The sequence below is a fragment of the Ovis aries genome, chromosome 1 (assembly GCF_016772045.2).
Source record: "Ovis aries strain OAR_USU_Benz2616 breed Rambouillet chromosome 1, ARS-UI_Ramb_v3.0, whole genome shotgun sequence".
In the NCBI taxonomy this organism is placed as follows: Eukaryota; Metazoa; Chordata; class Mammalia; order Artiodactyla; family Bovidae; genus Ovis; species Ovis aries.
Window position 1 is genome coordinate 210,874,039 of NC_056054.1, and position 72,089 is coordinate 210,946,127.

A 72,089-nucleotide genomic window follows, 5' to 3' on the forward strand; every position below is an offset into this window, starting at 1 on the left:
TGTTTTGATTCCTGACTCCAGCCTCACCCGGGGAACACTGGACCTTTGGCTCCATGCCAGTTAGCCTGAAGGCCAGACCAGTTATGCTCGTGGTGACCAGCAGCCTGGCAGGATGTAGTGTCCAGAGTCCCAAGTTGGTCAGGAGGGAGCTCAGAAGCAAGAGTTGGTTGAGTAAAGGCTGTCTTACAGAGCTATGGGGCCTACAGGAGAACTCTACTTGGGTTTACTGCAGCCTATTTATACCCAGAGTGAAAAAGTTGGCTTAAAGCTCAACATTCAGAAAACGAAGATCATGGCATCCGGTCCCATCACTTCATGGGAAGTAGATGGGGAAACAGTGTCAGACTTTATTTTTTGGGGCTCCAAAATCACTGCAGATGGTGACTGCAGCCATGAAATTAAAAGATGCTTACTCCTTGGAAGAAAAGTTATGACCAACCTAGATAGCATATTCAAAAGCAAAGACATTACCTTGCCAACTATGGTCTGTCTAGTCAAGGCTATGGTTTTTCCAGTAGTCATGTATGGATGTGAGAGTTGGACTGTGAAGAAGGCTGAGTGCCAAAGAATTGATGCTTTTGAACTGTGGTGTTTGAGAAGACTCTTGAGAGTCCCTTGGACTGCAAGGAGATCCAACCGATCCATTCTGAAGGAGATCAGCCCTGGGATTTCTTTGGAAAGAATGATGCTAAAGCTGAAACTCCAGTACTTTGGCCACCTCATGCAGAGTTGACTCATTGGAAAAGACTCTGATGCTGAGAGGGATTGGGGGCAGGAGGAGAAGGGGATGACAGAGGATGAGATGGCTGGATGGCATCACTGACTTGATGGACATGAATCTGAGTGGACTCCGGGAGTTGGTGATGGACAGGAAGGCCTGGCATGCTGCGATTCTTGGGGTCGGAAAGAGTCAGACACGCCTGAGCGACTGAACTGAACTGATTTATACCCAGAACATACACTCGCGCTTACAGATTTAGTGATTGTTGGGAGGCAAATCTGATTACTTTTTCAACCCCCTTTGAAAAGGTTTCTCTGAAGATAAATTCAAACTCTCTTTTTATGGCTCACAAAGCTCTGCATGTTTTATTTGCTGTCAAACTCCATCATCTCATCTCTTAGCATGAGTAGTCCCTGCACTTATTCCTTCTTCCTGTTGGCCTGAACTTTCTTCATATTCTTGAATGCACCTTGCTAACTAGCCCTGATGTTTAAGCCACCTACTTTGTGCTTTGTTATGATCTCCTGAGGAAACTAATACAGTCTACTATTTGCCACATAGTGTTCAGATGCTTGGAATATGTCAGTTAGCAAAACAAAGATCTCTGCCCATGAAGAACTTACATTCTAGTGGAGTGATGGACCATGAGCCACAGATATATGTTGGAATGCAGTATATGCTGTGAAAAATAGAGAAAGCATAGGGTAAGGGGGATTGGAAGTGTGGAGGAGTGGGTTAGTGGAGGTCTCAGAAAGTGACATTTGAGCAAAGACTTGGTGAAGAAGTTATCCAGGGGTTTTGTAGAGGAACAGTGTTCCAGGCGAGGGAAGAGCAAAGCCAGGTCCTGGAGGCAGCATGTGCCTGGCATGATGGAGGAGAGCTAAGGAAGTCAGCGAGAGGAGTCACAGGTAAGTCCTAGCAGTGTGGTGGGATGGGATGATGTGGACAGGTTCACATTATATGGGCTCCTTAAGCCCCCATTGAGATCAGCCCTGGGATTTCTTTGGAAGGAATGATGCTAAAGCTGAAACTCCAGTACTTTGACCACCTCATGCAAAGAGATGACTCATTGGAAAAGACTCTGATGCTGGGAGGGATTGGAGGCAGGAGGAGAAGGGGACGACAGAGGATGAGATGGCTGGATGGCATCACTGGCTCGATGGACGTGAGTCTGAGTGAACTCTGGGAGTTGGTGATGGACAGGGAAGCCTGGCGTGCTGCGATTCATGGGGTTGCAAAGAGTCGGACACGACTGAGTTGATTGAACTGAAGCTCCCATTGACTTTTTTTTTTCCTGACTTTTTATTTTTTTCCCCATTGACTTTTACTTTGAAAGCAGAAGCTAGTGTGGGTTTTGGATGAGAAGAAATATGATCTAATTTATGTTTAAAGAAGATGGCTCTGGCTGCTGCACATTAGGACAAGAGTAGAAGCAAGGAGAACCTATAGCAATAATCCAGGCAAGAAAGGAGCCTCACTTGCCAGTGGTAGCGAGCGAGAGAGAAGACTCGGGTCAAATTCTGTGTGGGTTTGGAAGGTAGAGAAAGACTGGATACAGGAGTGAGTGTGTGGGAAAGGGAGGAGTCAAGGGTGACTCCAAAGATTTTGGCTTGAGCAACCGAAGAGATGGTGTTCTCTGTTATTTCTTCTCTTATTTTGCTGAGGATTTTAAAACCTTTTTAGCAAAGTTGATTCCTTCTCTCTTTGCAACCTCTGTTTTTTCTAGTTTGATTTGTTTGCTTTAGAATAGATATCTGCTTTCCACTTTAGGTGATCTCCTGCAGTGTCCAGTAACTCTTGGCTGTTCACATTTAAGAGTAGAGCACAGAAGATATTTTCAGAAGCTCTGTGTGTGTGGGTGTGATGAAGAATGCCTGTTGACTGTGGTCTTCACCATAGGGTGACTTCTCCTGCTGCTTGAATGGGGAACCCCTGTGATAGACATTGTCTTTCCTCCAGTTGTTGAGATTCTTTAGAAAAGAATCTCCCAGTTGTAGAGATTTACTTGTAAATATGTGCTTAGGATGCTAAATGGTTCAAGAAGGGTGGGTCTCCCAATAATGAGTAGGAGTCCTGTTTCCAGTAATATGTCTTTGCTGTGGGCTGTAACAAATGTTTTTAATCTAGAGATCTGTTTTACTCTTTCCAAAGGAAAAATCTTGGGTATCTTGTTAGGGCAAGTGATGGGCAGGTGCCAGGCTAGGCAGAAGAGGAGGAGGAGACCAAAGCCACTTGTAGCAGAGTTTGAATGAGTGCCCTTGTTGTAAGGCCATGTTCAGTCCTACTTTCCCCAGATGCCAAGCACCACAGATTTAGGAGCCTTTGAGAGGCTCAGCAGCATCTGTGATGTTGCTTTTTGGTTTTACCCTCTTGTGTTTGAGAATCAGTTTACCCCATTCAGCCAAGTCACTTTCCACTTGTCAATCTGCTTTCCAAATTCCAAAATTTCTTATGGGTGTTTTATTTCCATTATCTTTGCTCTCATAGGTTTATGTGTTTATATTTTTTATTTAAAAAGTTCTTTTACTTTCATAAAGGTGATTTCATCACCTTTAACCAGAAGTCCTTGTTGTCTTCTCTTGAGTAATCACTGCGCATCCTTCAGTCCTCAGCTGAGACGTCACTTCTCTCGGGAGGTTTTCATCGCTGAGTTGTGTTTCCAGAGTTTCCTATATTCCCCCATTCAGTTCTTCCGGATCATGTTGGAATTGCCTGATCACCGTGTACCTTCCTCAACAGATGATAATCTCTATAGGGAAAGTAGAGAGGGTGTCTGTGTTGTTCGCCATGGTAACCCTGGAACCTGACATAGTGCCTTGTATGTAATGGGGACTGAAAAATATCTGTTGACTCATTGGTTAAATAATCCTAAACAACATCTGCAGCGCTCTGAACTCTGCCCAACTTCTTGAGGAGAGAGCCTGGAGCTATTTGCTATTTTCTCTGACAGCGTACATCACACCCCCAGGAGTGTCTGCCTCACAGACCTGTCACGGGACACTTTGAACCTAGCTCAAGAAGCACAATTCTAACAGACCTGCTGGGAAGAGAAAAGCACTGTGGTGGAGAGCCTCCCTCAGCTGTGTGACAAACCTCCCATGTGCTCTTGGGCACCGTCCCTTCTCCCATAGGAATCTTCAGCTCAGATACTCTTTGAAGAGCCATCAAAACCCCTAAATCTCAGTGTGCTAGATATAGCTTAATAAGTCAACTACCTACAGCACACCGGGTTTTCAAACCCTGGCATCTCAGTTTATCGATATGGATCTTCTAACAAAACGCGCAACCGTGGTTTCATCTCATGCCACAGAAAATGCCTTTGCTAGGAAAGCACTTTAGTTAAAACCAGCTTTGGGCATCTGGGAGCTCACAGCCTGGAGGCCTGTAGATCAGAGGGAAAATTATGTGCTTGAAAGACTCAGCTTTCTTAATTAATAATAAATTCCTCAAATTAAGAGAAGATTTTGATGTGATGAAACAGTATTACTATTTCAAAAGACTTATTTCTCCTTTTTACCAAGGCTGTCCTAGGCTTTCTTTGAAAGGAATATTTTCTCTCAAGTTTTCTTCTGTTTTCAACTGTGTAGTCATACAGTCATTTGACCAGAGAGAAATAAATACTTGTGCAGTGAGGACATAGTAAAATGAGGCATTCGGAACCAGGTAGATTCAAGAAGTAAAGAGCTCTGATGTTTGTACAAAGGAAAGTCTTCTCTGACCTCCCCGTCTCTTACCCCAGTTCCATCTTGCTACATCCCCCTTCAGGTTGGCTCAGCTTGTACTCTTCCCCCATTCAATTATTTTTTTTTAAAAATAATTTTATTTATTGGTTTATTTTTGGCTGTGCTAGGTCTTTGTTGCTGCCCAGGCTCTTCTCTAGTTGTGACCAGCAGGGCTATTCTTCCTTGTGGTACACGGGCTTCTCATTGTGGTGGCTTCTCTTGTTCTGGAGCACGGGCTCTAGGGCACACAGTCTTCAGGAGTTGCCGCACGTGGGCTCAGCAGTTGTCACTCCCGGGCTCTAGAGTCACAGGCTCAATAGTTGTGGCACATGGGCTTATTTGTTCCAGTCATGTGGGGTTTTCCCAGATCAGAGATCAAACCCCATGTCTCCTGCATTGGCAGGCGGATTCCTTCCCACTGAGCCACCAGGGAAGTCCGCAGCCAGTTACATTTTTCTAGCACTCATAGCACATCGTCGTTGCCCAAGGCCTGCCTTCCCTTCTGGCTGTGACCCCTACAAGGGCAAGGATTATGTCTGTCTTGTCCATTGCTCTTCTTCTGTGGCTGGAACAGTATTTAGAACTTAGGAGGTATTCAAAACCTTTTCTTAACCTGAGGATGAATGACTATAGCATGGTAGGGAGACCTGGTAAACTGTTTGCAGAGATGGCTGCAGCAGTTCTTTGCTCTCCTGCGCAATGTGACTTTGCTGCTTTTTGCATCAAGAGGTGGAGTCTGTTCTTTTAAAACCTTGAACCTTGGCTGGCCTTGTGCAGCTTCTATTGTCCCTGCCTGGGTACTAGTCCTCCATTGAGGAGGCCCAGTTAGCTTGCTAGCTCAGTGGCAAGTGGGGGTGCCAAGCCAAAAGCCTCACCACCTGCACATAGAGGAATGAGGTCTTCCAGAAAGAGCTAGCCCCTGCCTACCCCCCAACCTGATTACAGACATATAAGCGAGCCCAGTTAACACCAGGTGGAGCAGAGTTGAGCCCTCCTAACTGGGACTTGCCCAAGCTGTTGATCCAAAGAATGTGAGCAAATAAATGATTGATGTTTTAAGCCACTAACTGTTGGGGGTGACTGTGAAGCAGTGATTGATATGGGAGGATTTTTCAGATTTTCCTCAGCCTGAGAGATGTCCTCCTCATTCAAACTAGAGAATCTGTGAAATCTGCCCTCCCTGCAACTTCTGTGGCTTCACTGCAACCTCAAAAGATGAAAGCCATTGCTGAGTGAATAGATGCAGCTAGAGGTAACTTACAAAGAGCAAATCAGATTAAATCCCAGAATAACACAGGCCCTTACACAGACTGACAGAATGTAGTTGATGAAGAATCTACTTTTAAAGAAAATCATTATTTTTATGAATTCACCTTGATTATAGAAGTGGTTCATGATAATTATGAAAAATTTGGAAAAATGAGTTAATTATAGAGGAATAATAAAATTTATACTTAAAAATTTCAAAATGTGAATCCTGCTCTACTAAGAATGCATTACTACTACTGCTGCTACTAACGTGTTTGTGATGAGTGTGCTCCAGATCTTCCAAACCTCTGTAGTGACCTTCCCTTTCAAGAACATGGGACTGTCTTTATTTATTCCAGTCTTCTCATGCACATTGCGATGGGATTTATAGGTGTCTGTTAGTTAGATTGGTGCTTATTGCTTTGGGCTTATGCTTAGTAGCTTTTGGTAAAGCGTCTGTCTACAATGTGGGAGACCCGGGTTCAATCCCTGGGTTGGGAAGATCCCCTGGAGAAGGAAATGGCAATCCACTCCAGTACTATTGCCTGGAAAATCCCATGGACAGAGGAGCCTGGAAGGCTACAGTCCATGGGGTCACAAAGAGTCGGACATGACTGAGCGACTTCACCTTCACTTTCACTTTAGTAGCTTTTAAACAGATGTTTGTACTGACTTTGAATTTTTTTTCAAGTTCAACATTGTTCAGTTCAGTCCAGTTGCTCAGTCGTGTCTGACTCTGCAACCCCACGGACCACAGCATGCCAGGCGTCTCTGTCTGACACCAACTCCCTGAGTTTGCTCAAACTCATGTCCATTGAGTCGGTGATACCGTCCAACCATTTCATCCTCTGTCGTCCCCTTCTCCTCCTGCCTTCAGTCTTGCTTCCCAGCATCAGGGTCTTTTCCAACGAGTCAGTTCTTTATATCAAGTGGCCAAAGTATTGGAGCTTCAGCTCCAATTGTTTACTCATTATGATTACAATGCTGGCTAGCAGACAGCCACACAAAAAGGTGGCTTAAAATAACAAGCACTCATTTCGCTCAAGAGTTAGTAGGCCAGCTGGGGTGCCTGTCTGGTCTTGGCTGAATTTGCTCGTGGGTCTGTGGTCAGCTGTGAATTGGTTAGGTGGGCAGGTTAAGTGACTGTCTTATGTGTAGGGGTCCAGGTGGTGACAGCTGATCAGGGAGGTCTCTGCTGGTAGGACGAGACTGACTCAAGTAAGCTCCATGAATTTCATCGTTCACCAGCTTAGTGGGGCAAGTACATGATGGCAAAGACAGAGACCTGCCAACTCACTGCAGAGCAGAAGAGGCACAAGAAGTAGTAGGAAAATGCAAGCACTTTTTCAAGGCTCTGAGTATGTAAAATTTGCTACTGACACACTGGCGAAAATAAGTAACAGCTAAAACCAGTCAATGTGGGCAGACACTACTGCCAAATGGCACAGAGACATGGAGTTTTACTGGTAAGCAAGTAACTTTGTACACTTGTCTTTTAAATACTATTTTGTAGTTATTCCAAGAGACATTTTAGTAAATGCTCATTATCCTCATTTTAATACTAGTAACTGTAATTTCTGTTTCATGTGTGAATGAATTGATCAGAACTTCCAGTTTAGCTAGTTGGATCCTTTGTGTTGCTCAGATTTTAATGGGAAAGTTTCTAGTGTTTAGTACTAATGTACATCGCTGCTGGTTTAAGTTAGGTATTTTTATCAAGTTAAAAAGGAATCTTTGTGTAACAGTTTACAAGGAATTTATGCCAGCATTGTATTTTGGATATTATTGAATGTCTTCTAATAGCACTTGCTTAGGGCACGTTGGAGGTCACTGAGAGGACGTGGCCTCTGGCTGACCCACAGGCTGGATGGACATGGCCAATCAAAGACTGCTCCCTACTGCCTGTCCCTGGAAAGTGTGTTCCCATTGTCGCTGCTTCCAGGAGCTGCCTCAAGGACACTGTCTTGAGGTAATAAGGTGGTGTTGAGGCAATCTAGATGGGACACATGGCCTGGTTAAGACCTCTGTATAAAGGTTCTGGTGGGCTGGTTTAGAGATCTCCTTGTTCCGTGGTACCCAAGACAAGCATCCTAGGTGGGTTTCCTTGCTTATTAAACCTGCCACTTACCAATCTGGAGTGGTCTGCCTCTTTGGTCTCTTCTTGCCTTATGTGTCTGGGGCCAGTTTGCAAACCAACGGGTCATTATTTGAAGTTTATTATTAGATCTATTAATATATTATGCTAATAAATTTCATAATATAAAGTCATCTTTGGTGTTATGAGAGAAAAATCTTTTATTATCAAGTGGTTATTTGTTGTTAGACAGTAAACCAGCATTTTACTTAGAAATTTTGCATCTACATTTACAAATGAAGCTGTTTTATGGAGTGGGTATACTTTTTCTTTGCCAGTTGATAAAATCTGGGTTATACTTATTTTATAAAGGGCATAAATGTTGTCGTTGTTCAGTCGCTAAGTCATGTCCAACTCTTTTGAGATCCCATGGACTATAGCCCTCCAATCTCCTCTGTGCATGGGATTTCCCAGGCAAGAATACTGGAGTGGGTTGCCATGCCCTCCTCCAGGGGATCTTCCTACCCAGGGACTGAACTTGAGTCACTTGTGTCTCCTGCATTGGCACGTGAATTCTTTACCACTGAGCCACCAGGGATGCCTATAAAGGGCTGTAATAGATTAAAGACACTGGGAGTGTTTAATTATATAGAAAATACCATTTTCTTAAACATTTGAAAAACATTAATGGTAAAACTTTTAGACAATAGTTTTTTTTTTCAGATACTATGTTGATAAAAGCTTAAGTTTATTTCATGGTTATTTATGGAATCTTTTTGATTAAAAAAATTTCATTTAATTTGAGATTTCATTTCTTCCAGATCATAAAAATCAAATCTTAAAATTATTTTACATATAATTAATCTTTCACATTAATGTTTCATTTTAAATGAATATATTTTCCTACATTAATATTAGATTTTAATAGAAATGTTTATCTAAATTGTTTCCCAAAGACCTAATTTTTTGATTTATTCAATTGTGACTTTTTGAATTTTCTAATGTTGTCTGTCTTTACGTTTACTAGCCTTTAGTTTGTTTTGTTGGTTTTATTAATTCTTAAATTTACCTAATAATGAAATTGGACTATTTTAAAGCATTTCAAATATACAAAAAATTATGGAGCTAATCTAGGGGACACACATGCAGCTTCCTTGAAGGTTTAACAAAATTCAGCATTTTCCCCTGTTTGCTCTAGACACAGACACATACACACACATGCAATTTCAGACACAGGTGAAGCCCTCCTTTGCATCTAGTGGGTTATTCCATCCTACTTTCTTCTGAGATAATCACTGTACTGAAGCCAGTGTATATATCACTGACATAAGGTTTTTTTACCAATATATTTTAAACTAGCAATTATGGTTGCATTAATAGCAACATACACTATCATTTCTTGGGTTTTATTTTCATTTATTTATTTGTGTTCTGGCTACACCACCCGTCGTGCGGGATTTTAGTTCCCTGATCAGGGAACGAGCCCATGCCCTCTGGAGTGGAAGTGCAGATTCTGCTGGGAAGTTCTCATTTCTTGTGTTTTAAATCTTAAATGAAGGTTTTATACTGGAGTAGAGCTTCCCAAGTGGCTCAGTGGTAAAGAATCTGCTGGCCAATGCAGGAGACAAGGGTTCCATTCCTGGGTCGGGAAGATACCCAGGAGAAGTAAATGGCAACCCACTCCAGTATTCTTGCCCTGGAAATCCCATGGACAGGGGTACCTGGTGGGCTACAGTCCATGGGGTTGCAAAGAGTTGGATGTGTCTTAGCAACTAAACAACAAACAGCAACATTATCCTACAACTTGCCTTTTTATCCAACTTTATTTTTTATTATATTTTAAATTAATTCATTTTTAATTTTATATCTCAAATGAATTAACCTTCTGCTTTACAGCTACTGTTCCTACTGTACCTCTGTATTGAAACAGCTGATAATCTTCACTATTTTACTTTTGGTTTCCTCTAGTGTGTCATTTTCAGAGGTATGTATTTTTTTCTGATCATTCAGGACAATGTTCCATTGATTTCTAGTGCTTTTTCCCTCCCTGTGGTTTTTATGGATGTGGTTTTCTTATGTGTGAATCAAAAGAAACCATCCCAGGTCTACTATTTTACAGAGAAGCTATATCAGCCTTGGCCTAGCTGAGTCTTATTAAATATTGTTCTGGAATCATAGCTGAAAAGTAGATTACTGTGCTTATTCTTAGTCCCATGTATATTTTTTAGTGGACATTTAACTTACCGTTTGTCTGGTTGAGGTAGGCTTTCCAGCTTCATACCTGACTTCTGACAATCGGAAGTAGAGCATGATATGAAAAGCTACAAAGCCACTGCTAACATTGCTCTACTCTTCAATGGGACTTCTCTTTCTAGGACACAATAGAACATCATCTGTCTATGGATAGCTCAGTTTAGTTCAGTCACTCAGTCGTGTCCGACTCTTTGTGACCCCATGAACCGCAGCATGCCAGGCCTCCCTGTCCATCACAAACTCCCCGAGTCCACCCAAACCCATGTCCATTGAGTTGGTGATGCATTCCAACCATCTCATCCTCTCTCGTCCCCTTCTCCTCCTGCCCTCAATCTTTCCCAGCAGCAGGGTCTTTTCAAATGAGTCAACTCTTCGCATCAGGTGGCCAAAGTGTTGGAGTTTCAGCTTCAACATCAGTCCTTCCAATGAACACTCAGGACTGATTTCCTTTAGGATGGACTGGTTGGATCTCTTTGCAGTCCAAGGGACTCTCAAGAGTCTTCTCCAACACCACAGTTCAAAAGCATCAATTCTTTGGTGCTCAACTTTCTTTATAGTCCAACTCTCACATCCATACACGACTACTGGAAAAATCATAGCCTTGACCACACGGACCTTTGTTGGCAAAGTAACATTTCTGTTTTCTAATATGCTATCTAGGTTGGTTATAACTTTCTTTCCAAGGAGTAAGTGTCTTTTAATTTCATGGCTGCAGTCACCATCTGCAGTGATTTTGGAGCCCCCCCGAAACATAAAGTCAGCCACTCTTTCCACTATTTCCCCATCTATTTGCCATAAGTGATGGGACTGGATGCCATGATCTTAGTTTTCTGAATGTTGAGCTTTAAGCCAACTTCTTCACTCTCCTCTTTCACTTTCATCAAGAGGCTCTTTAGTTCTTCTTCACTTTCTGCAACAAGGATGGTGTCATCTGCATATCTGAGGTTATTGATATTTCTTCCAGCAATCTTGATTCTAGCTTGTGCTTCCTCCAGCCCAGTGTTTCTCATGATGTACTCTGCATAGAAGTTAAATAAGCAGGGTGACAATATACAGCCTTGATGTACTCCTTTTCCTATTTGGAACCAGTCTGCTGTTCCATGTCCAGTTCTAACTGTTACTTCCTGACCTGCATACAGGTTTCTCAAGAGGCAGGTCAGGTGGTCTGGTATTCCCATCTCCTTCAGAATTTTCCACAGTTTATTGTGATCCACACAGTCAAAGGCTTGGCATAGTCAATAAAGCAGAAATAGATGTTTTTTTGGAACTCTCTTGCTTTTTTGATGATCCAGCGGATGTTGGATCTCTGGGCCATCTGCCTTTTCTAAAACCAGCTTGAACACCTGGAAGTTCACTGTTCACGTATTGCTGAAGCCTGGCTTGGAGAATTTTGAGCATTACATTACTAGCGTGTGAGATGAGTGCAATTGTGGGGTAGTCTGAGCATTCTTTGGCATTGCCTTTCTTTGGGATTGGAATGAAAACTGACCTTTTCCAATCCTGTGGCCACTGCTGAGTTTTCCAAATTTGCTGGCATATTGAGTGCAGCACTTTCACAGCATCATCTTTCAGGACTTGAAATAGCTCAAGTGGAATTCCATCACCTCCACTAGCTTTCGTAGTGATGCTTTCTAAGGCTCACTTGACTTCATATTCCATGATGTCTGGCTCTAGGTGAGTGTGAGTGATCACACTATCATGATTATCTGGGTCGTGAAGATCTTTTTTGGATAGTTCTTCTGTGTATTCTTGCCACCTCTTCTTAATATCTTGTGCTTCTGTTAGGTCCATACAATTTTTGTGCGTTATTGAGCCCATCTTTGCATGAAACGTTCCCTTGCTATCTCTAATTTTCTTGAAGAGATGTCTAGTCTTTCCCATTCTATTGTTTTCCTCTATTTCTTTGCATTGATTGCTGCGGAGGGCTTTCTTATCTCCTTGCTATTCTTTGGAACTCTGCATTCAAATGGGTATATATTTACTTTTCTCCTTTGCTTTTTGCTTCTCTTCTTTTCACAGCTATTTGTAAGGCCTCCTCAGACAACCATTTTGCCTTTTTGCATTTCTTTTTCTTGGGAATGGTCTTAATTTCTGTCTCCTGTACAATTTCACGAACTTCCGTCCTTAGTTCATCAGGCACTCTGTCTATCAGATCTCGTCCCTTAAATCTATTTCTCACTTCCACTGTATAGTCATAAGGGATTTGATTTAGGTCATACCTGAATGGTCTATCATGAGAAATGCTGGGCTGGAAGAAGCACAAGCTGGGATCAAGATTGCTGGGAGAAATATCAATAACCTCAGATATGCAGATGATACCACCCTTATGGCAGAAAGTGAAGAGGAACTCAAAAGCCTCTTGATGAAAGTGAAAGAGGAGAGTGAAAAATTTGGCCTAAAGCTCAACATTCAGAAAACGAAGATCATGGCATCTGGTCCCTTCACTTCTTGGGAAATAGATGGGGAAACAGTGGAAACAGTGTCAGACTTTATTTTTTTGGGCTCCAAAATCACTGCAGATGGTGACTGCAGCCATAAAATTAAGACACTTACTCCTTAGAAGGATAGTTATCACCAACCTAAATAGCATAGTCAAAAGCAGAGACATTACTTTGCCAACAAAGGTCTATCTAGTCAAGGCTATGGTTTTTCCAGTAGTCATGTATGGATGTGAGAGTTGGACTATGAAGAAAGCTGAGTGCCAAAGAATTGATGTTTTTGAACTATGGTGTTGGAGAAGACTCTTGAGATTCCTTTGGACTGCAAGGAGATCCAACCAGTCCATTCTGAAGGAGATCAGTCCTGGTTTTTCTTTGGAAGGAATGATGCTAAAGCTGAAATTCCAATACTTTGGCCACCTCATGCGAAGAGTTGACTCATTGGAGAAGACTCTGATGCTGGGAGGGATTGGGGGCAGGAGGAGAAGGGGACGACAGAGGATGAGATGGCTGGATGATATCACTGACTCGATGGATGTGTTTAAGTGAATTCCAGGAGTTGGTGAGGGACAGGGAGACCTGGTGTGCTGTAATTCATGGGGTCACAAAGAGTCAGACATGACTGAGTAACTGAACTGAATTGAACTGAACTGAATGGTCTAATGGTTTTCCCCATTTTCTTCAATTTAAGTCTATGGATTATGCATGTAGATTTCTGAATTGAGCTCTTTGATGGATGTAGAAAGAGTATATTAGTTAAGATAATAACTAAGGGGTAGCTTGTATAGTGGCCACCTCAAAAGCAGTCCCCGTGGGATTGCCCCCAACTGGGTGCACCTCAGAACCTTAAGCCAAAGGTGGAGGAGGAGGATGTGGGAGGGAAAGAGTGCCTCTCTGCCTTTGCTGGGAGTGATATGTCCTGTGTTGGTATCAGATCGTGCATTTTCCCTTCAGTTTTGATTCTGAATTTTGTTTTGTAGGACTTATAGTTTATACAAGTTCTTTTCAGGTAGGCAATAAACTGATACTCTTAGACTTTCTGTGTTAGGTATTTTTTTTTCTGCAATGTCACATGTATTTTTAGTGGAATGTTGGAAGTTGCAATGGGGTCTCCAAGTCAGATGCCATATATAAGTTAAAGTCCACAAACTCTGTAAGATTTAATAATTGTACTGTACGGATTTTGAGCAGACTAGTTTGGGGTTTGTAACAGCCTGGGGCAAAGGAAGCATTTAGTGAACGACAGCCATTTAACAAGGAAAGCTGAAAAAGATCTGGAAAGAGCCAAGGCAGAGATGTTTTCCTAGTCATTCCTGTCCAAGTGTTTAATAAATTTCTGAGTGCGTAGAAATTAAAATTTAATGTGAGATTTACCCTGTAAATATACTGTCTCAGGTCACTTGATGGTTAATGTGAATTTTAAAGTGGAGGAAGGCATAGCAACCCACTCCAGTATTCTCGCCTGGAGAATCTCGGGGTAGCAAAGAGTTGGACACGACTAATGTTATGGAGCATGCACTCATGCGCATCTTAAAGAGGAGTGTGAGATCGTGTCTGGGCTCAGCCAGAGATTCAGAGTCCAGAACAGTTGGAATGGCTGCTATGGTGTAGGATGTGCTGTGTTTTTACAAGGCCGGTAGCACTTTGTCAGTATATTAAGTACCGCAGTATATTCTCAGAGTGTCAGTTCAGGTCCTTGGAAAAGCAGATGTCAACATGGTTGAGATGTTGATGTGATTGAGATTTTTTTTCTTTTGTGGGGGTGGAGATGCCAGTGAAGGAAGAAGGGAGGGAACAAGAGTTATCAGGCAGAGCCTTTAGGTGATAATTCAGATTTGGAACTTGTGAAAGGAAAGAGGAGATGAAAGATTCAACGATGAGTCTCAGACTGCAGTGTGTTTCTGAGAAAGTTTTGACCAGGCTGATGGGAAGTCCTTGGGCAAAGACTGCACTTTAGAGAGTGTTGCATTAGACAGCAATGGTCTAGTTCCACTAGCCCCTGTCAAGCTCAGGCATTGGCTGGGGGCCCCAGGGGGAAGTGTGGCCTCAGGGGTAGCACCATGCTGGATCTGCAGCAGGGCAGCTGAAAATGTCTGTCTCCATTAACACCTGCCACTTACAGAGAGCATATATGATCCATAAAACTTTAATATTTAATTTAAAAAACAAACTTGTAAGGTAAATAGTACTGCTTCTCTTTTATGATTTTATAAATAAACAAACTTCAATTTGGGAAGAGAATAATTTAAAGTCACATAATCTGTAAGTGGCAGTGCTAGAATCTGAATATAAATCTGCAGATACATATTAGGAGTCTCTCAGCTGAAAGCAAAAGAAAATATTTTTTAAGAGGATAATTTTTTTTTTTAGGGTATAGGCACAGTTGTTACCCAGAACCCAAAGGCAGACATGCAACCAGGATGACCTGGCAGCTGGAACTGGTATGCCATCAGACTCTCCACATGGTGCTAGTGGTTAAGAATCCATCTGCCAGTGCAAGAGATGTGGGTTTGATCCTCAGATGGGGAAAACTCCCTAGGGTAGGAAATGGCAACCCACTCCAGTATTCTTGCCTAGAGCATCCCACAGACACAGGACCCTCGTGGTTTACCTTCTATGGGGTCACAAAGAATCAGACATGGCTGAGCACACTCTCTCTCCATTTCTCACCTGTGCTCCTACCAGTACATCTGATTTTCTGATTACAAAACTGGTTTTCTTGTACATAGCAAAGAAGTGGCTGCTGACAGCTGTTGAAAAAAGCTGTTTTTTTCTTGTTGTTGTTCAAGAGAGCATCAAAGACTAAAGTTGGAGTTACTTTCTTAGGAAAGGGGTTCTGCATCTGCTATGATCACGTGTTCACCTTTAGAATGGTTGGTTGACTGGGTTCTGGGTTCTGGTGGGGAGATTTTTTTGGGGTGGGGTGAGGGTGTGATAATGTTGTTCGCATGTAAATAGCTGGGAAAAGGGAAGGAAATTACCAGAAATTGGAAGTGTTGGGTATAAACCTCAATAGGCATCCATTACAAGATACCTCCTTCAGTGGGGTAAACCCAAAATATATATTTAATATGTAAATAATATACATATGTATATGAAGACCAGTAACAACACTTTTAATATATGGTCAATTAGCAAAACATTTTCTGTCTGAATAGGTACTTATTTCGCATAAAGATAGTGAAAAGTGAAAGTCTCTCAGTTGTGTCCAACTGTTTGCGACCCCATGGACTATACAGTCCATGGAATTCTCCAGGCCAGAATACTGGAGTGGTAGTCTTTCCCTTCTCCAGGGGATCTTCCCAACCCAGGGACTGATCCCAGGTTTCCCACATTGCAGGAGGATTCTTTACCAACTGAGCCACAGGGGAAGCCCAAGAATACTGGAGTGGGTAGCTGATGCCTTCTCCAGTGGGTCTTCCTGACCCTCGAATTTAACAGGGGTCTCTTGCATTGCAGGCAGATTCTTTACCAACTGAGCTATGAGGGAAGAATATATAAAGATAACTGAACAGTTTTTTCCCGATAAAATGTTCCACAAAATTTATTATTTTTGACATGAATGAGCAATGTCTACTGAAGTCTGTGTAGGGAATTAGAAGTGTGAATTCACTGCATCCCTGGGGGAAAAGTTAAACCATCTGGCCCAGGTCTATTTCTCTCCTCTTACTGAGAGAACGCTCCTGGGGAAAGAAACAAGGCAGTGACCTGGTCTAATCTTCTTGTGAACATGCTGATAGCGGAAACTTATAGTAGATAAATTAATGATTGCTTAGAAGAGAATCTTTATCTATTTTCCTGGTTTAATATTGCTTCAGTCACTTCAGTCACTCAGTTGTGTCCAACTCTTTGAGACCCTGTGGACCACAGCACACCAGGCTTCCCTGTCCTTCACCAACTCACTTACTCAAACTCATGTCCATTGAGTCAGTGATGCCATCCAACCATCTCATCCTCTGTTGTCCGCTTCTCCTCCTGCCTTCAGTCTTTCCCAGCATCAAGGTCTTTTCAGATGAGTCAGTTCTTTGTGTCAGGTTGCCAAAGTTTTAGAGTTTCAACTTCAGTATCAGTCCTTCCAATGAATATTGAGGACTGATTTCCTTTAGAATGGACTGGTTGGATCTCCTTACAGTCCAGGGGACTCTCAAGAGTCTTCTCCAACACCACAGTTCAAAAGCATCAATTCTTCAGGGCTCAACTTTCTTTATAGTCCAGCTCTCACATCCATACATGATTAATGGAAAAACCATAGCTTTGACTAGATGGACCTTTGTTGGCAAAGTAATGTCTTTGCTTTTGAATATGCTATCTAGGTTGGTCATAACTTTTCTTCCAAGGAGCAAGCATCTTTTAATTTCATGGCTGCAGTCACCATCTGCAGTGATTTTGGAGTTCCCGAAAATAGTGTGTCACTCTTTCCATTGTTTCCCCATCTATTTCCCATGAAGTGATGGGACTGGATGCCATGATCTTCATTTTCTGAATGTTGACTTTCAAGTCAACTTTTTCACTCTCCTCTTTCACTTTCATCAAGAGGCTATTTAGTTCTTCTTCACTTTCTGCCATAAGGGTGTTGTCATCTGCATATCTAAGGTTGTTGATAATTCTCCCATCAGTCTTGATTTCAGCTTGTGGTTCATCCAGCCTGGCGTTTCACATGATGTACTCTGCTTGTAAGTTACATAAGCAGGGTGACAATATACAACCTTGATGTACTCCTTTACCAATTTGAAACCAGTCTATTGTTGGATGTCTAGTTCTAACTGTTGCTTCTTGACCTATATACAGATTTCTCAGGAGGTAGGTCTGGTGGTCTGGTATTCCCATCTCTTGAAGAACTTTCCACAGTTTGTTGTGATAGTTTGTTGTAATATTATGGTGACCAAATTTAGGATGCATGGATTTCTGGGGCATGACTCCCTAGAAAATGTTCTGTTTTTTAAAAAATTGAACATCAAAATATTGTATTAGTTTCACATGTACAGCAAAGTGATTCCATTGTACATATATATATATATATATGTACATATCTACATTCCCTTTTTTGGATTCTTTTATAGTTTTTTGTAAGATAGTGAATATAGTTCTGTGCTATGCAGTAAATGCTTACTGTTTGTTTTATATATGACAGTGTGCATTCTATACTCCCAAATTATCCCTCTCCCACATTCACCTTTGGTAACCATAAATTTGTTTTCTGTGTCTATGACTCTATTTCTGCTTTGTAAATAAGTTTATTTGTACTATTTTAAAAATTCCACGTATGTGATATCACATGATATTTATCTTTCTCTGTCTGACACAATTCACTTAATAAGTTTTTCAAGGTTCATCCATGTTGTTGAAAATGGCATAATCTCATTCCTTTTTATGGCTTAGTAGTATTCCATTGCATATATAAAAAACATCTTCTTTATCCATTTCTCTGTTGATGGACATTTAAGTTGCTTCTATGACTTCATGACTTGGCTATTGTAAATAGTGCTGCTGTGAGTATTAGGGTGCATGTATCTTTTTGAATTAGAGATTTTGTCTTTCTAGATATATTCCCAGGAATGGGATTGCTGGATCACAGGGTAACTTTTTTTTAAATTGGAGTATAATTGCTTTACAAAGTTGTATCAATTTATGCTGTACAGTGACGTGAATCAACTATATGAATAGACAGAGCTACTCCCTCTTGGACCTCCCACCTCCCCCTTTCCCCCACCCCATCCATCTAGGTTGTCATGGAGTACTGAGCTGAGCTCCCAGCTATATGTTTGACACGTGGTAGTGGATATATGTCAATCCTAGTCTCCCAGTTTGTCCTACCCTCCCCTTCTCACCCCTGTGTGTGCATGTCCATTCTCTAGGTCAGATAGGCTTGTCTGTGCCATTTTTCTAGATTCCACACATTTGCATTAATATGTGGTGTTCATATTTCTCTGGCAACTCTGTCATTAGTGCTTCGAGGACCCTCCATAGGGCTTCCCCCATGGCTCAGTCGTAAACTGAGCAGGAGATGTTAATGATGCAGGGTTCGATCCCTGGGTCAGGAAGATCCCCTGGAGGAGGGCATGGCAGCCCACTCCAGTATTCTTTTTTTTTTTTTTTTTAGTTTTTTATTTTTTTAATTTTAAAATCTTTAATTCTTACATGCGTTCCCAAACATGAACCCCCCTCCCACATCCCTCCCCATAACATCTCTGTGGGTCATCCCCATGCACCCCCACTCCAGTATTCTTGTCTGGAGAATCCCGTGGACAGAGGAGCCTGGTGGACTACAGTCCATGGGGTCTTAACAGGTCGGCTCAGGTAAATGCACAAGCAGGGTGAAAGGTTTCAGTGCTCATACCAGGTCTATTCATAAATAAAATACCCACCCACTTTGTACCTCCTGCTTATTTTATCTAGGGAATAGCATAGATTATGTTTAAAAATTTTAAAGCTGGGAGAAGACATTACTACTGACTCTAAGGACTCTCAAGCAAACAGATAGGAGAGAGACAGGAAGAGTGATTGAGAAGTATTTTGTAGATTTACCTTTTCTGTCATTACTGTTGCTGAAGGAGATGAAAATATCTGATGAGGACTAGTTTAGAGATCACGATTCACACAGAAGAGGGCAGAGGGTGAGAGGAAAGGGGCCACATTATTGGCCTCTTTGAAGGCAGTGTTCCCAGGAGCCTCTGGGCAACAAGACAGGAGTTTAAGGGATACTTCCTAAGGGAGACTGTAAAGGTGCTTATTTCCTGTAACAATCTATAAGGTGTGCTTAGGGCAGAAGTTGTGTGTCTAAGCCTGAAGGTGTTTGTCTTCCTGCCTGACACCCTGACTGATTATGCGATCTATTAATTCTCTCTGTTCTTCTCATCTCAGATGACCCCAGAAGGTGTTTACTTGTTGCTTGTGAGTTGCCAGTTTAAGGGAATATCAGTGTTAAGGGAGTCTGGATAAAGAGCTGCATGAAAATAAATTCTATTACATTTTTATTTTTTTTTAAGGAACCTCCATGCTGTTCTCCATAGTGGCTGTATCAATTTATATTTTCACCAACAATACAAGGGGCCTCTCTGGTGGCTCAGATAGTAACGGATCTGCCTGCAATATGGGAGACCCGGGTTCAGTCCCTGGGTTGGGAAGATCCCCTGGAGAAGTGAATGGCAACCCACTCCAGTATTCTTGCCTGGAGAATTCCATGGATAGGAGAGCCTGGTGGGCTATAGTCCATGGACTCACAAAGAGTCAGACATGACTGAGCGACTAACACATTCATTCCAACAGTACAAGAGGGTCCCCTTTTCCACACCCTTTCCAGCATTTATTGTTTGTAGATTTTTTGATGATGGCTATTTGGCTTGGTATGAGGTGATACCTCATTATCGTTTTGATTTATATTTCTTTAATAGTTAGTGATGTTGAGCCTCTTTTCATGTTTTTGTTGTCCATCGGTATGTCTTATTTGTAGAAAGTATATATAGATTCTTCTGCTCATTTTTTTAATGGGTTGTTTGTTTCTTTGATACTGAGCTGTATGAGCTATTTGTATATTTTGGAGATTAATCCTTGTCAGTTGCTTGATTTGCAGATATTTTCTCCCATTCTGTGGGTTGTCCTTTCATCTTATTTATGGTTTCCTTTGTTGTGCAAAAGCTTTTAAGTTTAATTAGGTGCCACTTGTTTATTTTTATTTTCATTACTGTAGAAGATGGGTCCCAAGAGGGAGACAGGGAATCGTTTTTTCAGTTCAGTTGCTCAGTTGTGTCTGACTCTTTGCAGCCCCATGAACTGCAACACGCCAGGTCTCCCTGTCCATCACCATCTCCTGGAGTTCACTCAAACTCACATCCATCGAGTCAGTGATGCCATCCAGCCATCTCATCCTCTGTCATCCCCTTCTCCTTGTGCCCCCAGTCCCTCCCAGCATCAGAATCTTTTCCAGTGAGTCATCTCTTCGCATAAGGTGGCCAAAGTACTGGAGTTTCAGCTTTAGCATCAGTCCTTCCAATGAACACCCAGGACTGATTTCCTTCAGAATGAACTGGTTAGATCTCCTTGCAGTCCAAGGGACTCTCAAGAGTCTTCTTCAACACCACAGTTCAAAAACATCAATTCTTTGGCACTCAGCTTTCTTCACAGTCCAACTCTCACATCCATACATGACTACTGGAAAACCATAGCCTTGACTGGACGGACCTTTGTTGGCAAAGTAATGTCTCTGCTTTTCAATATGTTATCTAGGTTGGTCATAACTTTCCTTCCAAGGACTAAGCGTCTTTTAATTTCATGGCTGCAGTCACCATCTGCAGTGATTTTGGAGCCCCCAAAAATACAGTCTGACACTGTTTCCACTGTTTCCCCATCTATTTCCCAAGAAGTGATGGGATCAGATGACATGATCTTCATTTTCTGAATGTTGAGCTTTAAGCCAATTTTTTCCACTCTCCTCTTACACTTTCATCAAGAGGCTTTTAGTTCCTCTTCACTTTCTGCCATAAGGGTGGTGTCATCTGCATATCTGAGGTTGTTGATATTTCTCCCGGTAATCTTGATTCCAGCTTGTGTTTCTTCCAGCCCAGCGTTTCTCATGATGTACTCTGCATATAAGTTAAATAAGCAGAGTGACAATATACAGCCTTGATGTAACTCCTTTTCCTATTTGGAACCAGTCTGTTGTTCCATGTCCAGTTCTAACTGTTGCTTCCTGACCTCCATTCAGGTTTCTCAAGAGGCAGGTCAGGTGGTCTGGTATTCCCATCTCTTTCAGAATTTTTTTCAGTTTATTGTGATTCACACAGTCAAAGGCTTGGCATAGTCAATAAAGCAGAAATAGATGTTTTTTCTGGAACTCTTTTGCTTTTTCCATGATCCAGTGGATGTTGGCAATTTGATCTCTGGTTCCTCTGCCTTTTCTAAAACCAGCTTGAACATCTGGAAGTTCACCTTTCACGTATTGCTGAAGCCTGGCTTGGAGAATTTTGAGCATTACTTTACTAGCATGTGAGATGAGTGCAATTGTGCGGTAGTCTGAGCATTCTTTGGCATTGCCTTTCTTAGGGATTGGAATGAAAACTGACCTTTTCCAATCCTGCGGCCACTGCTGAGTTTTCCAAATTTGCTGGCATATTGAGTGCAGCACTTTCACAGCATCATCTTTCGGGATTTGAAGTAGCTCAAGTGGAATTCCATTACCTCCACTAGCTGTCGTAGTGATGCTTTCTAAGGCCCACTTGACTTCACATTCCAGGATGTCTGGCTCTAGATGAGTGATCACACCATTGTGATTATTTTGGAATTGTTTTTTAGGATGTCTCAAATTAGAGGAAAGTAAATTCTGATAAAGATCGAAGACTAAGTATCTAAAACTATTGTCTCCATCAACAAAATCCATGTAAATATCTAAAATTCAATTAATAATCAGTACATTCTTTATTCTCTACCTAGAAGTTCTGAATAGATCTGAATTGTGAGTGTGTATGTGTGTGTGTGTAAATATGTATATATTTAAAACTTCAAAACCAGATCAACAAATCCCGTTAATAGCTTGAAAATCACCTCCCTGTTGTCAAGCCTCTTAAATTGTCCCTTATCTCCTTCCTCTAGGTTTGGTGTCCCATATAGTTAAGAGACTTCTCTGGTGGCTCAAAAGGTAAAGCGTTTGCCTGCAGTGCGGGAGACCAGGGTTCAATCCCTGGGTCGGGAAGATCCCCTGGAGAAGGAAATGGCAACCCACTCCAGTATTCTTGCCTGGAGAATCCCATGGACAGAGGAGCCTGGTGGGCTACAGTCCATGGGGTCACAAAGAGTCAGACACAACTGAGCGACTTCACACACACACTTATAGATAAGAGAAACCATCATTGCTACTAGCCTAGGCACATGTACTTTCTCTTCACAAATAATGTATAATTATTTTGCACTTAAAATAAATGAATGTCAAAACATATTTTTTAATCAAAAAATAAAAATGGAAAAAAGAACATGAATAGAAATTTTTTCCCTATCATTAAAAAATTTACTCTCTTGTAATGGAGAAAGCCTGGTTGTACAAACCTGTTAAAACTCTAGTCTGGTAAGAAATAATGAATGTGCCAGTCAGAGTGGAAGAAATAACCAAAGAATAAGGGGAGAAGGAAAGAAAGTTTTAATGAAGAGGTGAGAGAAAAATAATACTGGCATGTGGGAAATTCTGACACAGGGGAAAGCAAAGAACATACACTTCAGTTTGAGTTATGCTATTTATATGTCTAGGGGACCTTTCCAGAAAAGAGGAATTTGGATCTTATGAAGAAATGGTAGCATCCCATACTCCAGAGAAGGGTCAGTAAAATTGGATCCTAGTCTGTGCAGATAAACCTGTTACGACATCAGGGAGGGAGAGCTGCTTGACAGTGATTGCTGTCTTCACATTCAGGCTGTGTGTCATCCATTGTATGCAAACCTGACCTCGGATATTGGGCACTGCTCTGTTTTCCTAGAGCAGGTCAATGGGATGTGATATAGAGTTTCACTAATATATCAAATCCAACCAACCATTATCTCATTCTCTTGACTCATATGAGGCTGACTGTGTCTATTAGAGTAAGGAAGGATGGCTTAGAAGTTCTGGAAGAAATGGAAGAATTTAGGTGTACAGTGGGTGTCCTTATTTCTTCCTGTCTGAGGTAGGTATTGAAATTATAGGCAGGTATTAAAATTATAGGCAGGTATTGAAATTATCTGTTCATTTACTTGAACACACTCATTAAAGGGAGGGGACATTGTTTATCTTTTCACTAGTATAACCTCAGTTATTACCACAGCACACCCTATTAAGATGTCTGTTGAATAAGTACATGAAAAAGGAAAATGTTGATATTGAATATATGACAATGTGGAAGGTGTTGCTGCAATAGAATTTACATTTTTTTAACTATAAACTTAAGACCCAGAATATTGGGGTTTTGGCTAGGGTGAGGATAGAACTCAAAATTATATGGTTGAACTGAACTGCTATATTTAAAATGGGTAACCAACAAGGACCTACTGTATAACACATAGAACTCTGATCAGTGTTATGTGGCAGCCTGGATGTGGGGGGCAGTTTAAGGGAGAATGGATACATGTATAAGTATCACTGAGTCCCTTTGCTGTTCACCTGAAACTATCACAACATTGTTAACTGACTATACTCCAATATAAAATAAAAAGCTAAAAATTATGTGGTTGAGATTTAAACTAAATATGAACAAGAAGACAACAAATGATAAGATACATTGGTGTAGACTCTGATTTCAGAGAATGAGGGTAGTAAAAGGGACCATAGGAGGTACTTAGTGATTTGCATGAACAGTCAGCAATAGTCTGGAAAGCCAAAATTATAGGGTCCAATTCTTAAATGCCTCTGCAGAACCTGAGAGATGAACAAGACATAGTAAGATTTAACACATAGGCAAGAGATTAATACTTTCATAATTATCATTGAAATTCATTGAGATGTGATTCAAAATTGAAGGATTATGACAACATCTCTTTAAAAGGAACAGACATTTTGCAATAAGAGCTTATAGAAGTAGCTATGTATCAAGGAAACATACACTAGTGGAGAAACTCACAATGATGTGTACTATCATTGAGGAAAACTGAGAAAGGGAATAAGTTATACTGTTCGAGGAGTCTTTTTCAAGCTGGCCAGATGGAAGAAAAGATAATATACTTTTGATAAAGAGCCAAGAGATGATCTTGTGTCAAAATGCAGTCTTTATTGAGGGATTTTAGTTATCAAATTTGATAACTATCTCAACCTGCCATGAAATTGAGTGCTTGCAAGCTCATGAGGTTCTTTGAGAAACTGATAAAGTCTCCTGAAACATAGGCCATTAAAAGAACAGTCCCTCTGGATCTGTCTGTGACATCTAGGAGAAACTTTTTGATGCAGTGAAGGGAGCAGGAGCTTTGGGGGTAGTCCTGTGGCATCTTGGGGTTTGTGATAATCATAGAGGGGAAACCTGGCATGTTCTGTCATCTGCTGCAGACTCTGAGGACAGATTTCAAAAAAGATCAGGGAAAATATGGGCATGATTTCATGGCACACTATATCAAAGAGAAGATGACAACTAGTTTGGGAACTTGTTGCAAATACAGTTCTGATTCTGTATATTGCAAACGGTCCATCTGATAACAACGAGGGGGAATTCCAAAAAGAAATTAAGGTCATTGCACAGAGAGATCTCTAGTGAACTCAGACTTTTGAAAGATATGTAAAAGTGATAGAAAAAGGGCTGCAAATCAATTAAAAATATGCGAGGATGATCCACATGTATGAAAACAGACATTAGGCCATAATGCTCACATGTATGCAGGTTTTCAGAAACTGTCACTGACAATAAAAGGAAGACGGAATTTTTTCAGTATATTCACAGAAAGAAAAAGATCAAGGAAGAGGCAGTGTAACAAAGTTGGGAAGAAGATGCAGTATTATGTATAACCCAGTAGATTTCCTTGAATTATCTTGATCATCATACTAAAATGAGGGGTCAGACATTAGAATGGGGAAATGCAAACTCAATACAAATATGGGGAGACATTAGCAGTTCAAGTGAATCCAAATCTTATGAAGAAAATAATTGACACCTTAGGGTCCTCAGAAAATTCAAACAAATTAACTGAATTGCTATTTGTTATTGCAGAGAAACTGTGGAAACTGGGCAAGATATGGAAGATTAGATGCTGACAGTTATCCTAAGAGTTTTTAAATGAAAGATGATCTCTGTAAACAGAGTACACATTTCTGTCAATATTTAGCCATACGTGTGTTAATCTATTGCAACAACCCCCTCTTTTTTTTTTTTGCTGATAATTTTACCACAGTGCCAGATATCATGTAATTTTGTCTCTAAATATCTGCACTGGGATGACCCTGAGGGATGGGAGGGGGGTCAGGATGGGGAACACATGTACACCCATGGCTGATTCATGTCAATGTATGGCAAAACCCACTACAATATTGTAAAGTAATTCACTTCCAATTAAAATAAATAAATTAAAAAACAAATATCTCAGTGTTCATTTAGAAAATTTAAAAAAGGTTGTTTGTGTACGTAACCATGATACCAGCAGAGGTGGCTTATTTAAAGATTCATCATCTACCAGAAGTAAAGCTTGATCACTGGGGTGTGGACTGGGTTGACACAAGTACATCCTAGATTCACTTTCTTTTTTTGATGGGATTTCTTGCCTAGGAAATGCTGCCAAATGATCCCGTCTATCTGAATATAATCCAGGAATGTGACAAGGTCTTGTTAATTTGTGGACAAGATGAAATATGCAAATTAAATTCCAGTATTCAATTGAAAAATGGATTTCTTTTCAATTGGAGGAAGTTTCTATTCTTGAAAATGAAAGTCGCTCAGTTGTGTCCAACTCTTTGTGACCCCATGGACTATACAGTCCATGGAATTCTCTAGACCAGAATACTGGAATAGGTAGCCTTTCCCTTCTCCAGGGGATCTTCCCAACCCTATGACTGAACTGAGGTCTTCCACATGGCAGGCAGATTCTTTACCAGCTGAGCCACCAGGAAAGCCCAAGAATACTGGAGTGGGTAGACTATCCCTTTTCCAGTGGATCTTCAGCTTTGTCATTTCAGATATTTTTACCATTGACTTTGAAGAAGATATAGAAAGTTTTTTCATCCTTGTTGTGGATAAAAGAATCACTAACCAGATAATATTTATTATCTGGAAGGTAGACTGAATCTAATGGGGGTAAAATTTAGCAGGTCTTAATATATGGTTCTTTATTAATTTCCAAATCTACTCTAGAGACAGATGGTTTCTGTTGGCTGTAAGTACACAATTGACATAGTATGTGGTGAGGCTTTCAAAGAAAAATGAGAATGTGATTTGAGATTGTAGTAATACACATAGATGTCTGGAAAGAGAGTAGCTATAACTTTGATCCTTCTCTTCTCTGGTAGGTCAGTTTAAGAGGATTTAGATAGATGAAATAGCCAAGAGATATAAAAGAGAGTGACCAACACGGTTAAGCCACGTCATGTAAACAATTTATTGAACAAAATTAGAATAAATATTCTGGGAAAGAGGCAACTTGTGTAATGTGATAATCATTTCCTGATATTTGAAGTGTTGGCATCCCTGGGTGGGGAAGATCCCCTGGAGAAGGGAATGGCAACCCACTCCAGTATTCTTGCCTAGAGAATTCCATGGACAGAGGAGCTTGGTGGGCTACAGTCTATGGGGTCACAAAAAGTTGGAAATGACTGAGCAAGTAACACTTTGAATTGCATTTCACATGTGAACATATAATTAGACTTTCTGTGAAGACTCGAATGTTAGTATTTTAAGCAAGAGCTTCCAAGGAGAGAGATTTTTGACTTGAGATATGGAAGAAGTTTCCAATGGTCACAGCCATCTAAAGTTGGAATGTGTGTGATTTATTTTTTAAGTCATTGGAGGTGTTTCAGAATAGATGCATCATTTCTTGGGATATTATAACAGGCATCTAAGCTTTGGATGATTAGGTAACACTTAAAGTCTTTTTTAATGCCTGAATTTTTAACATTCTATGAAGATGTTTTCAGCCTGCTTGACTTCAAAGAGGCTAATTTTCTAGTAATCCCATCCAAGATAATTTTGTTTTAACCCTAAAGGGATGGTGTCACTTAATAGCGATCTTGCTTAGCTTTCTTTATTCCTAACTTTCCGCCTAACTGACATTCGAGTGGCTTCTGGCTGCTATTCTGCCTTCCTGGAAAACCCCTTCCTCCTTTAAGCTTATGCTGCTTTCATGGCGCAGATGTCCAGATCACCTGTATCTTCCCAGTTGCTCATTCTGGTCTGATGGAAAGGCTCTTTGACATTTGATTGGCAGGAATTTGATGACAGACCCTCCATAAGATCCAGTGAATATTCTGGCTCTTCCTCTCCTAGGTTATTACATTTGGCTGGCTAAAGAACTTTCAGTGCAAACTCAGTCTTTATTCATTTATCAGTTTACAAAATAGCCGCAGTATAACTCTATACAGAACCACCACAGTTAAAGTCCTTTTATGGGTAAAATGAATTTACTTTGAGAACCATTTGGCTTATGGAAGGGTGACAGTGGCAAACATAAGTAGAGGTAAGCAGGCGTGTGCTGTGCTTAGTCGCTCAATCGTGTCCGACTCTTTGTGACTCCATGGACTGTAGCCTGCCAGGTTCCTCTGTCCAAGGGGATTCTGCAGGCAAGAATACTGGAATGGGTAGCCATGTCCTCCTCCAGGGGATCTTCCTAACCCAGGCATTGAACCCAGGTCTCCCACATTGCAGGCAGATTCTTCACCATCTGAGCCACAAGGGAAGCCCCAAAATACTGGAGTGGGTAGCCTATCCCTTCTCCAGGGGGACCCAGGAATTGAACCAGGATCTCCTGCATTGCAGGCGGATTCTTTACCAGCTGAGCTACTAGGGAAGCCTGTAAGCAGGCCTATGTGGTAACAAAGTTAGAGACATGATTTGGGAGAATTTATATAATGGATTTGGAGAAGGAAATGGCAACCCACTCCAGTATTCTTGCCTGGAGAATCCCAGGGATGGGGGAGCCTGGTGGGCTGCCGTCTGTGGGGTCGCACAGAGTCGGACATGACTGAAGCGACTTAGCAGCAGTAGCAGCAGCATATAATGGATTGGTTACTTAAAGAATATCAGTTTAGTTCATAACTTAAAGAATATGCAGAGAGGAAATAATGGGAATTTCAGCTCTGGGATGAGTGTCCTTTCCTGGCAGTACTCCAAGTATGTTCTGATATTTAGACAGGAGATTTAAATTTATTCAACACTCAGACCAAACATTAGTACTAAGAAAAAAATAAAGGAAAGCAGTATTTATATTATTTTGTGTCATGGCCTGTGCTGGGTACTTTATCTATGTTATCTCATTCACTTCTCATAACAGCCCTTGGAGGAAGGTAATAAAAGATGCAGGTAAGGAAACAGTCCAGGAGGTTTAATACTTGTTCTAGTATACATGGTTAGAAAGCTATAGAGTGGTCATTCACATTTGAGATATGCACTCTCTGCTGTAGGGATGGAGATGGGGTTCTCAAGACATAACATGTTGCAATGGGGCAATGAGGCCATAAGCATCTTTTCATCAATTTAAGCATCAGATGGTTATTTGCTTGTAATGGAAAACTCACAAGATTAAAATACTGGATTTATGGAACCCTGTTGACTTCAAAGCAGACAGTTTAAGAAGCCATAAGGCACATGCAAATTTGTCAGCTGTCAAACATGTTGACCTGTAGCTCACAGCATTCTGTAAAATATGAAAAAGCAGAGGTTTTTTTTTTTTCTTTAAAATAATTCTGTTGCTGTCCCCAAAAACCAATGTGACGAATTCGCTCGACCTCAAGTGTTTCACGTGAGGAGATGAAATCAATATGGGAAAAGGTTTCTTGACCCCAAGATACCTTGAGTTCAATGAGATCTGCTTGAGAGGATCTCTGACACAATTGTAGGCTCAGGGCTGTAGGAAGCCTTTGGTAGCTGGTGGCGTGTTGGCTGAGGGCTGTGATAATACACTGTCCATCAGTTTCCTTATCTCCTGATTACACTGCTCTTTAGAAGCTATCCCTAGGGTAAATCTCTTCAATTGATTTTGCTGTCAGGAGTCAGTTTGAGTTCACATAGGAAAGGAAGATTAGTACCTCACTGGTTAAGTGCTTTAGCAATTTGCCCTACATGTTAAATTATGGGCTTTTTCAGCTCAGAGTTGCTTAATTTCCAGTGCAGGGCAAAAATGATACCATTTGGGCCAACCATTGAGCTTACATGCAGTCACTGGGGACTTTGGTTGCTTGAACTTCTCTGTAACTTTAGTAAGATCCGCCAAGTCCTGAAACTGATTTTTCAATGTTGCTGGCAGTTTGTGTCTCTCTTGATAAATTGCATGGTCACATTACTACGAATTGCTCTGTAACTGACTTCACTATCTTTCTCAGTTTCTTCAAATAAATGTAAGCATCTGTTGAAAATGATAATACTATTGTTTGTGTTGGTCCCTGGTCTGTGTGGTTGTGTGATATGGCCAGCAAATAGAGCAAAAATAATTACATTACAGAGAGAAGTGACAGGAAAAGCCACAGTCCAACTCAGTATCAAAAAATTCCCCACAGGGCTATACCCCGAACTCTATGCCTATTAGAGGAGAGGAAACAGCTCATTCCCTCCACAGTCTTTGTTTCCTTCAGGCAACCCTCACAGAAACGCCTGGAAACAAAAAAATCCCTTTCTTTGTTTTGTAAATTGTTTCAGACTCCTTGAAATGTCTAAACTTCAATTTTGTGACAAAATGGACTTCTATTTTGCAAATCTTTTTTATTTATTTTTTAAGAGGAATGAGAAAGATTTCTAGTGAATCCTCTTGTTGGATGTTGGAAGAGGCTTGGTGATGGTCTCCCGCTGTGTTATTCTTACTTCAAAGAGTTTTTAAAAAATAGGTGAGCATTATGTTCACAACATAATCCCTTATAATTTCTCTGAGCAACAGAATAGTAGATTGAACTCCCTGACTTGTTCCTGATCTGCTTGGTTTCTGACTTTTTTCTTTTCCCCCATGAGGACCTCTGTTGTGCTGTGCTAAGTCGCTCAGTCGTGTCCAACTCTTTGAGACCCCCACGGTGGCCAGGTGAGAATACTGGAGTCGGTAGCCGTTTCCTACTCTAGAGGATCGTCCCAATCCAGGGATCGAACCCAGGTCTCCCACATTGCAGGCAGATTCTTTACTGACTGAGCCCCCAGGGAAGCTCTTGGCCACAAGCTCTCGGATTTCCTCTGCTTTCCTGGAAGCAGCCGGTTGAATGACAGCTGGGAGGTAGATCTGAACCTCCAGATTGGAAATAAGCACATGGACATCTGGATAGGATATCCGTTTACTTCAGTGTTGTGGGGTTTAGAAAAGACTTCCTGGGAGAAGCATCTTCTGGACAGAAGGATGGATATATAACCATTACTCCAGTAGAGCAAATGCTGGGACAAAGATGGAAAAATGAGAGAAACTGATGGGACTGGGGAAACACAAGTGGCTTAGAGTGGCTGCAGCTTAAGGTAATGGGGGAGGAGGGGCAGGCGAGGCTGGAGAAGTAGGCAGAGCCAGATTATGAAGGATCTTTTCCATTTTCAGTTTACGTTGGTATATATTCCAAAAGAAGCAAGGACAAAGCAAGGACATAATTTCCTAGTCCTTCAGAAAATTGATAATTCCTAATACCAGTGATTTACCTCTACATCCCAAACAGGTATTGCTCTATTGCCAAACAAGACTCCATCTCCTGTGATAAATAGGCGGGCAGATAAAAATCCTTCCTACTGCTTTTCATTGAGCAGGTATGAATCCTGAGCAAATAAGCTTCAAAGCTACATTTTAGGATGAATCACTATTAGTGCTTAGACATTTTGGAAAATCTCCTTACTTCTATTCGTATTCTCTCCTACACTTACCCACTAAACCCCCTGACTGCGTACTGCATGCTAAGTTGCTTCATGTCTAACTCTGTGTGACCCCATGGACTATAGCCCACCAGGCTCCTCTGTCTGTGGGATTCTCTAAGCAAGAATACTGGAGTGGGTTGCCATGCCCTTCTTCAGGGAATCTTCCTGACCCAGGGACCGAACCCATGTCTCTTACTTCTCCTGCATTGGCAGGTAGGTTCTTTACCACTAGCACCACCTCGGAAGCCCCAAATCCCTTGACTGGATCATTTCAGAATGAAAAATTTGATTGTATCCTGTCCCCGCCTGAAATTATTCAGTGATGTCTCATTACCATTCTCAGTGGGATCCTTCCTGGTCTGGTCCTCTGCCGCCTCCCAACTTCATATGCTGGTTTTTCCTTTCAGGCTCAGAGCTCAGATCTCATTAACTGTCTTCCAGGCCTTTGTCCCTCTTGCCATAGAGAAGTTTCACATGATGGCCCCTTTTTTGTAATATTGTTTCATTTCCTTCTCACTCAGGTAACTTTCGTTTCTCCAGCAGATCTCATCTCCATCATCACCTCTTCAGAAAGGTCTTTCCTGAATCCTCTGTGTGACCAGTCGGGGCTCCCTCCATGGTGCTTGGTCATTTTTGGCTGATCCTGCTTCCCAAGAATTAGTTCTGGCCTTGTGACTTGCTGGATGGGCACAGCACTCTGTTTTTCCCCTTGATATGTGTTTCTGGTACTTTCTTGGTTAACAGTCAACCACACATGCTGTTCTCACTACTTCCTGGAATGAGTTTTCCTGGCTCTTGTATGTTTGGATTTATTCTGTTCTCTCCCCTTTCCTGCAATGGCTGGCTCCTAGGTCTACTCCAACATCTCCCACCTCTTCTTCCTTTGTTAGCTCCCTTTTCTCTCTGTCCCTGCCTGTAGGTACTCCCCAGGGCCCTGTCGTTATTTCTATTCTTTTCTTCCTGTATAAACTTGCCCTAGGTTATCACGTCTACCATGATGATTTCTGCTCTCACTTAGGCACCCATGAGTCTCAGACCTTTTATTCTCTCTGTTTGGCATGTTCTCACTTGAGTGCATTTGCATTTTTCTTACAAACAACTGAATGTTTCACTTGGATGTGTTGAAAACCTCTTCTATTTTGTGTCTGGTATGGACCTCCACATTTCTTCTTAGCACTGTTCCTTTTCCTTTTTTTCTCTGGGCTAGATCTTTATTTCTTCCAGTTTATTGACATATATTTACTTGCAGCATCATGTAAGTTTGAGGTGTATAATGCAATAATTTAACCTACGTGCATCATGAAAAGATTATCACAGTAAGTTTAGTGAACATCTACTATCTCATATCAAATTGCCAATATCCGTTGGATCATTGAAATGGAAGAGAGTTCCAGAAAAGCATCTACTTCTGCTTAATAGACGATACCAAAGCCTTTGATTGTGTGGATCACAACAACCTATGGAAAATTCTTCAAGAGATGGGAATACCGGACCATTTTGCATGCCTCCTGAGAAATCTGTATGCAGGTCAAGCAGCAACAGTTAAAACTGGACATGGAACAACAGACTGGTTTCAAATCAGTAAAGGAGTACATCAGGGTTCTATACTGTCACTCTGCTCATTTAACTTACATGCAGAGTATATCAGGCAAAAATGCTGGGCTAGATGAAGCACTAGCTGGAATCAAGATTGTTGGGAGAAATATCAATAGCATCAGTCCCTTGGACTGCAAGGAGATCCAACCAGTCAACCCTAAAGGAAATCAGTCCTGAATATTCATTGGAAGGATTGATGCTGAAACTGAAACTCCAATAGTTTGGCCACCTGATGCGAAGAACTGACCCACTGGTAAAGACCCTGATGCTGGGAAAGTTTGAAGGCAGGAGGAGAAGGGGATGGTAGGATGAGTTGGTTGAATGGCATCACCGACTTGATGGACGTGAGTTTGAGCAAGCTTTGGAAATTGGTGATGGGCAGGGAAGCCTGGCGTGCTGCAGTCGATGGGGTTGCAAAGAGTTGGACATGACTGAGCTACTGTACTGGACTAGTTCATGTAGGTACAGAATTATATTTAAACAATTATAAAAGTTTTCCTTGTGATAAAACTCTTAGGATTTATTTTCTTAGTTTCATGTATAACATGTTAAACAGTCTTAATATATTTATCATGTTGTACATTACACACCTAGTGCTTATTTATAACTGGAAGTTTGTACCTTTTGCTCACTATTCCCTTTCCCCCCATCCCTGCATCTGGTAACCTCAAATCTATGTCTTTTTCCTATGAGTTTGTTTGTTTTTGAAGTATAATTGACCTGTAGTACAATGGAGAAGGAAATGGTAACCCACTCCAGTGTTCTTGCCTGGAGAATCCCCAGGACGGTGGAGCCTGGTGGGCTGCCGTCTGTGGGGTCGCACAGAGTCGGACACAACTGAAGTGACTTAGCAGCAGCAGCAGCAGCAGCAGCAGCAGCAGCAGCAGCACAATGCTAGGTCCTGTTATACAACAGAGTGATTTGATATTTCTATACATTTCAAAACTATCACCATAATAATTCTAATTATGATTCATAACCATATAAAGATATTAAATAGTCATTGACTGTGTTCCCAACACTGTACATTTCATATTTAAGACACCTTTATTTTGCAACTGCAAGTTTGTACCTCTTAATCTCTCTTATCTATTTCTTTTTACCTCCTCCTCTTCAGCAACTGCCTGTTTGTTCTCTGTATGTATAACTATGTTTCGTTATGCTTGTTCATTTGTTTGTTTTTTAGATTCCACATATAAGTGGAATTGTACAGTATTTGTCTTTCTCTCTCTGACTTGTTTCACTTAGCACAATATCATCAAGGTCCATGGATGTTTTCACAAATGGCAAGATTTTGTTCTTTTTTATGGCCAATATTCCATTATATACACTACGTACCATATCTTTTTTTATCCATTCATCTCTTGATGGGCACTTGGGTTGCTTCTGTATCTTGGCCACTGTAAATATTGCCGCAATGAACTTAGTAGTGCTTATCTTTTCAAATTACTGTTTTTGTTTACTTCAGATAAATAGCCAGGAGTGGAATTTCTAGATCATATGGTAGCTTTATTTTTAATTTTTTGAGGAACCTCCATATAGTTTTCCATAGTGGCTGTACCAATTTGCATTCCCATCAACAGTGCACAACTGTTTCCTTTTCTCCATCCTTGTCAACACTTGTTATTTATTGTCTCTTTAATAATAACCATTTTAACAAGACTGAGGTGATAGCTCCTTGTGGTTTTGATTTGTATTCCTCTGATGATTAATGACATTGAGCTTCTTTTCACGTACCTGTTGGCCTTTTGTATGTCTTTGGAAAGATGACTATGCATGTCCTCTGCCCATTTTTTCTTCGAGTTGTTTAGTGTTTGGATGTTGACTTGTATGGGTTCTTTGTGTATTTTGTATATTAACCTCTTATCAGGTATTTGCACTATCTTCTCCCATTCGGTAGGCAGCCTTTTAATTTTGTTGACCGTTTCCTTTGGTATGCGAAAGCTTTGTAGCTTAAGGTAGTGGCATTTGTTTATTTGTGCTTTTCTTCCCACTTTCTTGAGGAGACATATCCAAGCTAGATCTCTTGGAATCGATTCTGACTCTTCCCTCTTTCTATTTCCTCCCATATTCATTTCTCTACTCATCTGATCACCAAGTACAATGGGGTCTACCTCTTAAATGTCTCTAGAATCTTGCTTCTCTATACCTAGCTTTCCCCAAAAGGTCATCTCTCTTGTCTCCTCATTTAAACCTCATCTTCAGTTTATCCATCTATAGCTCATCAACAATACTATCATCAAAGTTATTTCAAAACAAATGGAAATTTGTTCATTCAACAATGGCTAAAATCCTTTATTCATCATACATTTTCTACAAGATAGTGTTTAAGATCCTTTGCATGGCATCTGACATCTCAGTCACCTCTTGTTATTTCGCCTGTGAATTGTTCACTCTGATGCTGCTGCTGCTGCTGCTAAGTCACTTCAGTTGTGTCCGACTCTGTGCGACCCCATGATGATGCTAGTTATCCCCATTCTACTTGCTGCCCTCTGTGGTTTTACTCATGCTGATTCCTCTTCCGTTAGTTTCTTTTTCTTCCTTCTCTGACTGGGTAACTTCTTCACTCTTCAAATGTCACCTTCCTTGTGAAACTTCCCTGGAATCCCCAAGCAGAAATTAGTACCTGTCCCATCTTTGGTGCTGCCACAGTATTTTGAACATGTTGTTGTAGCACTTGTTATAATGAACAAATCATATACATATGTGCATATATATATGAGTTTAGTCATTTTTACTTGTGTGTCTGCCCCCCTCACCCCTACTAAATGTAAACATTGTGAAAATAGGGATAACATCTTAGTTTTGTTTTCATCTTTACATCTCAGAGTTTAGTACAATGTTTGGAACTAGACCATGTGGGAGGGGTTTGAAACATTTTTGTCAAATCAAATTTAACAAATGGTTCTGTGCATTGGATGAACATTCTCCTCTTTAGAAAATGGGCAGAAACTGATGAAAAAATCTAGCTATCAAGGAACAGACCATGTGTAATTTTTTTTTATCAGTGTTGAATGATTGCGAAAATATTGAAAAGGGAAAACGTTTGACTTTATTTGACATAATGTGTGCTGCAGGCATTAATAATGCCCCATTTAGAGAAGAATAAATAGAGCTTTTGAGAGGTTAGATACAGAAATCAAGTCCTCTTGCTTTCCCTTCAGTTTGTCCGCAGGCTAGGGAGATGAGGCAGAGCTGAGAGTGCAGTATTGATAGGCTGAAGCAGAGGAAAGGCACCAAGGCAATTAAGACAGGTGCATTCAGAGACATACTGGTTTTAGAGAAGGTAAATTAATCTATAATAAAGTCATAAAAGTGGCATTTCAGAGATTATCCTGCAGTTGGAAAAATACATTTATTTATAATTTCAATTCATGGTATTTTCTTTTGAATGGTGAAATTAGTATTCAGTGATAAATGCATTTTGAGGGGTAAACTCAGTATGTGCTTGGCTCATGGGTAGTCTGATGAGAAATTTTTATTGCACTTCATGTCAAGGGTTAGGCATAAAAGCATTTCATTCTGATGTTAAAATCCATTTCAGTCAAGTAGATTGGAAATAATTATATTGTAGGACCAACTCACAATTTTCCAGTTTTAGAAAAGGCAGAATTATAAACAAAATTTGGGTTAGAGTAAGTGATTAAAAAATGATAACTGTGGAATGTTGCTGTTGAGAAAGGCTTTACATGCATCTAACTTACCCAGAGAAAATTGGGGCTCTGAAAAGTCAAGCCATTTGTCTAAAGTCAATTGAGTTCATAATCAAGACTTGGCAGAACCCCAGTGAACTGACTCCTTGTTCAATACTCTTTCTATCACTACAGACCTGCTACCCCAGTAAGAATGGCAATACACACACTTCTAACATTTTCTTATCTTTGGCCAATGGCTTTGATTTTTATCTGCTTTGAGAGTTTTTTTGGGATAGATTTTATCTGTAATCTCTTGGACCGAGGAGCATTTGGCTAGAGAGCTATGTTTTTCCTTAATATTAAAGGACCCCCATAAAGTAATGTCAGCTTGTGTGTGTTTTCCCTGAAAACTTAGAAGAATATGCCTTCTCATTTTAAGAAGCTCTTCATAACATGATTTCCTGACCTTTTTGAGAGCACCAAGAGTGTAAGATGGTCCTTGCAACCTGCCAGAACAAAGCAGTTCCTTGTTTAAGCAGTTGAATTTAGTGTAGATGTGTATTTTGTTTCTGCCAAAGTCCTGTTTAATGTGGGAGAGTTAGGTCTGTTTTTCCCACTGGAGCCTCCAGAATTTTCCCTAATGAAATCCTGATCTAATAAATATTAGTAGGAGCCTTTGAAAGGCTTCCCTGGTGGCTCAGCGGTGAAGATTCTGCCTGTAATGCAGGAGTTGCAGGAGATGAGGTTTGATCCCTGGGTTGGGAAGATCCCCTTGAGGAGGGCATGGCAACCAACTCCAGTAGTCTTGCCTGGGAAATCCCATGGACTGTGGAGCCTGGTGGGCTATGGTTCATAGGGTCACAAAGAGTCAACATGACTGAAATGACTGAGCATGCACACACAAGCCCTCCAAACTTTCTACTCTGAGTGAAAAGAGGTAGAAACTGGGAAGAAAAGGGAAAAGGCATAGGTGCAGGGAGTGTGTCTGGGAATCAACACCCAAAGCCACCTTCAACTCTCTGTCTAATATTTGCAGAGTGCTGAATTGAAAAATATTTTCATGTTTTTTTCAGTCATTTTGTTTTTAAAGCAGTCCTCAAGGTTATTGTGGACGTCATTATGTAATGAAAACTAATGCTCGGTGATGCTAGCTTATAGTCGCTATGTGACACACCCAGCACACTTCAGAGCTGGAGCTTGGTCCACAGCTGAAGACTCCTAGCCCAGCGCTCTTTCCTCTCTCCCAGTTGTCAACAACATTTCCAGCAGACTCTCCAAATATAACAACATTTCAATTCTCATGCTGTTTCTCTGGAGCATTTTATTGGGCCCTTGGACACTGGGGATTGAAAAGTGAATAGTTTAGTCTTTCAACAGAGACTTTACATAACCCTTTTGTTTGGCTTATTCCAGTATTCCAGTGATCTTTTAGTAAGAGAGTTTCAGAGATGTTTGTGGAAAGGAAAATCACAGCCTTGACAAAAGCAATGTGTCAGATCTTTCCAATTAGAATCTGTTTCTCAAGAATATGGGTTAGGCTGTTTTGTTTCTTTGAATCTATCTCATTCACATTGCAACAACAATTACCAGCATGGTATCCCACCAAAAGAGAGAGCTATTTGGATGTTAATTTCCTAGTGATACTAACATCCAGATTTTCATTAAGTACCAAGACTTTATGATTCTTTGGGTCTATACAATGAAAAAGATTTATTTTATACACACTGTCATTCTATTTCAGAAACTCAATTGTGTTTATATACAAGAATACGATACATGCAATCATCCTTTCAAAATTCCCACATTTTTCTACACTAAATTCAATTCTTCATGTTACGAATAATTGAATTGCGAATATATATATTTAAATAATAAGTGTATGTGTGTATTAATGTGGTTTGTGTGTCTAAATTCTACATGTCAGCCTCTCATGTCTTTTCTCTGTTGGTGGAGCTGAGCTTGATCACTTCTTAAGGTGATGATCACCTGAGCTCTCCATTATTGACCTAGATTATCCCTTTGTGATAAATAAGTAATCTATGGGTGATAGTCAAAGGCCATGTGAATAGACAAATAGTTTTCTTTCTGTATCGGTGGAAACAATGAATCTGTGCTATTCCCAGGGACAATCTGTCTTCAGTTAACTCCATGCCAAAGCAACAGAGTCCCGAACAAAGGCATTTTGTTTTAACGTTCAGGCAGAGGGTCAGGGTTCCCTGATGTAGGCCATTAGGTGTGATTATAATAACAAAAACAACAAAAAGCCAAGGTTAACGTCAAAGAAACAGATCCAACCTACCAAAGCTGACTCTTCCCAGTAACAAAACAGTATGTCCCAGGGGTCCTGGAGAACAGAAATAGACATTCACCTTACATCTCGTTTGCTTAAACTATCTGATATAATTCAAGGTCTCAGGTATAAAAAGAATCTTATCAGATGGCATATTTCAAGAATTTAGGGATTATTTCCACAGGAACTGATTAAGGGCCAATTCTTTCTTCAGAATGTAAAGGGACTGAGGCATCTCAAGCCTACTGAGTTAATCCTTTAATGCACATTGACATAAATATCCTCATTTTTCTTCGAATCCATAGTTTCTTTCCTTTAATTGGAGGCTAATTACTTAACAATATTGTGGTTTGGCCATACATTGACATGAATCAGTCACGAGTGTACATGTGCTCCCCTCTCCCCTGCCCCCCCTTCCCACCCCCTCCCCCCAATCCCTCCCCATCCCATCCCTCTGGGTTGTCCCAGTGCACCAGCTTTGGGTGCCCTGTTTCATGCATTGAACTTGGACTTGTCCTCTATTTCACATATGGTAATATAAATGTTTCAATGCTATTCTCTCAAATCATCCCACCCTCAACATCTCCCCCAGAGTCCAAAAGTCTGTTCTTTATATCTGTGTCTCTTTTGCTATTTCGCTTATAGGGTCATTGTTACCATCGTTCTAAATTCCATATATATGCATTAATATACTGTATTGGTGTTTCTCTGACTTACTTCACTCTATATAATAGGCTCCAGTTTCATCTACCTCATTAGTACTGACACAAATGCTTTCTTTTTAATGGCAGAGTAATATTCCATTGTGTATAGGTACCACAACTTTCTTATCCATTTGTCTGCTGATGGACATCTAGGTTGCTTCTATGTCCTAGCTATTGTAAACAGTGCTGTGATGAACATTGGGGTATACATTTCTCTTTCAATTCTGGTTTCCTCAGTGTGTATGCCTAGCAGTGGGATTGCTGGGTCATAAGGCAGTTCTATTTCCAGTTTTTTAAGGGATCTCCATGCTATTCTCCATAGTGGCTGTACTAGTTTGCATTCCCACCAACAGTGTGGGAATTCTCTACTCTCTCTCCAGTGTTTATTGTTTGTAGACTTTTGGATAGCAGCCATTCTGACTGGCGTGAGATAGTACCTCATTGTGGTTTTTAATCAACAGTTTCTTAAGAAGAAGTTTCCTCTCTTTTATCTCTGTGGCCCTTTCTTCTCTATTGTAGTTGTGAGTCCTCACAATGTCACCAATTACAGCTGAAAAGCTGTGCATAATATTAGTGGTACAAGTATGTCTTAGAAAAGATATGTGATAATTTTCTGAGGAAATATTATATATATAAATGAATCAGCATCATCACCTCTAACAGTCTGTTGGGATGCTCAATGACAATTTCTAAGTTTTCTTCATATAGTGAAACTCATTTGTCCCCTCAAAAACCAACATTCACTCTAAATTCAATTTTTCTTACTTAATTTGTTTCTGCTTTGTGTAATCACTGGTTTCATAATATGATACTTTTGTTTTTTTTTTTTTTAATGGCAATTTTGTGGCATTTCTGCTCCAGTAAAGCTTATGCAATGTTTTTGAGATGACTTAGAAACTCAGTCACCACTTAGAACAGTGATGTTCTATACAAATGCAAGCAAGGTCACAGTCACTCCACTGCAAATTAATTTAGGGATATAATTTGCTTGTAATTTAAACAAAGTCTCTTACAGATATTTTTACATAGCTATGTAAACCATTTGTTAAAACAAGGGACTTGATTTTTAATTCACTACTCATTTTCAGAATGTTAGTGGATGATTTCATTCAGTGATTGTTTTCTGTTTAAAATATTTTATAGATTTGTAAGATATGTTAGTAGTTACCGTTCTGATAAACACATATCAAAATCCACTGTGACTTTTCTAGCCAAAAGAGTATTTACTTAGAGAAGTAAATAAAGAGCTCAACATTTCACTGAAAAGTCTGAAGAAACATGCCCTGACTGAGGGGCTCCCCAAGTAGCACTAGTGGTAAAGAATCCTCATGCAATGCAGGAGACCCAGGTTCCATCCCTGGGTCAGGAAGATCCCCTGGAGGAGGGCATGGCAACCCATTCCAGCATTCTTGCCTGGAGAATCCCATGGACAGGGAGCCTGGTGGGCTACAGCTGATAGGGTTGCAGAGAAATCAGACATGACTGAAGAGACTTAGCATGCAACGAGCTCTGACTGAACTACGTCCGGAACCACAGTGTAGGACCAGGCTGGTTACTACAGGAGCTGCTGCCTCTGCTGAGGGCATAAAGCTGCTACTCAGGCAGCTGCCACCACAGTTATTGACACAGAACTTGCTGACTTGGCCAGCCTCAGTGCAGCAGAAATAGGTGTCCTGCATCTTGCTTTCCTTGCTTCATGTAAATCCATCCCAGGTGAGTGCTTTCCTTTCAGAGTGACTCAGCTCTGAATCAAGGTCTTGCTCGAGAATACCTGATTGGTGGCAGCTGAATAACATGCAGAATGCTAGCTGCAAGGTGATTGGGAAGTACAGTTTTCCAGCTTGCCTGCTTTGCTGGGCTGGACGGTTAGAACAGGTGCTGAAGCAGCAAACAAACCCACCATCTCTCACAGGAAGGAGGGATGTGAGGAGAAGCCCGTGCACTCATATCTGTGTCTTTCCATCCAACAAGTCAAATGCTATGCTTACAGAATCACCTATAGCAAGCAGAGAATTTTCTCCTATTATTTAAAGACATGAACAGATAGTTGCTTCCTAAGATGTGTACAACTCCTGCTTTAAATCTTGCTTATAGTGGTGTGGGGTTTTCTGTTCTCTCTGAATAGCACTTGAGGTTCTCTAATGAAGTTGCTTTAATATTATCAGTTTTAAAATAATTTTTTTTGCTGTGCTGGGTCTTAGTTGTGACATGTAGAATCTTTAGTTGTGGCATGTGGGATCTTAGTTCCCTTATCAGGGATTGAACCCAGGCCTCCTACATTGGAACCACTGAGTCTTAGCCACTGTATCACTAGGGAAGTCCTCTGAAGTTGCTTTAGAGATGGACAGTTGGGCATGGATGATGGGGACCCTGAGGTAATATACTGGAGGCTAATGGACTGAGGTTTTAAAACAATTATCTGATGAGAATGGTATGGTCCATCCTACACCATAGGCATTTGGCATTCTTTAGACCTCAGTCCTCCCTGCCACAATTTTGTATACTTCCTTCATCCTTTAAACGGAAAAAAAAAGTGTTGTTTGAATGTTTTTCAAATTTGTATCCTTAAATCTCTACTCCCCACACGGGAAGCTTGGTGGTACTTTGTCTCATTTGTAGCTCACTGACTCTTCAACTCTGCCCTCCTCTCAAACATGTGAAAATGTTAGAAAGGCATTTCCTCTGTTTCTAAGGGTATTGAAGTCTTAATCCTTTGAAGAAGGCCTCGCTGTGCCTTCTTTGTTGTCTTTAATATTGAAGAATTTTGGCAACTTATTTAAATTCCCTTGCTACCAATTTCCACTCAGTAGCAGCAGAAATGCCCTGGAAATAAGTTTGGTCACTGGGGGGCAGTTCAAATAAATGAGTATAATTTCTGTGCTACCAAGAGACTCACAGTAAATATAACTATTAAACATTATGATGTATTCAATAAAGTAGGAAATTCGGAGCCTAAAATACTGTATTTTTCTTGGATTCCATTTCTGGGTCTAAAAATTTTACGTAACTAAAAATACAAATCACCTTGCTGGTTTTGGCAGATTTATCTCCAGCCGCTGTTGATATAAGAAACATGTATCCAACTGAGTTTCACAAATAGACTTGAAGTAATTTAGTTTAGAGCACAACATTCCATTTAACCAAGAGCGCTGCTGTGAAGGGAAGATGTTACCCATTTTCCAAGTGTTCTCCTGCTGACATTCACACTCTTGTATCTGTGAGCCCAGTGATGCCTTTACAGCCCAGCTGCAGATATCAGAACTGACTTTCCAAATAAGCTAGATTATTCAAGTAGAATTATGTGTTCGACTATGATTCCTTTCATTGTGTAATCTGTAGAAAAAAATGTGGCATGTGAATGCGTGGAGTGGCATATTAATTGAAAAGAAATGTACACCAGAAGGACTGAAAGAGTATGATGTATATTAGAGTAAACCAGAGCCTAATTCAGATTTTGTTTTCAAATAATATCCTTCATACGTTTCCTTGTAAATGACATGGTCAGAGGAACTCATGCATATTTGTATCTTTAGCAACTCGATCTGTGCGTTATCTTTGGGCAGCTTGGTTTTTTTGTTGTTGAAAGAATCATTTTTGAGATGTCAGTTATTTCAAAATTTTCTCACCACTTATTGAACGCATCACTTTTATGAGACAGAGAATAAAGAATTTTCTTGTCTCCAAAGGTGATGTACTTCATTTTGGTTTAGAGTGATTATTTGGATTGTCTTTTCTATAGGGAGCTGAGATATATTCCAGTAATCTGGCATTTGCTTTTTCTCTTTCTATTGTGTGGCTGGCAAAAGCATACTCAGAATATAAGTCCAAAGGCTAACGTTATTTTCCAGTTATAAGCGATTTTATGTTCAAATTAAGTAATTTGATTCATTTCTACATCCCCTCTGCCAATGTTTAAGTTGAGAGAAGCTGTGTATCATGTTTATTAGTTGAATATTATATCTTTCTAAATATTTGTGCATTTTAAATAATGTTTAATGGAACTTGAAGATGTTAAGGGGTTTTTCTTCACAGGTGCCACAATTTATTACAAAGATATAATAATTAAAACTGTGGCATTAGCAGAAATTTAAATAACTGTGGCAATAGAAAAGAAGAAAGTGCTGAAACACATTCTATGCGAACAGGGAAGATTTTTTGTTAAAAGACATAGATGGCTTTGCTAATCAGTGGGAGAAAGATAGAATATTCAAAACCTGTGTAGGGTAATTATCCATGTGGAAAAATCAGCTTGTATACCCTTTTCACATGATAATAAACACAGACCAGGTGGATATAAGTGTGAAGGATAAACTTTAAAATCTTAGGTAGAAAATATAGAATTCCTGTATGACCCTGGGATAGGGAAGGATTACTTCAGGAAATAAAGATTCATATCATTAAAGAAATGAATAATAAATTTAGTTTCATTAAAATGAAGAATTAAGTAGCAATCAAAAAGCTAAGAAAAACATTTGCAAAGGGAAGAAATCGAAAAAGAATTATGTATGCAGAATATACAATGTGTCTGTCAAGTCAATCATACAGAAACAGGCAGAAGACCTGAACAGGCATTTTATAGAAGGCTTAAAAAGATCTGTAAATACAAAAGGATGCCTAGCTCGTTACTAATAGGGAAATGCTAATTAAAAACATAATGTGGTAAGTCATATCTATTGGAGTTGTTTTTAAAAATGAATGTGTGGATGCTATTTTGGACACTAGAGTAGAAACAGATTAAAAGCATTGTTAAATTCATAACAGCTTTTTACTTTTCAGTGGCTCTTGAAAAGTACAATTATAATCATTCAAGTAACAAATTAATATTTTTTACTCTAAGAACTGTTTCTCATAGTCAACAAGACAATGCCCTAGGCTGATTTCTAGTCCAACTTAATGAAGATAAAGAAAGTGCGGTTCAATACATTGGTTCAAGTTGTACCCAGGTCTTCTTAATCCTAGCCTGGCTGGGAGTTTTATTGCTGCAGAATAAAATCCTAACTTTTCTGTGTTCTTGAAGAGACGGTGTAATCCCTCCAGCTGGTGTTTCCACTCTTAGCATCCACTAATTTTATACTCCATCTCTGGATTTAACACAGCTAGCCTCTCCTTAATTTTTTGAATGTAACTTCTGTATTTCTCCTGTATTTGTTGTACTATACAAATTCCAGCTGCTGTTCAATTTGACCTCTCTATCACCTGCCTGAACCTCCCCACCAACTTAGTTTTTCCTCTCTCTGAACTCTCATAAGCATTTCTACATCATTTGAGGCAGTTGTCATGTGACATTGTACATGGGGTATTGCTTTCATAAATTTGATAGCTTTTCATTGAGTCCTTATTTTGTTTATGCATTTATTATTTTTTGGCTGTGCTGGGTCTTCATTGCTGTGCTTGGGCTTTCTCTAGCTGTGGTGAGCAGGGACTACTCTAGTTGCAGTGTGCGGGCTTCTCATGGCAGTGACTTCTCTTGTTGCAGAGCGTGGGCTCTAGGGCACGTGGGCTTAGAGTAGTTGGCAGGACTTGGGTTCAGTAGTTGCAGTGTGTGGGTTCTAGAACTCTGTCTCAGTCGTCATGGCACATGGGTTTATTTGCTCGGTGGTGTGTGGAATCTTCCCAGACCAGGGATCAAACCATGTGGCCTGCCATTGGCAGGCAGACTCATATCCACTGCTGTGCCATCAGGGAAGTCCAAGACCTTATGTTTTAAATACTGAGAAGTCATTGGTACTTAAGAGTCATGTGGTCTCCTGTTTTGGAGATTTGATAACCCAGTACATTTTATTTTTCTAAAAATTTCCTCTTTCCTCTAAGTTTTTGCAAGTGCCTCATGGGGTGAAATTTGATCTCTATCCTAGCATAGTTTCTGCCACTGAGAAAGCTCAAGAAATAGGTGTCAAATTATATTCTCCAGAAAAGAAGTAGGTTTTTTTCTCTCCAGCACCTATTTTACTTTTCCTTGACAATTTCTTGATTTTATTAGTTTAATGTAGCTTTCAGTGAATGAAAGCTTTTCGGTGGCTCAGTGGAAACTGTAGCATTGATTTTAGTACATTGGAACTATTTTTAATTACCGAACAGTGCTAACCTTTGTTATTGCAATGGGGGAAAAAAAACCCAAAAAGATGAGCCATGAATGGTGCTTTATATCAAACAAAAGCAAAATCTAATGGTAGGAAGAGGGAAGTGGTACCTTCTTGCCATGCAATGACCCTAAAAATGAAACAAAGTAATAGAAGCAGAGTCATCTTAATGAGAAGGCTTTATTGGAATGGCCCTTTGAATTATAAGCAATCATTTTAATGACCATGCAAGCTCTATATTCAGTGGTATATACAATTGTGTAGTTAATGAGAATACTCAGGAGCTTTAGTTGTTAAAAAACCTGTGGTAACAGATAAAAGCTTCATTTTGATTTCTGTCTGTTCTGAGGTTTATTATATATTTTGTGGTGCAAAAATATTTGAAGTTTTTCCAGAGAATGCTATTTGCTCTGGCATCAAAAGATGCTGGAACGTGCTTTTGGTGATGATCTCTGGTAACTGACAATTGAATTATTACAAAAATAAGTAATGTGGCACAAAACAGTTTCTTCCGTTTTACCATGTGACAGTCACTGAAAGGAAAGTTACTGACTTTGCATGTAGTCCAACAAAGGTAACCTTAGCTTTAGGTGGCAAATGGGCAGATGTCTGGATGGTATCATTTTATTAAACATAAGAAAGTCTTTCTGTCACTGAAGCATTTCCCCTCACTTGCAGAAACCTGGAGGATTTATTTATTTATTCATTTATTAAACAGTTGCATTCAAGCTGTCATTAAGCATTTATGTAGGAAAGGCTTAAAATGTGGGTTCCTTCAAGAAGGGTGCCATATGTTGAAAAGTGGGAGAGGCAGTGACCCTTGATTCTGCTGAAGTTTGTCCTGGGTCTTAATCAGAGATCACTTGATTGTGAAGCACTTAATTTTCTCTAACTAGTTTTAAAAAATAAGAGAGTATTCATAAAGACCGGCAATCTCTTGTAGAACTCAATGATAGGAAGTAAATTTGGGATTTGCTTGCTATGGCAGTTTCAAGGAGAACATTTATAATTAGTGCAGAGGTAAAATAATGGGATTTTATTATGGTCTAGGGGCTAGAATTTCACCTCCAACCCTTGTATGGACTTGAGGGAGAACATGTATCCAGTTTGCCTGGGAGTGACCTCAATTTTGTCTTTTATCCTTGAGGAATTACATTAAGTCTCTTCTTTTGCTCTCAAAGAAGTCCTGGTTTAGTAGGTGATAGTGGATTCTCTAAAGCATCATATGGGCTTCCCAGGTGGACTCAGTGGTCAATAATCTGCCTGCAATGCAGGAGACATGGGTTTGATCCCTGGATCAGGAAGATCCTCTGGAGCAGAAAGTGGCAACACACCCAGTATTCTTGTTGGAGAATTCTATGGACAGAGGAGCCTGGCGGGCTACAGTCTGTGAGTGTTGCAAAGAGCTGGACATGACTGAGCAACTGAGCACACATCCAGAGCATCACGTCAATCCTAACTTTAGAACCTGTGAATGTGACCTTATAAGGAAAAAGGGTCTTTATAGGTGTACATTATTAAGCATTTTGAAAGGAAGAGGTTATTCTGGATTATTTCAGTTTGCCCCACATGCAATCACAAGTCTCCTTGAAGGAGAGGCAGAGGGCTACTTGGCAAACTGAGAAGGGCATCAGGCTGTCATGTAGCCACAAACCAAGGGATGCTGGGGGCCACCTGAAGCTGGAAGAGGCAAGAAGCTGATACTCCTTTAGAGTCTCTGGAGGGAAGGTAGCCTTGCTGCTGCCATGATTTTGGTCCAGTGACGCTGATTTCAGATTTCTGATCCCTGGAACTGTGAAAAAATACATTTCTGTTGTATTCAGCCACCAAGTTTGCAGTAATTTGGCAGCCCTAAGGAACTAATTCACCTGGCTTGGAAGGCAAGTTGTGTGGTTACTCTACTTCCTCGGAGCTTAAAAGTTACCTGTTTTCATCCCTTACTTCTCGCAGGCTGTCCTGCTCATGCCTCCCTGGATCTCTTTGTTCTTCCTTCTCTTAGAGGAACAGACTTTCTTTACTTAATTTGCTGACCTTCCCCAAAGGTTTTCTGGCTTCAAATATCCTCCAATCCGAGAGGTCTAGTATCTGAGTCTAATTGACCCATTTTTCTCAGTGTGCCAGTTCTAATTTCCTAGGGAAGAAAGTGAGATTGGCTCAAATCTGTTTCCACGTTAGTTCTTCATGTGTTAGCTTTTTTTTTTTTTTTTTTCTTTGAATCCAATCAGTGGTGATGAATGGTGGGGAGAAGTCACATAATAATAGAAACACACTTGAGATAAAGGTCCGTTTCTTTGAAGATTTGTATTTGTGGTGGGTAGCTTAAACGAGGGCCTCCCAGTGGTGTTAGCGGTAAAGAACATGCCTGCCAATGCAGGAGACATAAGAGATGTGGGTTCGATCCTTGGGTAGGAAAGATCCCCTGGATTAGGAAATGGAAACTTGCTCCAGTAAGCCAGGGCAAAGAAAACTCGTCCAAAAGTATCCACTTGTTAAAAATTAACCCAGTAATATTAGGCTTTCCAATGCTCCTGAATATTTATTGCTATAATCAGGAGGAGTTTTTAGATCAAAAAGAAAGGTTTTAATTTGAAATTCCTTGATGATGTTTTTCCCTACATATTTCCTGTCTGAAATTTTCTGAGATGAAGTTCAGAAAATACTAATTTTCTTGAAATCTTCTTTGAATATCAAGTTAATCATATAATCTTCCTTTCATAAAATGAAAAAGAATTTCTTTGAGATTTTTATTGGTCTGTTTGCATTCCATTATGCTGCCATTAACTCACTGGACAGTGTAATCAATTGAGAAATGTATTGGAGAGAACTGTTAACTTTGGAAGTTCCTGAACTATGTTTCCTTTGAGACAATATAGATATCAACTTCTTTTACTGGTAAGTATTCAATAAATGGGCTTCCCTGGTGGCTCAGTGATAAAGAATCTGCCTGCCAATTCAGGAGACTTGGGTTCAGTCCCTGGGTCAGAAAGATCCCCTGGAGAAGGAAATTGCAACCTGCTCCAGTACTCTTGCCTGGAAAATCCCATGGACAGAGGTGGATTACCATCTGTGGGGTTGCAAAGAATCAAACATGACTTAGTGATTAAAGAGCAGCAGCAGCAGCAGTTCAATAAATGGGACTTCCTCCTGTTCAGCTCCTCCTCATACCATTTCAGAGCGGTCCCCTGTGCTGAGGGAATATGCACGTGTGTCACCCCATTTTGTCATGGATGTAGCCAGCATGGTAGCCCATTGCATCTCTTTGTATCTTATCTTTCCTTGTCTTCCTTCTCTTGTTTCCTTTATTCTCACCATTGTAGATCTATGCCTCCTAAATAAAGTATTAACATTTTATTCTTGCCTCAGCGGACCCAGAATTTCTTAAAAACCCAGGCCAAGACCATACCCAATACCTTTCTTGTGATTGAAGAGAATTCAGTCTTTTGACTTTAAATTATAGTTTATTTGTATGTGTAATGTATGTGTATACATTATGTGTATCTTCTTTTGGTATATCTTTCTGATATGTAAGACTCCAATGGTGGGTTTTCATGCTCTAAGTTAGTTACTGGGAAAATCAAACACGTAATCTAAATCTCCTAGTATACCTAACTAATCAGGTTCTATATCATCTGCTGTCAGACCAAAAGAAAAAAGCAAGCAAGAAAACAACAGCAGTAATAACGAAAGTGCTAGCCTAGGTTACTAGTAGTTTGAATTTTAATAGATAAGGGGCTCAGGAAAAATACATCCAAAAAAGTATATAGGGTTATTTATAAAAATAGGGTAAACTCATTATATTTTCACACTAAGACAGATTTTATATACTCTTAGAGCCTTTATGTTTCTTTGTGTGGAAATGCTGCTGCGGAGCTACGTGTATGCCCAGTCATGTCCAATTCTTTGTGACCCCATGGACTGTAGCCTACCAGGCACCTCTGTCTATGGGATTCTCTAGGCAAGAATACTTGGAGAAGGCAATGGCACCCCACTCTAGTACTCTTGCCTGGAGAATCCCATGGACGGAGGAGCCTGGTAGGCTGCAGTCCATGGGGTTGCTAATAGACACGACTGAGCGACTTCACTTTCACTTTTCATTTTCCTGCATTGAAGAAGGAAATGGCAACCCACGCCAGTGTTCTTGCCCGGAGAATCCCAGGGACAGGGGAGCCTGGTGGGCTGCCGTCTATGGGGTTACACAGAGTCGGACACAACTGAAGTGACTTAGCAGCAGCAGCAGGCAAGAATACTGGAGTGGGTTGCCATTTCCTCCTCCAGGGGATCTTCTAGATCCAGGGACCGAACCCAGGTCTCCTGTACTTGGCAAGTAGCTTCTTTACCACTGAGTCACTGGGAAGCTCTTGTATGGAACAACATGTACTTTTAAACTTATTTTGTAAAATCTCTTGAAATATTTCAAAGTACTGCAAAACCTAGGCACATTTATAAGTAGAATGAAATCTTGGCTTTAAGCTGACAGGAGTTTGAGCTGCATCGAAAACAAACACATTTCTTGTTTTCCTTGAGCCCTCATGACTTCAGGGTTGATGCAACTCTGAATAACTAGCAATTTTATCCTTAAGTTTAAGAGAGAATACTCTGTCCTTGTTGAAGGTAACCTTGTTGTAGTAAGAAAAGAAGATAACAATAACTAATCTGCTATCCAAACCCCACATAATTACTTTTGTTTTTGGCCATGCTATGTGGCTCGTGGGATCTCAATTCCCCAACCAGGGACTGAACCTGGGCTGTGGTAGTGAAAACCCAGAATCCTAACCACTGGACCACCAGGGAACTCCTAAACCCCACATAATTAATAATCCACATATAGAGAAAGAGCTTCCCAGGTGGCACTAGTGGTGAAGAACCTGCCTGCTTGTGCAGGAGACGTAAGAGATGCCAGTTCCATCCCTGGGTCGGGAAGATCCCCTGGAGAAGGAAACAGCAACCCACTCCAATATTCTTGTGTGGGAAATCCCACGGACAGAGGAGCTTGGTGGGCTACATTCCATGGGGTTGTAAAGAGTCAGACATGACTGAAGCAAATTAGCACGTATATAGAAGAACTGTGTGAAAATGAGTATTATAACATGAATACTCTGTCAGCTAAGACCTAAGGAGTAGAGTTAATGCCAGTCTTTCCATTGTGAGCAGTGTGACAGTGCTCCTGGTCTGATTATGAAATGACAGCTAAACTGAGGGTTTTGTATGCTCAATTTTAAAACCTTATTGTCTAAAATGCTAGTGTGCGTGCTGAGGACGTTTAGTGTTTTGAATGGTTGATTCTCAGATACTAAATTATTATCTGCGAGATGCCAAGAAACTCAGTCTTCCTTGAACACTGCCAGTGTTCTCAGTTTGAAACTCTAGTAAACTGTATTAGGTGTCATGTTATTCCAACTGGAAATCCTTGACATTGATCTGGGGTGAAGAAGGTTAGCATTTGAGGACAGACTTCAGCTTTGCTTGCTACTGAGTATGCTTTAGGTAATTTATACAAAACTGTGGGGAATGTGATCTATATCATAATATACAAGAAAATTTATTAGCGATGCAATACTGAATGTTTATATGTGGTGCTAAACTTCACATTGACTACTTTGTCAGTTTCTTTGTACATATGTATCTTACCATTACTAGTTTCTTCCTGTGCTTTGTTTAACTTTATTCCTTCCTTTTTTTGATTAAAAAAATTATTTATTTGGCTGTACTAGTTCTTAGTTGTGGCACGCACATTCTTTGATCTTCATTACTGTATAGAACGCTTAGTTTTGGCATATGCAATCTAGTTCCCTGACCAGGGATCAAACCCAGGCCCTGTGCATTGGGAGTGCAGGGTCTTAGCTACTGAACCACCAGGGAAGTCCCTGATTAACTTTAGACAATAGACAATGCGTAAACAAAACATAATCCAGAAAACAAATAGTTAAGAAGAAACTAAAGCTCACCATTCAGAAAACTAAGATCATGGCATCTGGTCGCATCACTTCTTGGGAAATAGATGGGGAAACAGTGGAAACGGTCAGAGTTTATTTTTCTGGGCTCCAAAATCACTGCAGATGGTGATTGCAGCCATGAAATTAAAAGACACTTACACCTTGGGAGGAAAGTTATAACCAACCTAGATAGCATATTCAAAAGCAGAGACATTACTCTGCCAACAAAGGTCTGTCTAGTCAAGGCTATGGCTTTTCCAGTGGTCATGTATGGATGTGAGAGTTGGACTGTGAAGAAAGCTGAGTGCTGAAGAATTGATGCTTTTGAACTGTGGTGTTGAAGAAGACTCTTGAGAGTCCCTTGGACTGCAAGGAGATCCAACCAGTCCATTCTAAAGAAGATCAGTCCTGGGATTTCTTTGGAAGGAATGATGCTAAAGCTGAAACTCCAATACTTTGGCCACCTGATGCGAAGAGTTGACTCATTGGAAAAGACTCTGATACTGGGAAGGATTGGGGGCAGGAGGAAAAGGGGACGACAGAGGATGAGGTGGATGGACTGTATCACCAACTCGATGGACATGGGTTTGAGTGAACTCTGGGAGTTGGTGATGGACAGGGAAGCCTGGCGTGCTGTAATTCATGGGGTCACAAAGAGTTGGACACGACTGAGTGACTGAACTGAACTGGATATAATCATTGATGTAGCAGAATTTTGGCATCTGATATTCATTCTGGATCTAATTTGTTGTATGATTCTGGAAAAGTTCACTTAACTCTTTGGCATCCCTTTTCTTATCTGTAAAATAGGCATTATGATACTTGATCTTGGGCTGATTGCTGTGGATGGCCTTTGAAATTTAAAAGGTTTTGGTCACAGGCAATATATGATGGAACCTTAGAATTACAGAATTTTGGAGATAAAAGAAACCACAGAGAACATAGTGGAGTTGTTCTCAATCCTAGTGTAGAAGCAAACTGCTACATTGCAGCCAAGTGGGGTGAGTCAAAAGACTCCACTGCAAACAAGAAATAATTTCCATTTCTACCTGTGAAGGAGTAGCTGCTCGGACACTTTTCCTCCTACTGAAAACAAATGAAAAATTGGAAGACGTAAATAGATTGGTGTGAGTAATGTGTGTGAATAAAAGGTGTATAAACGTGAAAGACATATTAGCATAGTCAGGAGTATGTTTTTAAAAAACATCTATTTTTGGCCACACTGGGTCTTTGTTGCTGCACACAGGCTTCTCTAGATATGGAGCAGGGGCTACTCTCTAGTTGTGGTGCACGGGCTTCTCATTGCGGTAGCTTCTCTTGTCACAGAGCACAGACTCTAGGCTCACAGGCTTCAATAGTGCAGCACATGGGCTGAGTATTTGTGGTGCCCAAGCTAGTGGAGATGATGGAATTCCAGTTGAGCTACTTGAAATCCTAAAAGATGATGCTGTGTGCACTCAATATGCCGGCAAATTTGGAAAACTCAGCAGTGGCCACAGGACTGGAAAAGGTCAGTTTTCATTCCAATCCGAAAGAAAGGCAATGCCAAAGAATACTCAAACTACCGCACAATTGCACTCATCTCACACGCTAGTAAAGTAATGCTCAAAATTCTCCAAATCAGGCTTCAGCAATACATGAACCGTGAACTCCCAGATGTTCAAGTTGGTTTTAGAAAAGGCACAGGAACCATAGATCAAATTGCCAACATCTGCTGGATCATGGAAAAAGCAAGGGAGTTCCAGAAAAACATCTATTTCTGCTTTATTGACTATGCCAAAGCCTTTGACTGTGTGGATCACAATAAACTGTGGAAGATTCTGAAAGAGATGGGAATACCAGACCACCTGACCTGCCTCTTGAGAAACCTGTATGCAGGTCAAGAAGCAACAGTTAGAACTAGACATGGAACGACTGACTAGTTTCAAATTGGGAAAGGAGTACGTCAAGGCTGTATATTGTCACCCTGCTTATTTAACTTATATGCAGAGTACATCATGTAAAATGCTGGTCTGGATGAAGCACAAGCTGGAATCAAGATTGTCAGGAGAAATACCAATAACCTCAGATATGCAGATAACACCACCCTTACGGCAGAAAGCAAAGAACTAAAGAGCCTCTTGATGAAAGTGAAAGAGGAGAGTGAAAAAGCTGGCTTAAAGCTCAATATTCAGAAGACTAAGATCATGGAATCTGGTCCCATTACTTCATGGGAAATAGATGGGGAAACAGTGGCAGACATTATGTTTTTTTGGGTCCGAAATCACTGCAGATGGTTACTGCAGCCGTGAAATTAAAAGACACTCCTTTGGAAAAAAGCCATGACCAACCTAGACAACATATTAAAAAGCAGAGACATTACTTTGCTAACAAAGCTCTATCTAGTCAAAGCTATGGTTTTTCCAGTAGTCATATGTGGATGTGAGAGTTGGACTATAAATAAAGCTGAGTATTGAAGAATTGATGCTTTTGAACTTTAATGTTGGAGAAGACTCTTGAGAGCCCCTTGGACTGCAACAGGATCCAACCAGTCAAGCCTAAAGAAATCAGTCCTGAATTTCATTGGAAGGATTAATGCTGAAACTGAAATTCCAGTACTTTGGTCACCTGATGTGAAGAACTGACTCGCTAGAAAAGACTCTGATGCTGGGAAAGATTGAAGGCAGGAGGAGAAGGGGACAACAGTGAATGAGGTGGCTGGATGGCATCACTGACTCAATGGACTTGAGTTTGAGCAAGCTCCAGGAGCTGGTGAAGGACAGGGAAGCCTGGTGTGCTGTAGTCCATGGGGTCGCAAAGAGTGGAACACGACTGAGCAACTGAATTGAACAGAAGCTTTAGTTGCTCTGTGGCATGTGGAATCTTCCTGGACCACAAATTGAACCCATTTCCTTGCATTGACAGGTGGATTCTTACCCACTGTAACACCAGGGTAGTCCAAGAGTGTTTGGCAATTGTCAGTGACTTGTTTAATTGCAGTGTAGCGTAATTGTGGGAGATAAAACTGGATATGTGGTTGATATCAGATGATGAAATATTACAAACCCAAGACTAGTCAGCAAAAATATAAAAATAAAAATTATAACTCACAAGATAATAATGAGAATAAAATAGCATCCTAAAATTATTCACTTAATTCAAAAGAATACATGAAAAGAGGAAAAAGAATAAAAGAAGATTGCAAAAATTGAAAACAAATGGTAAGATAGTGAATTTAGACTCAATGTTATCAGTAATCGCAATGAATGTAAATGCTTTAAATGATTCAATTAAAAAGCTTTAATTGGCCAACTGGTTAAAAAAATAAGACTCAATTATATGAATTCTATAAGAACTGAATTGAAAAATAATGGATTAAAAGTAAAGGACTAGGAAATATATACCATATAAATCTTAAGGATAAGAAAACTGAAATGACAGTATATGCATCAAAGTAAATTTCTAAACATGGAATATTATCAATGAAAAAGAGGAACAATTTACAATAAATAAGTGTTCAATTCTTGAGTAAGATGCAGACATCTCAAATACGTATTCATTTAATGACAGTGTCAAAATATATGAAACTTGTGGAACTCAAGGATTCTTTTCCACAGTGATAGTTGGCAGTTTCAGCACACCTCTCTCCTTGTTGATAGAAGAATGAAAATTGGTAAAGACATACAGGATTTGTACAATGCTTTCATTGAAAATGACCTACCTGACACTTATTGAATATGCCACCCCACAACACAATACACATTCTTCAAAAGTGTACGTGGATGTTTGACCATTAAAACCAGTTTCAATTTCAGAGAATTGAAATCATACAAAGTATGCTTTCTAATCTCAGTGGGATTAAATTAGAAACAAATAACAGTAAAACATAATTAAAGTTCAGAAATTTAAATAGTATATTTCTAAATAACCCTTGGTCAAAGAAAAAAGAATAATAGGAAAAATTTGACAATATTTTAAACAGAATGAAAATGGAGCATAGTAAAATCTATATAATGCAGTTAATATAGCGGTTGCAGTGTTTCAAGTGTGGTTTATCCCAGGAAAGTCACTGAATTGATGTTAAAAAAAACCAGTCACTGTAATTCGTCATATTAACATGCTAAAGAAGAAAATCCATACGATCAATTTAACAGATGCCAGAACAAAGGTATTAATATTTGACAATTTGTTAAACGCTCAGGAAAAATGCATGGGCTTCCCTTGTGGCTCAGGTGGTAAAGAATCCGCCTGCAATGTGGGAGACCTGGGTTTTATCCCTGGTTGGGAAGAACCCTGGAGAAGGGAAAGGCTACCCACTCCAGTACTCTGGCCTGGAGAATTCCATGGACTGTATAGTCCATGGTGTTGCAAAGAGTCTGACACAACTGAGTGACTTTCAACATGAAAAATGCACAGTTGAAGAGACTTCTCTCAACCTGATAAAGGGCTGACATCATTATCAATCTTGAAAGATCAAATGCTTTTATGGTCTTTTTTATACTTTTATGATCAGAAATGAAGCATGATTGCCTGATATCATCATGTCTATTCATGTTCTACTAGAGGTCCCAGTCAGTGAATAAAGCAAGAGAAAGAAAACCCATTGAGATTGGAAAGGAGAAAGTAAATTTGCCTTTATTGAAGGATAACATCATGAATGTTGACAATCCTAAGTGATTTACAAAAAAGCAAGGTCACAGAATACAAGGTTAATATACAAAAAATGTATTTTTGTATACTGACCATGATCTATTTGAAAATGAAAAAGAAAAAAAAAGTTTGCATTAACATTCAAAACATTAAAATATTTGGGGACATTTTAACAAAATGTGTAAAAGACCCATACATTGAAAACCAAAAGTATTATTAACATATTCAAGAAATTGTTTTTAATAATTTCAAGAAGATAAATAAATGGTGATTTATACTGGATTCATGACTCAGTATTGTTAAGATATCAATTCTGCCTGAATCAATCTATAGACTCACTGCGATTTTTACTAGTTGCTCATCAAGTTTATTTTCAGAATTTTACCAAATTGTGATTCTAAAATTTACATGACAATTCAAAGAACTTCTAGTAGCCAAAAACAATTCTGAAAAAGAACAAAGCTGTAGAACTGCTGCCTGGTTTCGAAGATTTAATGCTACAATAACCACTGCCATGTAGTACTGGCATTCAGTGAAGCATAAAGATTAGTGGAACAGACTAGCCTTGAGAAATGGACCACAAATATATGGCCAATTAATTTTTAACAAGGGTGCCAAAACAATCCAATGAGAAAGCAAAGTATTTTCAATAAATGTTGTTGGAACAACTGGATATCCAAAAAATTAACCCCAATTCTTAGCTTATACAAATTAACTTGAAATGAATTATAGAAAGAAAAGTAAAAACAGAAACTCTAAAACTTCTAGAAGAAAACATAAAAGAAATCTTTCTGACCTTGGGTAAGCTGTTTCTTAAATAGAATACAAAAGGCGCAAATCATCAAAATATCTTCAAACTGAAATTCATCAAATTGAAAATTTATATAAGGGCCAGGTGTTAAGATATTTTAGGCTCTATAAACCTCACTGTCTCGTTGCAACATTTCATATCTGCCATTGTAATACAGTAGAAGCCATAGGAGTTATATAATGGACAGGGTGGTTGTGTTTCAATAAACCTTTATTTACAAAAAGACAGGCAGTGTACAGGATTAATGGGTTGCAGTAAGCTAACACTTGCTCTAATTTGACAAAAACTCCATCTCAAGGCTCAGCAAGATGATTTCCTCAAAATAATAAAGTGACTAAATGGTAGAAGTAGGACCAAATCCCAGTTTCTTCCCAGTTCATCCTGTTATCCCTTTTATTAATAAAGTTGAAGGTAAGATTCTCTTCAGCAAATAACTAAGCAGTAATGTAACTGTAGACACTCCAACACTGACTCAGAGTATTTTCTTATGTTTAATACTTTAATACTTCTCTCTTCTTAAACGGAGGAAATTAAAAATAAGCAATTTTGTATTCTTTTTCCCTTATATTATTTGAAAGCCTATCCTCATTGAGGCATCATTCACAAGATTTGAAAAGTGACTTTATATTCATTGGAACATTTTATTTAAGCCTATTAACAAATAGAATCATGGCAGTTATTCATATTTTGATGTGATTATTGCAGAGAAAATCACCCATTAAGTTATTACATGAAAAGAAACATGACAGGCATGCATCACAGGATCTTTTTTCATAAAAGTGAAGACTTCAAAGAGAAAAATAAAAGGAGATTAAATATGCCTTTGCTTTGTGTCACTTAAAAAAAAAGCCTGCTGTGTTCACGTGAAGCAGAAATGCATGAGTGAACTGCTATACTGCAGTTTTAGGAAGGGAAATTTCTGCTTATTGAGACTAGAGTAAACCAGATACTATGCGAGGGGTTTTGTTTATATTTTCACATTTTTTTCTTCATAGCATTACTTGCGGGTGAGGCTAATTGTCTTTATTATATGCATGAAGAAGCTGATATTCCAGGAAATTCAGAAATTTAATAGAGTTTGATAAAACTGGGGAAGGTGTGAACCCATCAACTAAAACCCAGGTCTGTTAGACCATACAATTTGTGATTTGAAGTTTGTGCCTCTGGGAAAGAAAATGAAAAAAAAACTGGGAGAGTTTTATAGAGATCCATTTTGAAATATGCTCACAATGTTAAACAATGAATCCAAAATACATAATTATACCACAAACACTTGCAATGCCCTTTATTTCGCATTATAGAGAATTTCAGAGAGCCTCAGTATTCTATGAGTTCTTTTATATTTGTATTCAAGGGGAGGGGAGAAAAAAGTAATTAAAATAGCAAGTGTAATTTTAAGACATATGTGCACTGAACCATTCTTCACTTGAATAAAACATCGATACAGGCAATCATTAGGATCCTGTGAAAGTTGAGAGAAATTATCTGAAGTAACCTCTTTCCCTTATTGGTATAGACTGAAATAATGAAAACCGAGGAGCCTTGTAGTCTTGGCAACAATTAAATTGTTCCACTGGAGGCATATGGATTTTGGTGGTTTTTATTATTAAGTTAGAAAAGCTCATGAGATCTCTGCTGGGGCTGAGAGAGTGGGATTATGTGATTATTCCTGTTAGGCTGACCCTTACTTAAAATCCCCATTAATGTCCTGGCAAAAATCTTGACAAAATCAGTTTACTCTTCAGATTTCAGAATCTCTTTGGGACTATTATAGGCATAACTTAAATTCAAGGGAAAAAAAGCAAATACTTTTCCAGTTTGTAAACAAGGTTTGTAAGTAAAGACGGTCTAGGGATGGAATTTTTTCTTAACTGGAGTTTAGTTGCCTTACAATGCTGTATTAGTTTCTATTGTATAGCAAAGTGAATCAGCTATACCTAAAGATGTATCCCCTCTTTGTCACCGCAGAGCATTGAGTAGAGTTTTCTGTGCTATGTAGCTCAGTTCAGTCGCTCAGTCGTGTCCGACTCTTTGCGACCCCATGGACTACAGCACACCAGGCCTCCCTGTCCATTGCCAACTCCCAGAGTTTACTCAAACTCATGTCCATGGAGTCGGTGATGCCATTTCAACCATCTCATCCTCTGTCGTCCCCTTCTCCTCCCGCCTTCAATCTTTCCCAGCATCAGGGTCTTTTCCAATGAGTCAGTTCTTCGCATCAGGCGGCCAAAGTATTGGAGTTTCAGCTTCAGCATGTGCTATGTAGTAGGCTCTCTCTCATTAGGTATCTATTCAATACATAGTAGTGTACATAGGTCAACCCCACTCTCCCAGTTCATCCCACCTTCTCTTTCCCCACGTGGTGCCCATACTTTTGTTCTCTATGCCTGTATCTCTACTGCTTTGCAGATAGGTTCATCTGTACCATTTTTCTGGTTTCCACATATATGTGTTGATACACGGTATTTGTTTTTCTCTTTGTGACTTCACTCTGTATGGGTCTTTAGGCCCATTAGGGATGGAATTTGTAATTATGCTTCTGTAGGAAATCTGACAGTAAGGCTTTTTGCTGGAAAGTTTAGGGCCAAGATAAGATGAAATTGACAATGCCATGAGCCTTGCAGTTGGTTTCCCAGAAGAAACAATGCAAAGCTGTCAAATGGATGACAGTTTCTGAAGTCTGTTCAACCAACTTTCCCTAAGTTCTGACAGATGGAGCACTGCAGAGGCCTTGTGGTGCAAGAATTCCCAAATTTCCACTATAAATTCATTTCCTTTTAAAAAAACTTTGGCAGCTGAAGTTGCAGCAGCTGACCACTAACTGCTATTCTGAGAGAACATCAATACTGATCTGTGGCAGGCAGGATAGCAGGCTCTTAATGGAAAAGGACTGAGTGGCGCTGAGGCTCATATTCTTGACTGAGGGGTGTGGAGAAGAGGGTTCTGTGCTGATTTCCATGAGGGTCCATGGATTCTTGATTTATATCTTCAAGGAAGCAGCTTGGTGTAGACAGACAGCTCCTGGATCTGAGTCTTAGTTTTACCGCTGACAGCTCTGTGAACTTGGTCTGCTTTTTGACTTCTTCAAACCTATTTCCTTATTTTTCCTAAAAGCCTAATGCATAGGATTGTCATGAAAATTAAGACTAGCATATGTAAAATATCTATTCTAGTGCTCAGCATAGATTAGATCCCAATAAAGGCTCTAAATATTTAACCAAATGAAATTTCTGCCACATTTTTAATTTTCAGAAATTCAACTTCCCAGGTGTTCAACCAAGGGGCACATGGCACGGTCCTGGAAATTAGAGGATGCAACAAGAGCTCATCTCAGCTCTCAGTACATAGCCTGGTAGGGAAGAAAGAGAACTATAGAACTTCAGATGAAGTAAAATAGATAACACAATGAGAGGAGCCTTTTGGATTGAATGTCAATATAGAAACAACTTGATTTAAGCTCAAAAGAGGTTTCTGTGTATTAGGTGGGTAGGAGTGTCTTTTATCCCTTCTCACTTGAACGTCTCTCAGTTTTTGGCTCTGTTAGAGTCCTACCAATCAATGAGCTAAGGTTACAGTCCTCTTAGATTCCAAATACTGAGGAGCAGCTACTGAGCCTGATGGATTGTTCACCTTTCGCTGCGCCTAGTGCCATGCTTAAAGCAAGGATGCTTAGTTAATAAATTCACCAGTCCTACCATATTAAACTTTCTTGGGTGAGTCATTATTTTTAATGAAAAAACTTTGTTAGAGGGAGGACCATGAACCAGGGAACCAGGTAAAACGTTCTTGGAGCCCACAGGCACAATGAATATGTTAAAATACGCAGCTCGAGTCTTACTTTGTTGAGTTGGAAAAACAGGCATGATTTTGATTTACACTTTGATTAGAGAAGTTGAATACACCATTAATTTTCTAAATTTAATTTTACATGGAGACCATTAAGTTGTCATGATTCGGAAGCCACATAAGTATCCTTGGTTTTTATCAGAACACCTGGAGATCCAGACCCTCAGGTAGCAAAACACTATATAGCAATATAGAGATTGTCACTATTGGTCAGTGCCAATGAAAGCAAGTAGGGCTCACCTGATATGAATCCTCTATAGCTCTGGTATATCAGAAGCAAATTCAGTCTCATGTGTGGCTTGATGGAGATGTTAAAGCTAAGCATATTCATTGCCTGAATCCATTGATGAAGTTTTCAGAGAGAGTGTGTGCGTGTATATATGTATGTGAAAGTGTATGTGTGTGTGTGTGTGTGTGTGTAAAAGAAGCTCCTCCAGCTCTCTTGGCTATGCTCATTTTACAGTGGTAATAAGAGCGTCCCCATGTCGGAGGGACTTGAGAGAGGCCGCGCAGCGGGAAGGGGTGATGGTGGCTGAGACATGAACTCTGAGATGGCATCTGCACGGCTAGCACAGTTTACTTATTTATATTATGTGGTTACGGAGACTGTTGGTGGGGAGGGTGTGATAAAGCTGCTCACCTTGCTCCAGGGCTTTTCAGTGAAGGTGCAGGCTTGGTGTGCTGCCCCGAGCAATAGCAAATGACCAGTCAATATTAGGTGAATTCTCACCCACGTGACACATCGCTGCCTATCTGTGTCTGTATGCCCACAAAAAACCATGATGTTTGGAGACCGACTAAGGGTGGAACGTCAGCTCTTCCACTTATAAATCTTGTAGTATTTTGTGAGTGAAACAAACTATTTATTGGGTACCAGGTAGTAGGGAGCAGGGGGAGAAAATGACATGGTTCTAGCTTTGCGGAGCTCATGCTTTCAGAGGAAGTATATTATGTGAACAAGCCGTTTCCTTCATTGACAGTGAAATAAGCTAATAACTATTGGCTTACAGGGTTTTTCTGAAGGTGGAATAAAACAATGTTTGTAAAATAACAAGTTTGGAGACCAGCTTGTAGTGGACTTTCAAGGAATGTTAATTGTTGGGCCCATCAGGGCAATAATTCAGGAAAGGGAGAGACTCGCGGACTGGAGAAGTCAAAGAAGGCTTAATGTGAGGTTGAGTTTGATGAGGCATTGAGCTTATTTCTGTGTTTGGAGAAGGAGAGGGTACCAGCACAAAGAAAGACCAGGTGCTGGGGTAAGGCAGAATAGGTCTGCAGGACAAGGAGGCTCTTCCCAGGTTGAGGAAGAAAGTGTGTTGGAGCAACTGGTCGAGAGGCAGGTTAGCCTGGATTTTGGAGGTCTCTGGGGTTTGGACAGAGGAATGCAGACTTTGTTTCATGGGTGTTCAAAAGCTCTTATGGTTTCCCAAGCAAAAGGCTGGCATGATGAAATAGCTTTACACAGCTGGGTTTATAGCAGTGACTTCCCAGCTGGCACAGTGGTAAAGGATCCGCTCTCCAGTACAGAAGACGCAGGGGACGTAAGTTTGACCCCTGGGTCAGTAAGATCCCCTGGAGAAGGAAATGACAACCACTCCAGCATTCTTGCCAGGAAAACCCCATAGACAGTGGAGCCTGGTGAGCTACAGTCCATGGGGTTGCAAAGAGTCAGGCATGACTGAGCATGCATATACATGTAGAAATGAACGCATTAGTTCCAGAGAGACTCTGGAGCCAGGGAGGCCAGACTGGATGTTGAAGCAAATAACTGAGGATCTTGAATTTAAAGAGCTATTTAGAACATCAAGTTTAATTTTTTTCTTAATTTAATCTTCATTTTGAATCATAAATCCGTCACTAATAAAGAGAATTGAACATTTTTGCCCTCTCAGGGTGTTCTATGGAATCCTAGCAAATGGAATTTAATTTCTGCCTAGCCTGCTGTCTAATACCTTTTGAGACTCCCAAGTCATATTTCTGCTCCTCTCCACTTGATCTGACACAGTGACAACAATATTTTTTAAAGCTGCTTTAGTTGCCTGGGGAAGAATGTAATTGACCTGGTGTTCAAATGCTTTCCAGTTTAAAAGACTGGGGAAGACAGAGGTTGCCAACGTGTCCATCTTGGTAAACAGGAAGAAAGAATCTTTATCATTTAAATGTTCACTCCTCTGTCAGAGTGCAGGACTATGATTATCAAAACTTACTTGGGTTATAAATTTGAAGAGTTCCCTTAAACTTGATAGACTCACAGAATTTGTAAACTCATAGCTTTGACTTTTTTTTTTACCTTGTTAAAAGTTAAGCTGCTACTGCCAATCTAAGTGCCGGATCAGTTCACAGAAAAGTGCTTTTTCTTCAGGATTTTTAAGGTTAGGGAATTGTTAGGTCAGCTGTAAATGTCCTCTAAACTTGACTGGAACCATGCCTGTCCATTTGTCTTCACTGTTGCTGGTCTGAAAGTATTTGATCTGGTTCTCTAATCAGGGGTTTGGTTAGGGCAGGAATGACTCCTGGAAAAGGAAAGGAGCTGAATACTGATTTTTTTTTTTTTTTTCGGAAGGGGAATTTCTCTTTACCCCCAACAGCTTAGTTCATTTTCTGGCAAATCTTCTCTGGGTCCATTGCAGGCTAACCTTACTGACGATCAGGAAAACAAAAAAAGAATGGCCAGACTCCTGAACTACAGTTCCCTGCATACATGTGGTATAATTTAACTCTTTATTAAATAAATTTTTTTTGGTTAAAAAATGTCTAGAAAATATGGAAAGGATGTAAAGAGGGAAATAAAACTATCATAATCCTGACATCTTGACATAATTATTGCTGTATTTGGTATATGTGGAATTATCTAAGTTCTCTACTTGCTCTTTCACTGAAATTTCTGTCCTGAGCTGCTTTAAAAACTTCTCTAAAAACATGATCTTAGTGGCTGCAGGGTGTTTTGTTGAAATATCATAAATTTATGTAACCATTACTTGACTTTAATCAATTAATGTTTCTTATTTTGTAGAAGCAGGACTTATTCACTGTGCCTTAGTAAACATATCTACACGAACATATGATCGCCATATTCACTTTGGGTGAAGGGACTGAAACTCCCATAGGTACTGGTGAAGACATTTTGACGTTCTGCTTCACTGCAAAACTGAACAGGGAAGAGAGTACCCAAAGCACCTCCTATTGGGAATACGAGAACTACCTAAGGTCAAATCTATCACACAGAATACTTTGAATCCCTTCCCTGTTTTTCTAAATTATCCCCACCTCTCTGGTTATCACGGGGCAGTCATTTTGGACAATGTGAGTTTATAACCTGGCCACAGTCCATAGTTCCAGATACGGGTACCAGTTCAAAGCTGGACCAGGTAACATCTTGTTCTAAGACTTTGTACTAAAGCTGAGAGAGATCTTTGATGACTGAGTGATAATCAGAGCTGTAAGGTAAGCTGCTTCAGGGTTGCTGGCGGCCATGTTTGCTGCCATATGGGCTAGAGAAGAAGAGAAGGCAGTAGAGAGAGCTTGAAAGTGAGGCTGAGTGAGTAAACAAGAAAGAGAGGAAAGAAACAGGCATCCAGGGGTTAGCAGCAATGAGCTGTGAGAAATGAGGGAAATTAAGTACCTGGCGTTTAAATAACTGACCTGAGCTGCTCCACATATGTTAGCTCTCATGAGAGCACTGAGGAGCCTTATTACAGAAGTTCCCTCCTTCCACCTTTATTTGGCTCAAATTGGCTTTCTGGTGCTTGAAATCAAAGTCATCCTCTCTCTTCAAACTCTGTCCTTTTCCTTGGAGAAATTCTCATCTAGAGCCTTCTGTTATTGTTTGATCTGAGTTTTTTAAACTTGGTTTTAATTTTTTGGTTCTAGAGGAGGAGCTTAGGGAATAAATGAAAGAAGACTTCAAGGGAAGTAAAACATACCTTTAGAGAAGAGATATGAGGTCAGTGAAACTTCAAAATGGAAGTGTTGCCCATGAACGTATTTACCTAGAGAACGCTGTGTTTGCCAGTTTAGCCCAGAAAATTCTTCAAGCCCCTGAAGCATACTGGGGCCTTGCAGTCGTACCTCCTCGTGAGAAGTGGTTTCATATTCTTGTGAAATTCTGTAAGAATACTGTCTAGAATCACTTGGCTCTCTGCAATCCAGACTTTTGCCAATTCTGCTGAAAGAATACTATGAGGTGGTGAATATATACACTGTGTGAATCACTGTCCTAAGTGAGTTTAAGGTTGCAAAGAAACTTAAAATCAGCTTGTGCTCAGAAAGAGTATGTTCTGTTGTTAATATAGACCAGCAGTTGTGCGCGTGTGTGTACCCCTGCTTGTGCTATGCGGAGATACTTCTGATGGTACTTTACAGTTCTTTCTTATTTTTCCCTTACAACTCTTCTCGGCCTAATGAGAGAAAACTGGTGCTCATGTAAGTTAAGAAATACGCACAGTTGTGAGGTTAGGATTGGACTCAGTTCGTTGCATCCTTGAAGCCCATGCTCTTCACACTGTCAATTGCTTTCACTGCCTCATGCTGCCTCCCTGCATCTAGTTAGGAAATAAAATATATGCACATGGCACCATGGCCAGGACAGAAGACAGGAACCCCATGCTCAGAACCAGAGTAGGAGATGCAGAAAAGCAGTATTCCAGCGATCCAGAGTAGAGTGAATTCCCTGAAATAGGGTAGTTTTGGCCCCCTTTATGTATGAGGTAAGGCTTGAGTTAGCCCATAAAGAAGGACATAGGCTTAGGCACTAGAGAAAAGTATGGGGAGCCCTCTTAGGTAATGGAGGTTGCTTAAAATGTGATGAGACAGTGGCTCCCAGGAATTGTATCCATCTCGCTGTTAATTATTTATGGGTTTACTCAGGGCAGGGCCACCAGTCACTTTTGTGGGGTCAACAAAGTCAACTGCTGATGGATTTACTTAAAGATCTGCCCCAGTAGCCTGGGAGATAGGGCAGGCTGGTGAAACCTGCACAAACCTTCAGTTCTTATCTGCAAAGCTAATTAGACTCTTCACAGTGAATTAAAATTTTCATCTCCCTATACACCCTGAACTGAACTGATACATCCTACTTCATATTAGAGAAGTGAGAGTATTTAAATAATTGCCATTTTAATATCTTGGAGTACTTCAGAACTAAAGCTCACCGCATGTTTTCAGTCCTTGCTTTGCTCCTAAGAACACTACAAAGATTCAATTTATTAAGATCTTCATCAAATACTTAGCTTTGAAGAAATGGTAGATTTGCACTGAAAATAACAGAGGAGAAAGTACTGTAGAGAAAGCTTGCTGCTTTAATTGTAGATCTCACTGGCTATGTGTGTGTGCACACTCAGTCACTTCAGTCATTTCTGACTCTTTGTGATCCTATCAGCTGTAGCCCACCAGGCTCCTCTGTCCATGGAATTCTCCAGGCAAGAATACTGGAGTAGGTTGCCTTTTCCTCCTCCAGGGAATCTTCTTGACCCAGGGATTGAACCCACATCTCCTAGGTCTCCTGCATTGGCAGGCAGGTTCTTTACCACTAGTGATACCGGGGAAGCCCTCTCAGTAGGTATATATGGCATAAACCCCTCTGTAGTTACTGTTCTAGGATGAACTATTATATAGATCAAGGTGGACCTAAGCAGGGGAACTATGCTCTGAATAGACTCATTTTTTCCCCCTTTTGAGACACAGAATAATTTGAGAATGTTTTTTATAAAATCTTTGTGTTAATTAACAATGACCTAAATGTTAGGTCTCTGGGCAATCAACACACATGGAATTTATTTAATAGAGAAATGTGTTGAGGCTCTGCATAAAGTATGTGGTTCAGTTCAGTTCAGTTGCTCAGTCATGTCCACCTCTTTGCGACCCGATGAATCGCAGCATGCCAGGCCTCCCTGTCCATCACCAACTCCCGGAGTTCACTCAGACTCACGTCCATCAAGTCAGTGATGCCATCCAGCCATCTCATCCTCTGTTGTCCCCTTCTCCTCCTGCCCCCAATCCCTCCCAGCATCAGAGTCTTTTCCAATGAGTCAACTCTTCTCATGAGGTGGCCAAAGTACTGGAGTTTCAGCTTCAGCATCAGTCCTTCCAATGAATATTGAGGATTGATTTCCTTTAGGATTGACTGATTTGATCTCTTTGCAGTCCAAGGGGCTCTCAAGTGTCTTCTCTAGCACCACATTTCAAAAGCATATATATTGTGAAGCGATTACTGCAGTAAAGTTAGTTAACACCTCCATCCCTTTATATAATTACATTTGTGTGTGTGTGCATGATAGCACTTAAGAGCTACATTCTTAGCAACTTTTAACTGCATAATATAGTATTGTTAACTATAGTCACCATTCCGTATATTAGATCTTCAGAACTTATTTGTCTTATAGCTGGAAGCTTGTACCATTTGGCCAACAGCTTCTCGTTTCCCCCACCCTCTAGCCTCTGGCGACCACCATTCTACTCTCTGTGAATTTGGTACTTTTGTGTGTATCAGTGAGAACATACACTATTTGTATTTCTCTGTCTGACCTTTCACTTAGTTTAATACCCTGAAAGTCCATCCATATTACACACACATATGTATACTGCATTTTCTTTATTCGTTCATCTCTCACTAGACACTTTGATTGTTTTCATGTCTTGGCTGTTGTGAATAATGCTGCTCTTTGACACAGAGATTTTATTTCCTTTGGACGTATGCCAAGAAGTGAGCTTGCTGGATCAAATAGTGGTTCTATTTTTAATTTTTTAAGGAATATCCATTCTATTTTCTTTTATTATTATTATTTTTTTTAATTTTATTTTTTACTTTACAATACTGTATTGGTTTTGCCATACATTGACATGAATCCACCACAGGTGTACATGAGTTCCCAACCCTGATCCCCCCTCCCATCACCCTCCCCATTTCATCTCTCTGGGTCATCCCAGTGCACCAGCCCCAAGCATCCTGAATCCTGTATCGAACCTCTGTAGCTGCTATAATGTACATTCCCACAAACAGTGCATAAGAGTTCCCCGACCTCCACATTTTTGCCAATACTTGTAATCGCTTGTTTTTCTGATAGCAGCCATTCTAACAGTTGTGAACTGATATTTCTTTGTGGTTTTGATTTGCATTTCCCTGGTTATCAGTGATGTTGAGCATCTGTTCACAGACCTGTTGGCAATGCACATGTATATTTTGGAAAAATCTCTATTCAAATTCTCTGCCCATTTTTATATCAGATTGTTTTTTGAGTTGTATGAATATGTATTATTTATACATGTATATGTAATATGTATATCATATAAATTTTAAGTTGTGCATGGTAAATGGAACACATATATTTGGAGATTTTTCATGTCCAACTCTTTGCAACCCCATGGACTATACAGTCCATGGAATTCTCCAGGCCAATACTTGAGTGGGTAGCCATTCCCTTCTCCATTGGATCTTCCCGACGTAGGAATCAAACTGGAGTCTGCTGCATTGCAAGCAGGTTCACCAGCTGAGCTACCAGGGAAGCCCCAGTATATATTTTATGATGTGCCTGGTAAATGGAACATGCATGTTTGGAGATTTTTTATTTGCCTGAATATAAACTCCTGTCTGAGGAGTTTATGATAGATCTCTTTCAAACATGAATCCAGTGGGACTTGATGGTAAGTCAGCGCTGTAATCACAGGTTAATATAATAATTTTAGACTTTAGAGTTCTCTTATTTCTGGTCTCATTTGTTTTCACCTGTTTTCGCTGGCATCTGCTGCTAATGTACAGTACTTGGTTATGTTAGTGTTAATTCATACTGGTAGCCCCTGAAGACTGGGAGCCCAGTTAGTATCAAAATCACAACATCCACATCAGATCTATGTCGTAATGCCTTATGGTCCGCTTGAGGTTCCCTGTGAAGCTAGTACAGACTCACTGGTCACAGAACCCTGTGTAACCATCTATGCTGTGCTACCATAGGAAATTAAATAGGACTTGGTGTCATTTTGGCACTGCAGATCTGTTCTGTACCGTGCATGGTGCTGTGAGGAATTCCATAGAGCTTGGGTCCTCCAAGAGTTCCAGATTCTCTATCCTGTGCTGTGGTGTTATGAGCAACTCTGTAGGATGTAGGATCCAGCAGGCCACACTACAGTATTTTCTGTATTCTTGTCATATGATGCTGCTGCTGCTAAATCACTTCAGTTGTGTCCAACTCTTTGTGACCCCATGCACTGCAGCCTGCCAGGCTCCTCTGTCCATGGGATTCTCCAGCAAGAATACTGGAATGGGTTGTCATACCCTCCTCCAGGGGATCATCCTGACCCAGGGATTGGACTTGCATCTCTTATGTCTCCTGCATTGGCAGGTGGGTTCTTTATCACTAGTGCCGCCTGGGAAGTATGTCATATCATACAGGTAATGGGGCTTTGAGGCTTTCCACTCCCATATATCAGGCCTGAGTATGTCTTTTTAAATATGCTATGTTGAACTCTCTTCTATTGTTAACTGACTCACCATATCTACCCAGCTTAGATTTTTTTTCTCAGTGGTGGATATTTGGGTGACAAAGAGTAGGAGTGAGATGAGGGAGTGATTTCCTTCCCAAGGGTGCTTGTTTTTCAGTCGCCAAATCATGTCTGACTTTTTGTGACTCGATGGACTGCAGCACGCTGTAGCTGTCCAGATTTATTTGTGGAGGGAAGCATACGCTGATTGCAGAAAAAGCTCCATCCCTACTGATACTGCTTGCACATTGTATTACATATTGATTAATCTCTCACTGTAATACTGATTATGTATAGTAAATTAATATTCAGTCATTTTGAAAAAATATTTACTGAGTGTGTACTATATGCTAAGCCCTGTTCTAGGAGTAGGTAAGATACCAAAATGGTCTTCCTTGGTAGCTCAGCTGCTAAAGACTCTGCCTGCAATGCAGGAGACCCCGGTGTGATTGCTGGGTTGGCAAGATCCGCTGGAGATGGGATAGACTACTCATTCCAGTATTCCAGGTCTTCCTTGGTGGCTCAGCTGGTAAAGAATCCGCCTACGATATGGGAGACCTGGCTTCAATCCCTGGGTTGGGGAGATCCCCTGGAGAAGGGAATGGTTACCCACTCCAGTATTCTGGCCTGTAGAATTCCATGCATTATATAGTCCATGGGCTTACAAAGAGTCAGATACGACTGAGTGACTTTCACTTTCAAGATAACAAAATAGGCATTGCTTGTGCCATCTTGAATTTAGTCCGGAAAGAGATTTGTTGTATTATGATGAAGCAAATGATATAATAGATTATACCATGGAAACACATGGTATAAGGATGGGATGATTAGATAGCATCACTGACTATGAATTTGAACTAATTCCAGGAGATATAGTGAGTGAAGAGGAGCCTGGTGTGCTGTAGTCCATAGGTCATGAAGAGTTGGTCACAACTTAGGGACTGAACAACAACAATGGAAATACAAGGGAAGAAGGGATTATTTAGGGGTGTCAATGAAGGCTTCACAGATTTTGTCCCTGAGTCTTAACATACATAAAAGATATTTACAAGGGGTTTGTGGTGTAGAGATTAAAGCATCTGCCTGCAATGTGGGAGACCTGGGTTCGATCCCTGGGTCGGGAAGATCCCCTGGGGAAGGAGATGGCAACCCACTCCAGTATTCTTGCCTGGAGAATCCCATGGACGGAGGAGCTTGGTGGGCTACAGTCCACGGGTCGCAAAGAGTTGGACACGACTGATCGACTTCACTTTCTTTCACTTTGAAGGCTTTCAGGGTTGAGCAAGGAAAAAGAGCTGACCACAAGGTGGCGGTAGTATAGACAAGGTCTGAGTATTCAGGCAAAGCTTGGACAGGTTTGCGTTGGCGTAGTTGCTCACAGGAAGAGTCCATAAAGCACAGGGGTTAGTAGTGAGAATGCTGGAGTAGTAATCAGTATTCAAAGGGAGAGGGCCTTTCTAACCACAGTAAGGAGTTTTAGCTAAGTATGTGGAACCAGCCTCCTGTTGGCCACACAAAGGAAGTATATACAGACATACATGCCTGGATTCCTCTTATGCAAATAGTGAACACATCAAATATGGTTTGTTGTATGGGAAATTACCTTGATGCCAAAGTAACCTCCAAGTATATTACCAGGCAGGATATCCTAGGAGTCATAGAAAAGGAATCATAGAAAATAACAGAAAGGTAAAAACAAATTTAACATGCTTAAATCATGATTATTGGCTTATTGAATAAATTTAAAATGGTGAGAAGCAAGGACAAGAATGGCATAGGTTAACACACTTAGAATAAGGTGAAAATGGACGGAAGGACCATTCTGCCTGTATTCTGGGATATGCAATGTTCATTTTTCCCCTTTCTCTCTCTGTCCATCTTTCTTTACCTCAAAGGCTTTCCCTATTGATAATGTGATTATTAAGGCAAATTAATGTTAACCAAGGAAACTCAATCCGATAGAAAGTACACTTGGCAAACATACATATTTGTAGTATAGGAATGATGTAGATGCAAGGCGGCCTGGCCAATAGCCACTGTTTGCCAGTTAGCCTATGAGCAAGTATGGATTTTGTTTGAGTTTCTGAGCAGAGAAAATGTGGGATCAGAATGAAGATCATCAATGTGAGATGGGTTTAGGATCTTGGGAATATCAAGTGTCTAAGATACCTTATATCAGTTTAGTTTATCATGGTTATTAGCTGCTTTTTGGCCATCTGCAGTGAATGAACACAGTCATACTGGCCTCACTTTACTTATCTTATGAGCTTAATCCATCCCATCTGTTTTATTTTCTGTAGCAGAATCAAATGTTATTAAATAATACTATAAATGCATCTTAAACAGTTTAAAAGGAAAAAAACTTTCTAGGAGAAATGTAGCAGAGTACACTAGTACCCTGATCCCTACTCTCAGATCTTACAACTGAAGGCTTTTGTACCTGTGTAACCCATTTAGGCAATGGCACCCCACTCTGGCACTCTTGCTTGGAAAATCCCATGGAGGAGCCTGGTAGGCTGCGGTCCATGGGGTCACTGAGTCAGACACGACTGAGTGATTTCACTTTCACTTTTCACTTTCATGCATTGGAGAAGGAAATGGCAACCTACTCAGTGTTCTTGCCTGGAGAATCCCAGGGATGGGGGATCCTGGTGGGCTGCCGTCTATGGGTTCGCACAGAGTTGAACACGACAGCAGCGACTTAGCAGCAGCAGCAGCAACCCATTTACTTCCTTTCTAAACTCTTTTCTCCTACCCAGCCTTCATGAGCCCATAGCAGAGAATGCTGAGGCTGGCCCAGCAGGTCCATGGCTCCAAAGTGCTGATGAGTGCAAGGTCAGCTCCAGGTATTATCCCTTGCCTTGTCCAACATCAAGACAAGGTAGATTCTTTTCATGTTGATGGAAGAAGTGCAGGAAGGGCAAGTAGAAACACAGAATGCCTCTTAAAGCTCAGTTTTAAAACAGGCATGTCTCTCCTATCAATGTTCCATTGGATAAAGCAGGTCATTTGGCCAAATCCAACACAAGTGGGAAATACAATTCTCTACTGAAGGAACTGTGAAGTCATATTACAAAAGGTGAGAACAGAAGGAGGAGTGAAATTTTTTGGAAAAAACAATGCAATCCACCTGAGAGGAATTCATCAGTTTAGCTCTAAAGCAAAGGCTTTGAAAAATGAACTTT